The following is a 64,379-nucleotide window of genomic DNA, read 5'->3' as shown; positions in this document are numbered from 1 at the left end:
GGTAATAACTGCCTTGATCCTGAATGGTCATCTCGGAAGTGGAATATCGCGGCCAGTCCAATTTTTCAAAAATGTATAATTATAGGCAATATCTTTAATTTTAGTAAGTGTGACTACAAAAACGCCGGATTCAATAAGTGGGAAAGCGTGATCAACCCCACATTTTGGAATACAGTACAACACCGATAATGTACAATGTCACTTGACCGAAATTCAAAAAAATTATTAAGAAATGAAGCAAATCCTAATTTAAATTTGGTTAAATAACTAGAACGTATAAAAATTGTGCAGCTGTCACTAAAACGACGGGCCAACAACGCGGTGTATCTATAATATATCTAAATCATCATCGGGCACCATCACAATTACAGGCAAAATGTTGTGCATGCATTGTTTTTGTGCTGGATCGAAGTTGATGAAATAAGAGAATAACGATAAATGGAGGGTTTGAACAAGTTGCGAAATCCCAATAACATAGCAATTGTGGTCTCTATCATTAATGGGTGTTTTGTAAGTTGAATACCACGATTGCGTCCGATATTTGAAAACTTGATACTTACAGACAAGATATCTAAATTTAGTAATTGGGTCAGCAAACATGACATGAACATTGACTTCAATTTTTGGAATAACATGATCAAGACCACGATTGTAATACAGCAAAGTCTAGATAAATCGATTTAGCATTTTGAAGTAATGTTATGAATCACTGAGGTTTTCATGTTAAGGAGTATGAAATAATAACGTGTTCAATGAATCAGAACTTTGTTAACAAGAATTAAAAACGATGTTAGGTTCGATTGTTCCGAACTTTTATAAACTCCACCATAAATTTTATTGAAACCAGATTTTAGACATTTCGGTTGGATATAGCCACATTATCCAAACATTCAAAATCCGACAAATATCGGGAAGTATGGTTTAGGGGACTATATCAAAACGTGGATCTATACCGACAGTTTTCTGCTAAAGTATTTGATACCTCCAAGGGAGACTAAATACCAAATATAGCCTCAAACCTTGAAAATACCGAAAATCGGAAGGTACCGCTTTATGGAGGCTACATAAAAAACCTGCAACTGTGGGGAATATTCTACGCGGTAATGCCCACAATGAAGACTAAACACCAGATTGCAACCATTTCGGTGGTATAATGAGACTAAAACCTCCAAAATATCGAAACTCGGGAGGTATCGTTCTAGGGTAACTGTATCGGAACGTGAACCGTATCGATAATTTTTTGCAGAAATGTTGTATGCCTCCAAGGGATACTAAATACCCAATTATTGCCCTTTCGGTACGAAAATGCGGCTAAAACCTTGAAAATATCGAAAATCGGGCGGTCAGTTCCAAGGCGGCTATATCAAAATGTGGACTGATATATCCAATTTTCAATACTAAACATCCTACGAGTAATAAATAGAAACCTCTGTATCAAATTGAAAAGCTCTATATTAAAAATTGCAAGCTGTATCTTGATTTCAGCAGATAGACGGACATCGTTATATCGACTCATTTTTATGTTGATCACGAATATATACTTTATAGGTTCTCGGACAAATATTCCGATGTGTTACAAACGGAATCATAAAGTTAATTATATCATACATCTGGTGGAGTGTATAATTAAAGGCTTTTTTCTATTTCCCATCTGGAGATAGCGTTGCATGAGGGTTATACCAAAATATCGATTTTTTGTCAATTCGGTTCGAAATTGGTTTACACGGAAATGCCAAACGACGGGCCAGCAACGCGGAACCGGGTCAGCTAGTCTCTATATATAAAACTCAATTATCGTTTGTTGGTAATTGAATCAGTTGAAAACGGCTGGAGCGATTTGGATAATTTTTTGTGGAAATGTTAGTCATAGTCCAGTTTAGGTTTTTATGCAAAGAAAAATTTACCACGCCCACTTTTATAAATATTTTATATCTACGAAACTACTCAACAGATTTTCCTGAAATTTCCAGGGAACGTAGAGTGATGGCCCCCGGTTGAAAGGGGGTACATATTTGGTTGAATTTCGGATCGGGCGGGGTACCTCCCCTTTGCCCTATTTTTGTAAAAATGCAATATTTGCCACAATTACAAATTTATCGCTTTGAAAATTAATTTCTGAGTCAATGGCGATTGTTTCTCCGACCTTAGGTGCTTATTTGGGGCATTACGACTGGACAACGCCCACTTTTTTAAATATGTTATATCTACGAAACTACTGAATCGATTTTCTTGAAACTTTCAGCGAATGTACAGGGTTGGTCCCCGATAAAAATAGGCTACATATTTTTTAATGCCCTATTTTTGTAAAAATGCAATATTTGCAACAAATACGAATGTATCGGTTTCGGAATTTATTTGCGAGTCAATAGCGATTGTGTCTCCAACCTTACGTACTTATTTTGGGACTTAAGATCCGACCACGCTCACTTTCTAATTAGGTTATATTTACAAAACTAAGGTAGGGATTTTCAAGAAAATCGCGATTTGTCTAAACTTTTAAATCTTTATAAATAAAAATCAAATGTCGTTCGTTGGTAATGGCATCAGTTGAGAACGGCAGGACCGATTTCGATAATTTTGTCTGTTAAATGTGCGCCATAACCCGACTTGGGGTTTTATGCAAAGAAAATTTACGCCCACTTTTTCAATTTTTATCATTTCTACAAAAACTACTGAACCGATTGCCAGGGAATGTACAGTAGGGTGGGGCGATTTGTGTGGAAGCAAAAAAACCTTAACGAGCCCTTCGCCTTTCTGATTCCTGGGATTGAACTGAGCAAAAAAGTCCACTGGACCATATATCTACCGTGAAAATCGAGCCTCCCGATTTTGACTTTAAGTTTTTTATTGACGTTTTTTGGATATTTTGGCATATAACAGCCAAACCATTGAGATTTTCGATCCAACACAAAGACAAACATTGTAGCCAAGACAGTAATTGAAATACATCGCAAAAGCATTGGAACGCTCCTTCAGGCAGTTTTGGCCTTAAGAATGTGCAAACTTTTCGGAAAATGTCGATAAATGACATTGGGCTACAAAATTTGACCCGAAAAATATTCAAGTGTTCTAATGCAAAATTATATTGTGTTGCGATCCATGGACAACGACAATGCCTTTATTTCATTTGGGTCACTTCGTTATATTTTTATATAACGGTAAAAGTAGTGAAAATCTGGGTTTCTTACATTTTCAAATTTAAACGGGCATATCTTATTTTTTCCACAACGGATTTCTTTTGATCCTTCTTCCTTTTAAAGGGGTGAATAATGTCTTTTGAATAAGCTATTATTGTTTTAAATCGGTTAACAAATGGCTAAGTTATAGTGGTTTATGTCTGAAAACCCCCACAAAAAACCTATAAAGGAATTTCTCATAATTTTCAAAATAAATATTGAACAAAACAAAAAAACATTATATTTTTGAAAATTATGAGAAATTCCTTTATAGATTTTTTGAGGGGGTTTTCAGACTTAAACCACTATAACTTAGCCATTTGTTAACCAATTTAAACAAATAATAACTTGTTCTAAAGATATTATTAACCCCTTTAAAAGGAAGAAGGATCACTAGAAATCCGTTGTGAAAAAAGAAGATATGTCCGCTTCAATTTGAAAATGTAAGAAACCCAGATTTTCACTACTTTTACCGTTATATAAAAATATAACGAAGTGACCCAAATGAAATAAAGGCATTGTCGTTGTCCATGGATCCCAACACGATATAATTTTGCATTAGAACACTTGAATATTTTTCGGGTCAAATTTTGTAGAACAATGTCATTTATCGGCATTTTCCGAAAAGTTTCCACATTCTTAAGGCCAAAACTGCCTGAAGGAGCGTTCCTATGCTTTTGCGATGTATTAGAGAGTTTTCAATTACTGTCTTGGCTACAATGTTTGTCTTTGTGTTGGATCGAAAATCTCAATGGTTTGGCTGTTATATGCCAAATTATCCAAAAAACGTCAATAAAAAACTTAAAGTCAAAATCGGGAGGCTCGATTTTCATCGTAGACATATGGTCCAGTAGACTTTTTTGCTCAGTTCAACCCCAGGAATCAGAAACGCGAAGGGCCCATTAAGGTTTTCAAATCGCCCCTGCCTAATGTACAGGGATGGCCCCGCCTAAAATAGGCTACAAATTCAGTTCAATTTCGGAAAGGGAAGGGTACTCACCCTATACCCTACTTTTTTAAAAATGTTATATTTACAATAATTACGAATGTATCTATTAGGAAGTTAATTTGCGAGACAATTGTGGTTGTGTCTCCGACCTTACCCACTTTTTAAGGGTCCAAAGACTTGACCACACCTACTTTTTAAAATATGTTAAATGTCAGGGAACGTACGGGCATATTTTCTAGAATTTTGAAGGGGCATATTTAAAAAAACGCCTTACCTTTATGAATAAAAATCAAATGCTGTCACAACCCAACATAGGTTTTTTGGAAAGAAAAGTTTACCACGCCCCCCGAAAAAAGGTTAGATATTTTTTATTGAATTCCAGAGGGGCGGAGTACCTCCCCTATGGAATATTTTTAAAAAACGTTATATTTGCAAAAATTATGCATGTATCGGATTAAAAATTTACGGTTTAATCTACAATTTAGGTACTTCTTTATGGCCACGCCTGTTTTTTTAATATGTCGTAATTCCAATACTACGGAAGGGATTTCCATAAAATTTGCGGCAAAAGCTCAATGTTTGCCGTTATTATGTATATTTTATGAATTTCGGAAGAGGTGGGGTACCTTCCCCATGCCTTTCTGTTAAACGCTATATATAAGCCAAACTTATGATTATAACGGTTTCAGCATACATCTTGGTAGAAAATGAAGTTGTGTGCACCCTAGGTACATATTTGGAGCCAAAATACCGGGCTAGGCCTACTTTTTTTATATGTTATATCTTGAAAACTGCTGACCATGCCCACTCTTTTCAAAATATTATTTATCCAAAACTACTGAACCTAATTTTCAGAAAATGTCCCGTGGTCCAAAATGCTATATATTTGTAGACGAATTTCGGGGCCTATTATTTTATAATCGATATATTTGCTAAACTTATGAGTGTATCGGGTTGCAAATTAGTTTTCGAGACAACGGTGGTTGCGCCCCCGATCAAGAAAAACTATATATTTACAAATGTACTTAAATGGTGAGGTTCAACGGTCCATCAGCCATGAAAAGCTAAAACATATAAGTCTCAATAAGCGTTATAATTAGATCGCTTTAGGATAAAGACAAGGACATGGGCGATAATAAATCCGAAAAAGCCCGTAAGAGAAATGAAAGGTTACAGACAAAATCTGTTGATAAATTTAAAATCCTTCTCGGTTTGACAATGGACCGAAGAAGTGAGGTAGAAAATACCTATTTTTGAATTGTCAAGAATACGATAAAAAGTCGATAAAAAGTTGTCATTAAAACTCATTACGACGGGCCAGCAACGCGGACCGGGGTCTGCTAGTTTTATATATATTTTTTATATTATATGGGCATTATACATATGTTTGTTTATTACTTCACCCGCAAATTCTTTGAATCTACGTAAAGTAGTGGTAGTGTTCGGAATATGTTCAGGGCTATCATGAATAAAAATTCCGTGCGGAATTTTTTCCCTTTTCCCTTTTCCCAATTTGTCATATTTTTATTTCCATATTTATGTTCAAAAAGGGAATACTTTTGTCGGTTCGACAAAAATAGTCCATAATTAAATGATCCTAGTAGTTTTCAACGTTTTAAAATAATGATTTTAAAAGAATTTCACTTTTTAAAATTATTTTCCATGCGGAAAATTCCGAGGGAAATATTCATGATTGCCCTGATTGTAGATGGCGTAATAAGTGCGTAATCCAATTTATTGTTCAATTATTTCAGTTATTTTAAAAATTAAAATATTAATAAAAATATGCTGTTATTTTCAAAAAAGGTACGGACCCTCTTCAATAACAAAGACAGGCTTGCAGAATTAATATTAAGTAAAAAATATGATGGTAACATAAAGTTTTTGAGGTTTATGACATTTACTACTTTTTATACGTTTTCTACGGGTATATGACGTTTTCGACGTTTACAACTTTCTTACAGTCGAAAACCTAAAAAATCGTCATACAGACCATCTCTGTACCCCTGTTCATAAGCTTTTGACTAATAAAATTCAAAATATTAAAATTGGTATAGCTTAGCGCCTTTGCTCTGAACAGTGTTTGAATTAGCTACTAGTTTTTCACAGCATAGCACAAGGTCTATGCTGGTGCTGTGAAAGTGACGCAGCATAGCACATAGCCACAGCATCAGAAATAAAAACGAGTGCTATTGCTATGCTGTGCTGTTTTCAAAAACAAAATCGAAAACTGTTGCTGTGCTATGCTGCGAACATAAACGTAGCATAGCACAAGGTCTATGCTGTGCTTCTGAAATCTTCACAGCGCATAGCATAGCATAGTCATCAAAAACGAATGCTATTGCTATGCTGTGCTGTTTTCAAAAACAAAAACGAAAACTGTTGCTGTGCTATGCTGCGAATATAAAAGTAGCATAGCACATAGCATAGTCATGAAATCGAAAAACGATTTCTGTGCTCTGCTATGCTGTAAACATTTCTACATAGCATAGCATAATTAATGTTAACCCAGCATACTCACTAACCCCCATTATTATAAAGCCTTATTTGGTTATAGTTTGGATTTTTCGATCAGATTTTTTAGCGTTCCGGTTAAAATAATATTTAAAGGAATCATTCAATTTCAAGGAGAACTTTTTTGGCATTAACTTATAATGTGAAAATTATATTTTTAATGTCTTCAAATTCGTTTATTTTGCGTTTCCAAATACATACATCCAATAGTAAAAGAAAACTTATAATAATGGCCCTATGAGTTGTTCAGTGTTGTTTATTGCTTACAAGATACATACATGGTACTTTTTTATCGATTGGATAATAGATGTGGTCTATAGAGCGATTTTGTGAAAATTCGCCTTTGGCCCTATAAAATGGGGACCAATTTTAATTTTAATTTGTATTGGCGAATTTTCACAAAATCACTTTACAGATCACATTTATTGTCCAATCGATGAAAACAGTTTACAAGTTGCTAAACAAGTAATCCCACAAACATTTTTGAAAATCGGGTTAGATTTTAATTTTGGCTATATAAAGGTCCATGGAAACTTTGAGGCCCCAGTGGCACGTGTTAACATACTCCGATTGAGCTCAAACTCTGACAATCTTAATTTTTAACAAAACTAAAAGTTTTAGGAGGGTGCCGCATAAAAAATCCGATATCGAATTTTAAAACCACTCTAGTACATATATTAAAAAAGGTACAAGTGGCAATTACATGCATTTAGAAACTCGAAATTCGCTTTATAAACCAAAAGTGTCAATATTTCAAAAATAGTAGACTGTTGCAGGTTCTGGAACCGAGCAATAGTTGCGGTCAAAATAATAGTAGTGTGTTAAAAATATCGAAATGTGCAATTAGTCATGGTTTCACAGCTCAATAGCAAATTCTGTTATATTTCAAATACATAATTCTTTGCCATCAAACATTTTTCTGGGTTATGTTTGATGCTATGCTGTTGATATTGTTCATAGCACAGTACAGCAATAGTTTTCGTTTTTGTTTTCCTGACTGCGGCTGTTTACTATGCTGTTAAAACGTCTGCAGCACAGCATAGCAATAGCATTCGTTTTTGATTTTGATGACTATGCTATGCTATGTGCTTCGCAGACTTCAGAAGCACAGCATAGACCATGTGCTGTGCTACTTTTATGTTCGCAGCATAGCACAGCAACAGTTTTCGTTTTTATTTTGGATGACTATTCTATGCTATGTGCTATGAAGATTTCAGAAGCACAGCATAGACCATGTGCTGTGCTACTTTTATGTTCGCAGTATAGCACAGCAACAGTTTTTGAAAACAGCATAGCAATAGCATATTTTTAGTGATTTCAGTGCTGTGCTGGTAGCAAATTCAAACACTGGCTCTGAATGTCTTCATTAACACAGGTCAATTTTTTTGAAACGCATTTAAGAGCATCGTCATTGCAACTCAAATAAAACAAGTAAGAAAAGCGTTAAGTTCGGTCGGGCCGAACTTTTTATACCCTCCACCACAAATTTCAGCCATTTCGGTGGATTAATGTGGCCACAACCTTCAAAATACCGAAATTCGGAAGGTACCGTTCTATGGGGTCTATATGATGGCGTGGACCTATCTTGACAATTTTTAGTGGAACAATTTCGCGGCCATTGAGAACCTCAAATGTAAAATTTCAGCTAGTTTGGGCAAAAAATGTGGCTAAGATCCATAAAATACCTTAAATCGGGAGGTATCGTTATATGGGGACTATACCGAACCGTGGACCTATCTTGACAATTTTTAGTGGAGCAATTTCGCGGCCATTGGGAACCTCAAATGTAAAATTTCAGCTGGCTTGGGCAACAAATGCGGCTAAGATCCTTAAAATACCTTAAATCGGGTGGTACCGTTATATGGGGGCTATACCAAAACTTGGACCGATATAGCCCATCTTCGAACTTGATCTTCCCACGGCTAAAAAAATGGTATTCCCCAATTTTCAGCGAAATCGGTCAACAAATGCGACCTGTATGTTGCGAACGAACGGACGGACGGACATGCATAAATCGACTCAGAAAGTGATTCTATGTATATCCCTAGAAGGAACTATGGGTCTATCTCGCTTCCTTTTGTATGTTACATACAAATGCACTAACACATAATACCCCTTACCACATAGTGGTGTAGGGTATAAAAATGGAAAAGTGGGATATACGCCAACCATCAATAGGATCCGATCAAAATTTCGTAGTATGATTGCACAAAAATGGAAAAAGGGATGCATTACCGACTATTGCGATATCTCTGTTGTTTGACCACCTATGACATCCTACTTCACATCGTTGTAAAGGTGATATTTTCTACTTTCCTTGCCAGGCTTTGCTTTCGATATACCTCCTACAGAAGAGAGATATTGGCTTTGAAATAAAACGTTGGCATTTTCTCCAAATAATTTTTTTCACATTCCGACCCCTGAACAATATCCCACCATTATCAAAAATCAAAAGGTTTTTTCCTCTGTGGGACCCCCATTAACACCTAAAATTTCGTGACGATCCAATTAAAATTGCGACGTGTAGCGTGATTATAAAAAAAATAAAAAATGGGATGTATAACACTGTGCAACACTGAAAATGCAAACACTATTCTAGTATGCATTTTTTGAAAGTACATATTTAGACTGCAAAAACCCTAGTAGGGTTTTGTCCTGTCAGATCCAGTGCGTATTTTATGGCCTCATCTAAACCGGGCTAAATCTACACTTTTTTGCATTTATCAGGCCTTTATCTCACAAACGAATAGGAATTTGGCATTGCTGTCTTTAGCAATATTGTAGCCCTAAACAAGTAGAACTTATGTTTTGAAAAAACCACATAAGAAAAACTCCATCTAGTGCATCAAAATCTATAAAATGTAGAAAATTTTACATAATTGCTGAAATTCTGGTCAGTATCGGCTAAACTATTGGGAGTTGAACCAACTAACCTTTTGCAAAAATCTTCCAAGTAAAGTTCTCAACAATTCTTTAGAACATTCTGAAACTCTAAAATGCTTACTTCATGTTGTTTCAGCGGTATTTTGCATCATATCTTTTACAACACGTATTTCAAACATAGTTCACACCAACAGTTTATTCTCGCATTTCGGATTTCACTACATTATTGACATTTTTTTAAATCGTCGTTGAAAAATGTACTGAAAACAACGGCATAGAGGCATTTTACAACAATGACATGTTCTGAAGAGTTGTGTATTACATTCCAGGGAATATTTTTCAAAAGAAAATATTCAGAAAAAATTAACGGTTTTGGAGATACGGTGCGAAATGTATAAAAATTGTAGAATTTTTGCATACAATTTGAAATTTGAGGCAATAAACGTAGTTTTTCGAGTTCATTATTTCTCCAAATATTTTATTCTTGTCCTTATCTATTGGCATTGGTTTCAGAGATATAGCCCCGAACTTCTTTAAAAACTCAATATTTAACCATGTTTAGATGGGGCCATAAAATCCGAGCTGGATCTGACACAACAAAACCCAACTAGGGTTTCTTGTCCTTTGGGTCTGTACTTTCGAAAAATCCTCAGTTCGAATTGTTTGCACAAGATCACCTTAAAAATGTTGCACAGTGTTACCGACTATTGCGATATCTCCGTTATTTGGATACCTACGCCAACCTGCTTTGCATCATTGTAATGATGGGATTTTTTACTTTGATTGTCAGACTTTGCTTTTGGAAGGTCCCGAACCAAAGCTGTGATATTCGTCATTATTATTAAAATCGCAAAAATGAAAAGTTGGGTTCTATTAGCGACTATTGCGATATCTTCGTTGTTTGACCACCTACGACAACCTATGTAAGTTACATCGTTGCAATGGTGATATTTTCTACTTACGTTTTTTCTTTTGATATACCCCTTTTAGAAGCGGAGATATTCACTTTGAAATGAAACGTTGACTTTTTCTCCAAATAAGTGTTTTTGCCCATTCCGACCCCTGAATATTATCCGACCATCACCAAAATCAATAGGCTTTTTCCTCTGTAGGACCCCCATTAACCCCCAAAATTTCGTGACGATCCTATCAAAATTGCGACCTGTAGCGTGATTACAAAAATGGGATGTATTGCCGACTATTGCGATATCTCCGTTATGTGGCCACCTACGCCAACCTACTTTGCATCACTGTGAAGATGGGATTTTCTACTTTCATAGTCGGACTTTGTTTTTGGAAGATCCCCAACCGAAGCTGTGATATTCGTCATTATTATTAAAATCGCAAAAATGAAAAGTTGGGTTCTATAATCGGCTATTGCGATATATTCGTTGTATGATCACCTACGAGAACCTACTTTACATCATTAGAAGGGCGATATTTTCTAATTTCATGGCCAGGTATACCCCATATAGAAGCTGAGATATTCGCTTTGAAATGAAACGTTGACTTTTTCTCCAAATACGTTTTTTTGCCCATTCCGACCCATGAATATTATCCGACCATCACCAAAATCAATAGGCTTCTTCATCTGTGTGACCCCCATTAACTCTCAAAATTTCCTGACGATCCGATCAAAATTGCGACCTGTAGCGTGGTTTCCAAAAAAAAAAAAATGGAAAATGGGATGTATTACGGACTATTGCGATATCTCCGTTATTTGGTCACCTACGCCGACCTAGTTTACATCATTGTAAAGATGGGATCTTCTACTTTCATAGTCAGGCTTTGCTTTTGGAAAGTCCCAAACCAAAGTTGTGATATTCGTCATTATAATTAATCGCAAAAATGAAAATTTGGGTGTTATTTTTGACTATTGTGATATCTTCGTTGTTTGATCACCTACGAGAACCTACTTTACATCATTAGAAATATGATATTTTCTACTTTTATTGTCAGGATTTGCTTTTGGTATACCCCATATAGAAGCTGAGATATTCGTTTTGGAAAAAAACGTTGTCTTTTTATCCACATACGTTTTTTGCCCATTCCGACCCCTAAATATTATCTGACCATCACCAAAATCAATAGGCTTCTTCCCCTTCGGGACACCCATCAACATCCAAAATTTCGTGACGATCCGATCAAAATTGCGACCTGTAGCGTGATTACAAGGTTTAGATGGACAGACGGACGGAAGGACACACATAGCCAGATCGACTCAGCTCGTCGAGACATTCATTTTGGTATATATAAGTATGGGTCTACGACCATTATTTCGATGCGTTACAAACTTTTTGGCCAAAGCCAACTTATAATACCCTCCCCACATGGTGGTGTAGGGTATAATTACACTGTGCCACAAATTGGAACTCAAGGTCTGTGCGGTGGAAAATTCCTTTTGGAGATGAAAGTCCTTAGTGAGTATATTAAGAATCCAAAAGGAAATTTTCCCCATAGGTCAAGTTTCTGAGATATCGCGCGATGAATTTTTTTAGTTATAGCGAAATGTATGCATCACGCCATAACTCAGAAGTTTGACCTATGGCACAACTGTCCTTCCGGGTTCATAATATTAATTTCATCGGCAAAAAGAATATTTCACCCACCAAGCTTTTATCTTCATATTTACGCGCAGATGCTGTTGTACAAATAAATTGTACATAGTTTTGGGTTAGTTTTAGGCACTGGGAAAAATCAGACAACTAAAAATAAATATTCTAATTATAAATTCCCCAGTGCCATAAAATACCATATGAGTCATAAGATAAAGTCCACACACGGAGATATCGATACGCTCAGTAGGCAAGATGCACATTTAAGTGTAGGGAAAAACAACCCTAAATGTGCTCTGTTAAACTGAGTGGCTAAGATTAGGCTAGGTTAGATTAGTTTATGTAGCTCTTAATTAAAATATTTTAAAATAAAATCAGAATCGAAATAGCATTCGAACCGTTAGGTTTGTGTCTTTTCCTTTCTCAACAGCTGTCAAAAAATTTATTTTCCTGATTGGCAATTTTATTAGCTTTCTAATGGTATACATATAACCTTAATCGGTTACTTAAAATCGGTACAAAATCCGGGTTTTATATTCTATCTATTTTCCAAGAAAATTTGTCATTAACGTGTTCAGCATATCGGGAGCTATATATGGTAAATATTTCAGATACATCCCAGATGTCAAAATTCTCTGAGCAACATTTTTGTGAAATATTTGGATGCTGTAAAATCTCATCTTGTGGTACTTTTACTACGGTTCAAGAAAGAAAGGACGAAAAGGACATGAAAGGAATTGAGTTAGAAGAATGAAATGTTCTACAAAACGATTCGCCATTCGATTTGACTGAAGACATGTAATCTCAAAACGAAGCTACAATAACGGCAAACAGAGATATAAAGCTATTTTCTCAAGCATCATAGGCGAAAATTCAAAAAATTCATCGCGCGATATCTCGGAAACTTGACCTATGGGGAAAATTTTCTTTTGGGTTCTTAATATACTCACTAAGGGCTTGCATCTCCAAAAGGAATTTTGTTATTTGTATGTTATGTCAAAAATTTTCTTTATGGTGTTGGGGAAATTACAACAATAAAATTTTAATACCACGGTAACTTCATTCATTCAATCAGCTGGTTTGATATGACTTCCTTATAAACTTGCCTTATAATAAATCTTATATATGTAACTTTATACATAAAAAAATAATTTAAAAAAATTAAGTTTCAGTGTTTTATTTAGAAATGCACCTAAAACTAGAAAATAATTTGTCGCTTAGCCTCAATATATATATTATTTCTCATGATAGAATCTCTCAAATAAAACGCTTGCATTTAAATTATGAATGGTGGCAAAATTAAACGGCAAGCGTTTTATTTGAGAGAGTCCATCATGAGAAAGAATATATTTATTGAGGGTAAGCGACAAATTATTTTCTAGTTTTAGGTGCATTTCTAAATAAAACACTGAAACTTAATTTTTTTAAATTATTTTTTATTTTTAACTTTTTAGTAAATACATTTTTTGACCACTGAGATCCCCAAATGCCGAATTACAGTCCATTTGAGCAGAAAATGTAGATTAAAATGCTTGAAATTGGGTGGTACAGTTATATGGATGCTATATTAAACCTTGACCTACGTCCACAATTTTTAGTGGGGAAGTTCCTGGACTATTGATAACTCCAAATGCCAAGTTACAGCAAGTTCGGGCTAAAAATGAAGACAAAATCCTCAAAATACCAGAAGTCGGGTGGTACCGTTATATGGAGGCTATAGGAAAAAATGGACCCATATTGGTTTTGGTTTCATATTCATGTATTGACATCTAAATCTGAAAAGTGTGCAAAGTTTTAGTTCGATTGGTCAACTGCAACCGTGCTAAAAATCAGTTACCAGATTTTAAAATGGGGTCAAGTTAGACACCGTAAAAACACTGTAAGAATGGACCAATATTAGTTTTGATTTCATATTCATGTATTGTCATCCAAATCTGAAAAGTGTGCAAAGTTTAAGTACGATTGGTCACCTGCAACTGCGTCAAAAACGGTTACCAGATTTGAAAAGCAAAATACCGGAAATCGGGTGGTACCGTTATATGGCGGCTATAGGAAACAATGGACCCATATTTGTTTTGGTTTCATATTCATGTATTGTCATCTAAATCTGAAAAGTGTGCAAAGTTTTAGTTCGATTGGTCAACTGCAACCGTGTTAAAAATCAGTTACCAGATTTGAAAAGGGGGTCAAGTTAGACACCGTAAAAACACTGTAAGAATGGACCAATATTAGTTTTGATTTCATATTCATGTATTGTCATCCAAATCTGAAAAGTGTGCAAAGTTTAAGTACGATTGGTCACCTGCAACTGCGTCAAAAACGGTTACCAGATTTGAAAAGCAAAATACCGGAAATCGGGTGGTACCGTTATATGGCGGCTATAGGAAACAATGGACCCATATTTGTTTTGGTTTCATATTCATGTATTGTCATCTAAATCTGAAAAGTGTGCAAAGTTTTAGTTCGATTGGTCAACTGCAACCGTGTTAAAAATCAGTTACCAGATTTGAAAAGGGGGTCAAGTTAGACACCGTAAAAACACTGTAAGAATGGACCAATATTAGTTTTGATTTCATATTCATGTATTGTCATCCAAATCTAAAAGGGGTGCAAATTTTAAGTTCGATTGGTAAACTGCAACTATGTGAAAAATGAGTTACCAGATTTGAAAAGCAAATTAGATAAAACACTGTAAAACAGTGTAAAAATGGAACAATATTGGTTTTGATTTCATATTCGTGTATTGTCATCCAAATCTGAGAAGTGTGCAAAGTTTTAGTTCGATTGGTCAACTGCAACCGTGTTAAAAATGAGTTACCAGATTTGAACTAAACACACACCAAGGCAAGTTAAATAAAAACACTGTAATTACCAGATTTGAACTAAACACACACCAAGGCAAGTTAAATAAAACACTGTTAAAAAGAAAATATATACATATGTGTGTACATAAAAACACAAACTTCATCTCTGTTTGATCAATGGAATGGGTTTAAATACTGATGAAAAGATCGGATCTTTCACGACTTACTTTGAATGGGTGCAAATGCTGATGAAAAGATTGGATTCTACACGACTTCATTTGAAGCAATGCAAAAGATGCAGTGAAATCTTGGCATATCATTGAACCACTTCCATAAAATATTGCTGGTGTGTTACTGGCTTATGCCGACGACATTGACATCATGGGTCAATCAGTAAAAGAAATAAGTGACACATTTAAAAAAAAAGTCGGAAGAGAATCTGCTAGAGCGGTTCTGGCAGTAAACGGCGCTACTACCAAGTTGATGGTATCGACGCGGAATGAATTTACTGGGGTCGAATCAACTTTTGAACTTTTGGTATATAGAATTCTGATATAGTTAAGAACTTATTTTCCTCGACATCGATGTATCGGCTATAAAGAAATATCGGCATAGTTAATATATATGTTAAATTACATATTCTTTTATTTTGCTAAAAGTTATTTAATCTTAAAAATAATAATAATAAATTCATATAAAAAACCTGGCACATGCCTTAATAAATGCATAACAAATGAAATTCAGAATAATGAAAATAATGGATAATTTCAAGATGATTGTGTTAATGGAAGTAACAATTATGAACAGAATATGCAAATCTCTAAATAAAGCTCCTTGAATGGGAACTAGTTTTCCACTTAATAGCCATCATGATTTTCATATTGTTCACTTTCGTAGGTGGCATATTGGTGATGATGTTGTTGTTGCTGTTGTTGTAATTGTTCATGTTGATATTGTTGCTGTTCTTGGTGTTGTTGCAATTGTTCAGGATGAGCATGATGATTAATTGGAGTTTCATAATTTTGTTGTTGTTGTTGTGGTTGCTGTTGTTGAGAGTAGGTAACTTGAGTTTTGCGCAAAGTTGGAGCTACATAGGCAACAGGTGTGGCCTTAACAATGGCAGCTTGAGGGGCGTGGTGATATTGAGCTGGTGCTGAGTGAATTTCATAAGATGGTGCGGGTTGGGCAACATGTTTTTCTACAACTTTTTGATAACCATGAATGGGTTCACGTGAAACAACAGCATTAAAACCATTGACATCATCGGCGGTATATTTAACGGTACGTTTAAAACCATCAGCATCAACTACTGTGTATTCACCACGGACAACATCACCATCACGTGTTTCAACCTGGCTCTTGGAATCACCCGATACAGCATCTTCAACTTGATAGGCAAAGTTGTATTTTGGATGAGGATCATCAGCATATTCTTCGTGTTTAGTAACATGACTACCGTGTCCAGTTAGAACCAATTGTTGGGCGGGAACTTGTTGATGATAACCAGGATGTTCATATTGTTCGTGGGTGGTTTGTTGAACGGGAATAACGCCAGCATTGGCGACAGCCAAGAGGGCTACCATTGCTACGAACTGCAAAAGAAATATAAAATAAGCAATTACAATTTTTTTCGTCTGATGATAGATGATATTAAGTAATCGTGCTCTTCAGTCTTTTTATTTAAGAGATTTTGGGTCAACATCTCAGGGAGTGTGGACCTGCCCGGAAATAGTAATATCGTTATATTAAGGGCCGCAATGACAACTTGGTGCAAAAAATATCAAAGCGATCCGAGACATGTTCTTAAAGTGTGCTTTTGAGAAAAGTATTAAAATTTTGTGTGTGAGGACCGATATAGTCCAAATTCAAACCTGATTTATGCCTGGAAGAAATATCGCGATGTGAAAAGTTTAGACAAATATCGTTACTTCCTTCGACAGTTACCCCTTTTAAGTAAAAAAATTGAACTTTGGGGAGGTACCCGATGGAGTGAACGGATATTTCCTACCTTCGAAATTAAACTAAAAATGGACAAAATATTACGGGGAAAAAAGTTTGGACCAAATCGGTTGATCCGTACGAGAGTTCTCCTGCGTTCTATACAGACAAACCGACGGACAGGGCTCAATCGACTCCAAATTGTCTGAAACGGATTTTGTACAAAAAAAATCTTGAGTATAAAAATCAATATGTATATACCCTCCTAAGCTGCGGGTATAACAAATTTCATTATATGACGATGATTTTGATCTTTGGAAAAGTTGAAAAAAAAACGGTTCTAAAGTAGGTGTGGCAGTAAGCGACAATTGCTGTTTTGTTTCGGGCTTATACGCATAGATCCATGATTCGTCAACTGCGACGATCTTTTAAACGCCTTTCCGAAATTTTTTGCACCGATCGACACAGGATCTAACGAGAACAAACCTATTTCACATCCAGCTTTTCATGCATTATCGAATGTAAGCTGGTGGAAGAAATGTCCAAGAATGCCTCTATCATGACGATCTTGCATTATCATTTGACGCACGGCTTCAATGTTTTCTGGCAAAACCGCCGTTTTTGGTGGACCTTCACTATCTTCGTTGTTGAGCAAGCGTCGAACAGGATTGAATTCATTAAACCAGTTTTTCACAGTGCTTCATCGTCGTACAATGATTTAAGTTAATCGATGCAAATTGGTTTTTTAAATCGCTGGTTCTTCAAACCATACTGAGTACGTTTATGATATAAAATGTCAAACTTTTCAATGGTAATGTGAAATGGCGCATGGCAACACGTATTGTTGCCTAGGCCAGAATGTTATGTAGTAGCTCTTGTATGTGTACTCTATTTTTATCCGCAAATACTGGTCACCGTAGCTATACCACAATTTGAGCCTATGTCCAAAATTTTTAATGGAGAAGTTTTTAACCACTGGGAACCTACAGCTAGTTTGATAAAAGAACGGAGCTAATATTTTCAAAATACGTTAAATGGAGGAGCTTTACCAAAATATACATCTACTCGTATGTGGACCTATGTTGACAATTCTTTATAGAGAAGTTTTGGGACCACCGGTAACCTTAAATGCCAAAGTTCATGTTGTTCGGTGAACAAATTTCGCTGATATCTAAAAAATACCTAAAATCGGGAAGTACCGGTATATGGGGGTTATTACAAAATATGTATCTATGTTGACAATTTCTGTTACATTACGCGTAGTTTGGTCAAAAATGTAGCCAATATCTCAAAAATACCTAAAATCGACAGGTAATGTTATATGGGGGCTATACCAAAAAATTAACCTATGTTTACCTTTAATGTTAAATTACGACTATTTTGGACAAAAATGCAGCTAAAATGCTCAAAATGGAATTTGAGGAAAATCAATGCTTAGAGCTCCAAAAAATATTCATATGAAGAAATTGGTAGAAAAAAGAAGAGAATTTTTTTGACCACAATAAAATTAAAAAAAAATTACATTTGATAGGACTGGATGGTGACATGAAGCGTTCGGCAGTGGGATTTTCTTTATTTTTTAGACCTGTAAACGTTTACAACCAACGAAACTGGATGGAACCCATCGATTTGCAATAACTTTCCTGAGATAAAATATCAATTTTTGGATTGGAAAGGTAGAAATTTGAGTTATCTTTACCATATTTCCTATCAAAAGTGACTTTTTTGTAATTTTATTGTAGTCTGGAAATTTCTATTTGCTTATAGTTTCGCTAACTAATGATATTTTTCGGTAAATTACCGACTAAAATAAAGTAGTCGCTAACCCCTACCGATAATACAAGTTTTCTCAACTTTTGTTTTAACTTTTCATTCTTAATTTTGCGATTTAATTTTACCGATTTTTTTTCGGAAACGACAAAAAATTACTTAATCGCACTACTGATGAAGAATGTATATTAGGGTTACCCAAAAAATAACAAAATGTTCTTTCCGAAAGGCCTACCCCTGATTTTTTGCCATTTGATCCAAAAACCTTATATATAAAATTAAAAAAAAAAAAAACATTTTTACCAGTTCATTGTTGTGTCTAAAAATCTAATTAATTAAAATCGGGGCAGGTTTTGATATTGCTCTAATATAGCTGATTTTAAAATTTGAGCCGATTTTCAAAATTTCTTGAAGAAATCAGGGTTTCGGAGTCGGAGTCGAGCAATTTTACTGGAGTCGGAGTCTGAGTCGAAAAAAATAAATCGATTCCGGGCAAAATTTTTTCCATGTTATAGAGATATAACATTAAATTTGGAACAAGAACATTTTTTTTAAAATCATTATTTATGTTAAAAGAAAGGTATAAGAAAATATATATGCAAATTACATATTATACTAAGTTAAAGGGCAATTCACAGGATATTTACTATCCTCTGATTCGTTACATTTTTGCAAACAAAAGTAAAGTTCTATGACAATCGAATTAAGATTGGACCTTTAACCTCTTCGTCAGAAGTGTTACTGGTCTTCTCACAAAGGTCTATTGGTATTCTCATCTTGTTTTTTATGATAAGTCACCCTTGTCGTCTATTAAAGACTTAAAGACATTGTGGTCTATATGGGAAATCTTATGGAAAACCCTGTGACACAAAATGGAAGTTACGATCTGGGGGAGGAAAATTCCTTTTTGGGAATGAAAGCCCCAATTGAGAAACCCAAAGGATCCCATAGCTGAAATTTCTGAGTCATGACATAATGATTTTTTTGATTGACCCCAATCAATCATTTAGAAAATAGCTTTATATCTCTGTTTGGAGATATCGTTTCATCATTTTTAGATGACATACTTTCAGTTAAATGGAATGAGGAACCTTTCTGTTAAATATGCAGACCTTCTAGCTCAGTTCCATCTATGTCCTTTTTGTTCTTGAGCTCAAAAAGTATATCAAAACTAATTATAAACTCAATGAAAGCTTTAGATGTAGACATTCAAATTACTGGATCTGTCCAGGAACAAAAAGTCCCAATTTACATAAGGCGAGTTTGCTTGCGGCAATTTTCCTCGTTCCTTTTTAAACTTGCCTCTTGCGTTTATAAAAGGCAATTCTGTTCCGACAAGTTTTGTTTTCATAACAATGAAAATAATGTCAAATACGAAAAATATGAAATGAATTGCCTGAGAATTGCCGGTACGAGCAATTTTTTCCATTTCCATTCCCCTTACGTGTCTCTTCTACAAACTGGGACTTGCCGCAAGTAAACTCGCCTAATGTAAATTGGGACTATAGTTAATGTGTATCCGAGTTTTCAACACAATCAATAGCATATACGAAATTCAATGAAATACATACATAATCATAGAGTTTTTATGAGAAAAGATCGGGTAAAAGTGAAAAAGGACAATGAAAACATGACAATATCGATTTCTTGCCCTAGTGGACCGACCGAAATCGGCCACAAAAATATATGACAATTGGTTTATTAGTTTTCGAGATTGAGTTGGCACCGCAAAATACTTTAATAAAAACAATGTTTCATAGACGGCCTCAAAACTTCGTAATATTTTTCTCTTTCAGATGAAGAAAAATCTTCCAAAAAGTTAAGTTTGAAATCATGAATAATGGCATTTATTGAGCTTTTCAACTGGGGGTCTCCTTTTAAGGCTAAGCACATGAAAATGTTGGCTTACATCTAGTTTGAAACTTGGTCATGAATTGCTTATAATTTTTATTGCATGTAGTCCTTATGATTTGTATTGCCCCTCCATTTTCATATATTTTGGAAGCTTAAAGATTTTCTCACGCGGAAGAAATCCGCAAAAAAAAGGAAAACCGACAAACACTTTCTAACTTTGCTATTTTTCAATGTTAGATTCCGCAGAAACAGTATTGATATGTTCGAATGTATTCGAACGAATGCCCTTTCTAATGAATATGTAAGGAAAAACTAACACAATAGCCTATATAGGCCAAAATATAGGAAAAAGTTAAAAATTTGTACACATTTTATTCATTTTTAGTGATATAGAAGAATTCACTCTCGGAGTCGACCCGGAGTCGGAGTCGTGAAAAAAACTCGCCTGGAGTCGGAGTCGAGCCAAAAATACCTCGACTCCGAAACCCTGGTAGAATTGGTTTTTTATCCACAACAATGAATAAATAATTGTGGCCTTTAGAGCATTTTCGTGAAATTTCACATTTGGTCCCATACAAAGTACTATGAAAACAAAAATCGATATGGCGGCACGGGTTAACGTTAACCGATCGCCACGAAATTGTTGGTATAAGGTTTTTGGATCAAGTTGAAAAATTTAGAAGGAAGGCGTCTCAAAAAGTCAAATTATTGTGTTTTTTTTGGGCAGTCCTCTACATACTTTAGAAAAATAAACATACACTCTATACACTTTGTTCTAAGTAAGTGTAGGGCAATCGGAAGAATGATGCGAATGCGAATAATGCATTTGTTCACAATGCCAATCTAACTAACTAACCCCAATTCGTTGCACGGAAGAAATGCCTGCAGTACTTGGGTAATAGATTCTACAGATACCTGTGTTGTTTTGGCAGGCGAGGCTTTAGGAATGGAAGCGGATGAACCCATAGAGGTAAACGGCGACGCCCACTGTCTTCCAAGATGTTTATGATTGTGCTTAGACGTTGATTGAGTGCCAGGCTCTCTTAGATCATCATTGTGTTCACAAACCAAAACGAAATCCGGCGAATTTTGTCATCAAAACATAAAAGATATAACCAAAAGTAGTGTTTATCCCCCAGGATGTCAAAGGCTATTGCCAAATCCTCCTATAACTGCGGCAAGTTCTACGTGTCTGGGAGGGAACACTTCATATTTACACAGATTGCAGGTCCTATATCCCACATGGAGTTAAGTGGAAAAGAAGAAGAAATTCGCAAAATCTCCACTTAAGCCAGAGTAAGTATTTTGTGCGATCTAAATGTTATTATTTCATCCCATTAATAAATCCGTGCGTTGAAAAAAAATCCCTTTAGTTTTGATACGCTTGGTACCCAAGATGTCCTGTATGGATGCCTGTTAGACTATAACCAGCAAGCTAAAAGGACACTCTACAAGAAACCCTTGCTAATGTATGGGTGGGAAGCATGATCACTTAGGCATGCAGATAAAGTAGAACTTGGTGTGTTTTAATAAATTCTTCGATGTTTTGTTAATGAAACACGTCGACGACGTAAGAACCACCGACATCTACAAAGTTAAATATGTATATCGACTTACAAGGATTGCGTGGCCACTAGGCGGTGTAAGCAGAGCGGGAAAGCAAAAAAAAAAATACGATGGAATGAACAAATGTCCATATATATAGGAATTTAAAAATATTCCAGATAATCCCCTTAGATATGATAATAAACGCTAAATTCAACCCGATTTTTTGTCATTTTGTGGAACCTTAAATACCATTGGAAGAAAACGGTTTCCATTGAACGCATGAAATCACAATTTTTAAACCATACTCTACCATTCAAACGGAGTCGCGAGTTTTTGTTTCTTCTCGTACTTGTATAATTCTGGAAAAAAAAACATTTAAATTGACTCTCGAAAAACCTTCACAATTTAACCAAACATGAAATTGCCATGTTTCGAACGCCTGCCACCTTACTCATTCAGCAAATCGAACTACACTAAAATGCAATAAAATCAATTCCCTTTCGATGGGGGTTGTCCAATTGATTGAACGAATGAATTGCACATTTTTCCCATTTACAAAACAAAATTAGGCCAATATCAAACGAAAATAAAAAAACGCAAAATACTACACACGCACTAACACCACAATCGTTAAAGTTCATTGTTTAGTCCATGGCAGATCAATAAAATAGCGCCATTGTCACTTACTATTGCCTGGCGTAGCTGCCATGTGCAAAAATAAATCCATTATTTTCATTAAGTTTTGTGCTTTAAGTCTCAATATAAACAATAATGAGTTTCAATTTTTTTTTCACTGAAGGTAAGGCAACAAAAATAACGCACAATACCAGTAACACAATTCCCCCATGAACGATGGAAAAAACTATTGTTAAAGAAACAGCTGACAGGTATCAGAGGGCAGTCGTCAGTCATCAATCCAAACTATGTTTTTTTGTACACACTTACCTTGAAGGCCATTGTAGTGTTATTGTTGCTAGTACTTCGGTTTTGCACAAAAATCGATTATCCACTGGATTATTTTGTATCGTTGGTTTTTTGGCTGTATTCCGACAAAACTTCACTAAAGGTTTTGTCCTAACACTTGAAGCTACGTGATTTGAATAATAATTGAAACTGGGAATGCATTTGTTTTTATACCCCACTTGCAAGCTAACGATTTCGTTTTGTAGCTTTGTTGATTATAACCCATCCATCCATTCATTCCATACCATCATCATTATCATCATTCATACAGCCATGTATCCCATCATTTCCAAAAAAAAAAGTTGAAACAAAAAAATAAAAACAAAATCATTTGTTATGGTTTGGTTTGAATGGTTTTTTGTTTGTTTTTGAAATAGAAAACAATAAACGTTGCGTTTCTTGTGTGTGCGTTTTGCGTAAAAAAGTTTATGTTTTTGGCAATAATACAATTATTCATTATTTTTTTAAATATGAAATCGTAATTCAGGAAAATGGGGAAACGAAGATAACGGATGTTAAGATAGGTCAAGTTAAATATAGAGCGAGTTTTCGTAACAGATTAATATATTTTTTTCTTTACTATTTTCAAACCAAATTTTTAACACAATACTCCCTTCGAATGGAAATTATAGATATAAGTTCGAGAATATCATAGTTTGTCTTCAGCTGGTCCCCTAGTGGTGTCACCAGGAAGCTAGATTCATTCACCGATCAAAATTATGAGCTTATGTGCCACATATCTGGGGTTGGAGTCTCGCGTTCGTAACCATCATCCGAAAAATGTTCTTTAAGTCAAATAAAGAACAGCGTTTCCAGCACCTGGGAAAGTGGGAAAGTGAAGAACCTTCAATTTCCTATCGGCGTTTTGACCTACCCACACCATGAATTGTAATTCAATACTTTTAAATGAGTTTAAATTAAGTCCGGCTACCACTAGATGCCATCAGTTCGGTCGAGTTTTTTTAGCTTTTTGCTCGTCATAGCAGGGAAATTATTTCCTCTAGCGAATCGGATTGATGTTTCATCTAGTGGTAAAGGTTTGGAACTTCATTGTAACTCTAGTACCACAGGATTTTTCATATTAATGGTTTTTCTCCGACGTGAGAATTTTGCGGATCTTTACGAGAAATAAAGGGAATACTGCAAACACACAACATTTGGATGCAACACACGCTGCATAGCCCATTACAAAGTGATGTGAAAAAGCTACCTGTGCATTACCAGAAGTTAGAAGATACTTACTGATTGGTCCAAAGAGCAGTTTGAGGACTCGTCTCGGATCTATTTGAAATTTTTTTTGCAGAATGTTGTTTTCACGGTTCCTATTGCAACGGCAATTTTTCCTCTCTATAAATATCACGCCCACCAGTCATTTCAGTTGATCACTATATAATTTATGCCCACGAAAAACATATTATCGCCATAAACTGGGACACTAAGAGTACCTTCGCTAAAAATTTCCAATGTATCCTCGAACAGACCCTTAAACAAAATTGTTGAACATTTGTGTGGGTGGTACCCCAAGTAGTGGGCCGATAGGTATCACTTTTGAACATAAACTAAGTTTGGACAAAATATTTTGAGATCCAAAGTTTGGACCAGCCACTACACTTGCGGGCACTAGGGGTTTTACAGCTTGTACCATCGTAATAGGGACCAGCCTGTTGAAAGAAAAATCAGTACGATTCGAGAGGAGTCCTAAGCTGCACTCTTCCGAAATTTTGTGTGGGAGGTACCCAAAGGAGTTGACATATATAGTCCATATTATAACCTGATCTATTTCTTATAGATATATCACGGTGTGCAAAGAATGGACCAAGCCCCTTACTGCCTTCGAGAGTTATCGTGCACATCACTTTAGCGAAAATCTTAAACTATTGTGGAGGAGGTACCTAAAAAAGTGGACCGATATGGCCCATTATAAAACATGATTTTAGTCTGCACAAAATACTACGACTGCTAAAATTTTGGATCGAATTGGTGTATTCGTTGGAGAGTTATCGGGCGCTGCATCCACTGGACTTGCCCGTGAAAAAAAATGTACAGTCGTGAAGGGGGCAGCAAATACAAGTTGTTACAACAAAAATCAGAGCGATTCGAGAGCAGGTCCTAAACTGAACTTTTCCGAAATTTTGTGTTGGAGGTACCCGAAGGAGTGGACCGATTGAGTCCATATTGGAACCTCATCTATGTCTGGTAGAAATTTCACGATGCGTAAAGTATGGACCAAATCGGTTACTACCTTTAAGAGTTATCTTAAACCATTACTTCGATGAGGCACATTTTGCCCGTATGAAAGTTTATATGCCCTCGTTAGCATAATTGCTGAGGGTATAAAGAAGAATTTTTCTACACTATCAAAAAAAAAAAAAAAATAAATACATAAAAATAAACAATTAAAAAATCGATAAATTCAGACTTTTTATACCTTCCACCATAAAATATTTCCAATGGAAATAGAATAATTAGTTTACTTTCCTCTCCACAATTTTAGGTGGAGAAGTCTTTCGACAGAGGATACCCCAAAGCCTAAATTAGGTCAGAAAATGTATAGTTAAATGTCCTCAATCGGGAGCTATATCAAATATGATGGGAGCTAAATGAAAGTAGAGACTTATGTTGACAATTTTTAGTAGAAAAATTTTCACTACACCATTACTACCCACAATCGTTGTAAATGCTTACGACTAATAATTCTCATTTACTTCACACTCCAGGTGAAGTATTTGAAGAATGATTGAGAATGGGGAGCTTATTACTGCAGGGAGTAAACTACACGGGTTGGAACAAAAGACTGTTCTAAATCCCCCAACTTACACTTCGGTGGTAGAGAGTTGGGAATACTTTATGAGGGCTACCCATAAATCTTTCGAGTCAGCTATTCCACAGGACCTTCGGGTGAGCTGTTTCACTGGGCCTTCGGGTCAGCAGTTCCACAGGGCCTTCGGGTTAGCTGTTCCACTGGGTTTTCGGGTCAGCTATTCCACATGGCTTTCGGGTCAGCTGTTCCACTGGGCCTTCGGGTCAGCAATTCTACAGGGCTTTCGGGTCAGAAGTTCCACAGGCTTCGGGTCAGCTGCTCCACTCGGCCGTCGGGTCAGCAGTTACACCGGGCATTCGGGTCAGCTGTTCTACTGGGCCTTCAGGTCAGCAGTTCCACAGGCCCTGCGGTTCAACTGTTCCGTAGTTGGAAACCAGTAGCGCATGGCAGAAATTTGACTACCTAGACTGATACCCGAACCAATGTACCCGAGCATCAACAGCAGAACGCCGAATACATCGTGTTCCCGAACATCAACAGCCGAACGCCGAACTCATCGTATTCCCGAGCATTGACCGTTGAACGCCGAACACATCGTGTCCCCGATCATCTGCAGCCGATTACATCGACGAGCTCCTCAGCTGCCGAACCCAGCGATCAATACATTTTTCAATATATTTTTATCGAATTTAAATACAAGTAGATTGTAAACTAGTATTTAATCAATAAAGAACCCGATTTAGCCCCCAGAAAAGGGAGAATACTAGTCTAAGTTCGTAAGGTTTAGTGGGTCCTTATGGACACCCTGGACGCGACTGGACTTACCCCAGCCCACGACAAAACCACGTTACCAACTGTCAAGATACAGAAAATTGGCAGGTAAAATTATATGAGGGATAGCAAGCCGTGGACCTATGTTGACAAATTTTAGTGGAGAAATTGGAGCCATACCAAAACATGACCTAATTTAGGCATATGTTGTCAACATTTGGCGCACAAGTTTTGTGACTTCAGGGAATCTTAAATGTCATATTACGGGTAGTTCAGTTAAAAATGTAATTGAATCCTCAAAATGCTTAAAATCTGATTACTGCTATCTTTACCACATCTAGTTCGGTGAAAAAATTTAGCTAAAATCCTCAAAATACGGGCGCCATACCAAAACATGGGTCTGCTAACAATTTTTATTAAAGAAATTTTGTGACTGCAGGGAACCTCAAGTGTAAAGGTTAGTTCAGTCTAAAAATATTAGTAAACAACTGAAAATAGTGAGGTACCGTTATATGGGAGTCATACAAAAACATGTTGAACATTTTTGGTGGAAAAGTTTTGTGACTTCAGGGAACCTGAAATGTCAAATTACGGATAGTTCAGTCAACAATGTATTTAAATTCTCAAAATACCGCATATCGGTATAACTGTACCTACCATGCTATATCATGGACCTATGTTGACAATTTTTAGTGGTGAAATTTTGTGATTACCGATAACCTCAAATGCCAAATTAGGCATAGTTCAGTCAATGTTGCTAAAAGCCTCAAAATACCAAAAATCGGCAGGTACTGTTAATTGGGGGGTAAACCAAAACATGGAAATATGTTGACAATTTTTTTATGCAGACATTTGTGAATGCAGTTAACCTCAATTTAAAATTATGGATAGTTCAGTCAAAAAATATTGCTAAAACCTCAAAATTCCTAAAATCGTGAGGTACAGTTATGTATATGAAGCTATACCAAAACACTTTATTTCGGTATTTCGAAGGTTTCAGCATTATTATCAAAGCGAAATTGATCAAATTTAGTATTTAGTCTTCGATGGCGTAACACAAATATTGTAGAAGAGAATGGTACCCCCCATTTTCGGTATTTTCTAAGCTTTAGCCACATTAATTAACCTAAATGCCTTAAATTTGGTATTTAGTCTTCGCTAGGAGTACATAACATTGTCGCAAAAAAAAACAACCAATGTGTAGGTATCCAGATTTTAGTTTTGTCCTTATCAATCAGTAATGCCCAATTTTATGTATTTCGAGGGTTTTTTGTGTGTTCCAGAACTGCAACTAATTTTCACTTTTTTATATCAAAATTGTTATCGTAGTAAACATTTCTACATTCTTGCAGGTTCTGGAACAGACCCTATGTGTGTTGTCGGAGGATACAAAACTCAATTCGCAGAATTGTAAATATTGGCCCTTGGTTTGGGACTAGCCCATGTGAGCTCTTGAATAGGGTTTTGCTACATTTTCTTTCTGAAGAGGATTTAACTTAGTAGTTTGGACTACCAATGGGTAGAAAACCTCCATGCAGAAAATTATCAGTATACCGTGATTTTAATCAGTTAAGATATTCTGTTCGGCTTAATGATTTCGTCTGTTGTTATATGCCTTATCTTATAGCAGGAAGATTCATCATATCTATTCCAGTCAGAGATAGAAGTGAATTTTGCTGTTAGATAGGATCCAAATGAAAATATATGTATTAACAAAATCCATACGAAAGCAAAGGGCGTCAAAGCTAACTTTTTGTACCAGGACTATTCATTTTCATAATGAAAACTCTTCCCCAAATAAATTTTATTTATTGTAGTGTTATAAGTCACGGCAAACCTTACTCATATTAGTAACCTAGTGTAATTATACCCACAGCTATAAGGCTAGAAAGGGTATACACACTTTGATACGACCAAAAATGGTGCTTCATCGAAATAACGGTTTTAGACCCCAAGTATGTTTGGACGAAATTCGTTTCAGACAATTTGGAGTCGATTTAGCCACGACCGTCCATCTGCCTGTCTGTCCGTCTTCTTGGCTGGTGCGCACGATAACTTACGAACGGATTAATCGATTCGAACCAAATTTTGGGTATTGCAATATTTTGTCCAAACTTAGTTTAAGTTCGAACATGGACCAATCGGTCCACTCCTTCGAGTACCTCCCCCACAAAAGTTCAAAATTTTTCTGTAAAATGTTGTGAACGATAACTCTGGAAGGGAGCAATCGATTTGGTCCAAACTTTGCACATCGTATTATTCCTTCCAGATATAGAAGGGTTCGAATGTGGACTATACACAGAAAAAAATATTTACTGTATTATAGGAATAGTGTTCAGAAAGTCTTGCCAAAGTTCAAATTTCTGCATTTCAAGAACGCCTTTCATAAAGCAAAAAAATACTGGTTTCTTCTGAGAGATTGAAAAAAACTATTTTGGCGAGTTGTTTTTGTTTTTATTGTCTAACAACAACCACCACCATACACTACCCCAACCAAACGAGAGACAAATTTTGCTGCTTTTTATTAATGCTTTTATTTTGTATTATTTTAATTTACCGTTTCTTCTAATTATGTCCAACGACAATGCCCTTATTTCGTTTGGGTCACTTCGTTTTATTTTTTTATAACAGTAAAAGTAGTGAAAATCTGGGTTTCTTACATTTTCAAATTTAAACGGGCATATCTTATTTTTTCCACAACGGATTTCTTTTGATCCTTCTTCCTTTTAAATGGGTTAATAATGTCTTTTGAATAAGCTATTATTGTTTTAAATCGGTTAACAAATGGCTAAGTTATAGTGGTTTATGTCTGAAAAATCCCACAAAAAACCTATAAAGGAATTTCTCAGAATTTTTAAAAATATAATGTTTTTTTGTTTTGTTCAATATTTATTTTGAAAATTATGAGAAATTCCTTTATAGTTTTTTTGTGGGGTTTTTCAGACATAAACCACTATAACTTAGCCATTTGTTAACCGATTTAAAACAATAATAGCTTATTCAAAAGACATTACTCACCCCTTTAAAAGGAAGAAGGATCAAAAGAAATCCGTTGTGGAAAAAATAAGATATGCCCGTTTAAATTTGAAAATGTAAGAAACCCAGATTTTCACTACTATTACCGTTATAAAAAAATAAAACGAAGTGACCCAAACGAAATAAGGGCATTGTCGTTGTCCATGGATCCCAACACGATATAATTTTGCATCAGAACACTTGAATATTATTCGGGTCAAATTTTGTAGCACAATGTCATTTATCGACATTTTCCGAACAGTTTGCACAATCTTAAGGCCAAAACTGCCTGAAGGAGCGTTCCAATGCTTTTGCGATGTATTAGAGAGTTTTCAATTACTGTCTTGGCTACAATGTTTGTCTTTGTGTTGGATCGAAAATCTCAATGGTTTGGCTGTTATATGCCAAAATATCCAAAAAACGTCAATAAAAAACTTAAAGTCAAAATCGGGAGGCTCGATTTTCATCGTAGACATATGGTCCAGTAGACTTTTTTGCTCAGTTCAACCCCAGGAATCAGAAACGCGAAGGGCTCATTAAGGTTTTTTTGCTTCCACACAAATCGCCCCACCCTAATGTTGAGTCTATCAGCACTAGGTTGACATATTAGATGTTGCCTTTATATTAAATAAATTACAAAATTTGTAAATGCGAAATATTCGTAACCAATGACTTTATTTTTTCGACACCAAATGCACTGTAGTTATTTGGTTTGTTAGTTAACTAACAACAATTGTTGTGGCAGTCGTAGTTGTTGTGGTTGTTGATAAAATGTGTGTTCGTTTATTCAAAATTTTTAAAAAATGTTACTGGATGTTGTTCGTTTATTTTTTCAATATTTATTTTTTACAATGCAAAAGACCTTAGTCGTTTACAAGAAGTTACTGGACTTGTACAAATTTGTACAAATTATCGAGTAAGCGAACACACCTTAAGTCCCAATGTGATGGTGAGACGATGGTAGGGGTTGTGTCGTGGTTTTTGGATGGTGGGACGATGCGACCATATAAAAGAAAACGAGAACAAAGTAGAGAGCGTTTACCAAACAAGAGAGGATATGTGAGAGAATGTAGGGGAAAATAAGAAAGTGATTTTGCATCTCATATTTTTGAAAAAATAGTGTTTTTCGGATGGATATAAGAAAGTGCACACGTATCTTATGTGAGGTACCTGTACAGTATGAATTCTTGAAATATTTTTTTCTGTGTATCGGTCCACTCCTTCGGGTACCTCCAACAAAAAAATCGGAAAAAGTGAAGTTTAAGAGCTCCTCTCGGATGATTTTGACATTTGTTTCAGTAAGTTGTCGTTGCGGATCCCTTTACGGTGGTACAATTTTTTCATGCGCAAGTATTTCTTACTTGTTTTTTGCTAATTTTTTATACCCTCCACCATAGGATGGAGGTATATTAAGTTTGTCACTACGTTTGTAACTACTCGAAATAATCATTGTAGACCCCACAAAGTATATATATTCTTGATCAGCGTGCAATTCTACATCGATATAGCCATGTCCGCCCGTCTGTCCGTCTGTGGAAATCACTCTAGCGTCCGAACGGATTGACGTAGGTTGATGAAATTTTGGGAAAATATGTTATATTTACGTAGGACTTTTGGTATTGAAAGCGGGCTATGTAGGTCCACGCTTTCGTATAGCCCCCATACAAAATGACGCGTGACGCGTCGTCGTTTTAAGGAATTTTTAAGATATTTGGACCATTCTACCACCGAAGTGGTTGTAATTTGGTACTTTGTGTCTCCAGAGGCCAACAAATATTCCTACCAAAGTTGGGTTATATAGGTCCACGTTTTGGTATAGCCCCAATATAAGGCCCCATATAAAGTACGCGTCATTTTAATATATTTTGAATGTATTAGACCCATTTGACCACAGAATTGGTTGTAATTTGGTATTTTGTGTCTTCAGAGGCCAGAAAACATTCCTACCAAAGTTGGGTTATATAGGTCCACGTTTTGGTATAGTCCCCACATAAGACCCCTTATAAAGTACGCGTCATTTTAATATATTTTGAATGTATTAGACCCATTTGACCAAAGAATCGGTTGTAACTTTGTATTTTGTGTTTCCAGAGGCTAAGAAACATTTCTACCATAAAATGTTTATATAGGTCCACGTGTTGATATAGCCCCCATAATACAATATCTCCCGATTTTCGATATTTTGAACGTTTTAGCCTCATTATCACACCGATATGGCTGAAATTTGGTATTTAGTCTTCTTAAGGCGTATAAAACTTTCCCCCAGAAATTTGTAGGTATAGGTCCACGCCATCATATAGCCCCCATAGAACGGTACCTTCCGAATTTCGGTATTTTGAAGGTTGTGGCCACATTAATCCACCGAAATGGCTGAAATTTGTGGGGGAGGGTATAAAAAGTTCGGCCCGACCGAACTTAACGCTTTTCTTACTTGTTTGTCTACCTAATGCTTCGTCACAAAAGAGTTTCGTTACTTTTTTATTTCGTTTCATATATTGTACTTTTTGTTACTGTTTTCTTCTTCTTTGTTTTGTTATTAGATTATAAGTTAAAACAATACTTTTTAAAATTCCAGACAGAAAAGAAACCCATACACTCACACATCCAAAGTTGTTGTATATAGCCTAGACTCATGGATGGATTGATAAAACACCCACAGGTCAGAAACCCCTGCCAATATCTTTACATTTAAATTTGAAAATAATGCAAGAGGTATTACTTCATAATAAGGTATGAAAAGGCGGGTGGATAGTGGACTGACGACGGACATAATTAAAAGCGTAAGCGACACATAAAATTCATACGACTTAGTCCAACGCCAGTCCCAATAAACTGTTCAAGTGTTTAAAAAACAAAAGACTTAAGCGAGCAACGTCATGTATTGATGGATTATTATGCACGAGCCATAAAATTGACACGCTCACCGCCTGACAGACTGAATGCCCCGTTCATATTCATTTATATTGATTTGTAAATGGATTATTTTATACGAGTATTGAATCGATAGCATATGAAAGACTTAATGTACTTGAATTTGGATTTTTTTTTAATATTTTGTTGCTACAAAGTGCGCTAATTATGATAATGTCAATCAAATAGTGCAGCAGTATGGTAAAAATGGTTACGCTAACCATGACCATGCTATTGCAACTGCACTTTTAAGGAATTTATAATTTGCGATGGGAAAAAAATGGTGGTGGTGACCATGATGAGGGTTACTATCGAAATCATAACATCTGGAACACGTTTAATCTTTCAAAAGGGGACATATCTTAGTAATTCTAATTCTTATTTGTCCACAGGTTAAAGGTATAATTTGCCATTTTGCCAACACACCGATCAATTGAAATTGTCAAACATCATTAAAGTACAAAATAAAATAAATATTTCTTATTGTTAATACGAATACTTCTCTCTTGTTAATTATGAAATTATACCTCTTCACACAATCGCTTTAATTAAAATAAGTGTGCTGTTTAGCACCGCTCGAACACTGAGTGTCTACTTGAAATTCAACGGTCGTCAGATGCGTGAGTTTTGTTGGTTGATACCCACTTATGAAATCTTCAATAAAATTAAGTAAATTAATTGCTTATTATATCACTTATAATAACATTAAGAAATCATATAATGTGCTGTGCTTATAGAAATGTTGAAGTAATGTTCAGGTGATCAGCGTTACCGTTATTGTTTATTAAACGGAAACGCGGTCGTAAAAGCTAAGTTTATGTTCAATATGTAATATTACAAACAACAAGAAGATTGTATTACAACTTTAAGATTTCAGATTTCAAGACTACTTGTTTCGCAAAGGTACACGCATTTCTAGACATTTAAACTGGCATTTCGGGGATGGTGTAATTGAGATTGTCAATTCTTATAAATATCTCGGTGTGGAGATTACCTACAATTTGTCTTTCACTAGACATTAAAAAAAAAATAAACTTTCAGCTTCAAAATTATCCATAAACTCAACATGGTCTAAATATCTTGCCAATAAAAACATTACACGTAGCTACAAATTAAACATATTTGATGCTTGTTCAATATTGCTATATGCAGCACAGGTATGGGGCTATAAGAGATATGACTACGTTGAAAAACTCTTTTGCTTCTTTATAAAAAGAATTCTATTTTTACCTGAAAATACTCCGACATATATGCTCCATATTGAGACCGGTTGGAACACGTTATTTGGAAACTCTTTAAAATTACATTTTGACTATGTTAACAAGATTCTACGTCTTAGTAGTCAAAGGTTACCACGTATATTAGCTGAGGAAATTTTAAATCTCAATATTGGCTGGGCCGGAGATTGTTTCTATTCAATTCGTTCCTCCGGTGAACAATGTTCCTATTTGCTGTTATTCCAAAGAAATAATACGAAGACTGATCACCATAGAACGCCAAAACTTCTATTTATGCGCGTCAAACTCTCAGAATCACGATCTATATTGTCAATTGAGTTATGATGTAACGCCCATCAAAACAGCCGCACTTTCCGCCCGTGCGACTAGTTTAATAACACTGTGCAACAAAATTCAATTTTTTTCAAAATGATGGGAAAGTAAAGCTAAAAATATGAGACACTTATATCGGCGTTTTTAAAGTTTACGTCGGAAAGTAACCAAAATAGGCGGGGTAAATTCCGCCCATTTTTAAATTTTTCGAAATATTCGAGTTTAGATATCTTGGAATCCTTGCATTTCAGGTATATAGTGTCTTTGGCAACTTTACTTAGGAGGGTGTGGGAAATATTTTTGTTAAAAATGTTAACCCTCATGCGGTTCATCCAAGGGGCCTTTTTTGTCCTTTTTTCGAAAATCTTTCAAAAACTCATTAAAAATGTGATCGTATCGAATCCGAATATTCTACAAAATTGTTCGCCATAAAATTTTACTATAGGTCTCAGAATACACCAAATCTGTAACTCATGTCTAATCGCCAGGAATCACTAAAAATGAAAAACGCGTTTTAGGGTTAAAGTCGGACTTCATCTGAGTTTATTCAAAATTGTCCCACAAAACATAATTTTAGAGAGATGATGTCAGAGACAAAAGTATTCTTCGTCAAATTTCACCATAGGTCACTAAAGAAATGAAATGTCTATTTACATTCTATAGCATGAAAATATCAGTATCAATTTTGCTGAAAAAACATGAAAATATTTCCCAATTTTTTTGATGAAAATTTTTTCCTTCTTTTTTCTAGTTGATAGATGGAAGTAATATAAGTAATATAAAACTTGAAAAGTGTCAAATATATATTCACCACAAATGTTTTTAAAGATGTTTAAATTGAACGCACAACATCTTCTGTGTGGATTTATAACGAAAAACCATCAATAAGATATTTATATTTTTCAATTACAACGACAATCTGTTTGAAAATTTGAAAATATGGCCCTATGGCCCGGATTTGATACGATCACATTTTTAATGAGTTTTTGAAAGATTTTCGAAAAAAAGGACAAAAAAGACCCCTTTGATGAACCGCATGAGTGTTAAAATTTTTAACAAAAATATTTCCCACACCCTCCTAAGTAAAGTTGCCAAAGACACTATATACCTGAAATGGAAGGATTCCAAGATATCTAAACTCGAATATTTCGAAAAATTTAAAAATGGGCGGAGCTGGCCCCGCCTATTTTGGTTACATTCCGACGTAAACTTTAAAAACGGCTCTACTTTCATAATCTACTCGATTTGCTTTGTCATTTTTTTGTTGTCGAACAGTGTAATTAGAGCTCGTGGTGGTTTGCTAGACCTAAATGCACGATGCTTCCGAAACGATACCGATGCACAATGGAACACCCATTGGCCAAAAATAAAAAAATTAATGTCAAAATTTTGGTACACCATCTGGCAACTCTGACAGCTATGACATGGACCTTTCTAAAAATATATTAGTTTTTGTTTCATTCGAACGAGATTTTCTTAAGAATAGCTTCAAAAGTCAGAACATTTGACTAATATTTTTTGTTGTGAGTAGAACCTATATTTTAAGTGCAAGTAAATATATTCAAAATATCGCGAAACGAATACGTATAGCAAAATATTATAGTGGATTTTGAAGGAGGAGGTAATAGCTTAATTTTCATTGAAAAATAGTGTTTTGGCGTGTTGTGGAATTCTAGTTAGCTGCATATTTTCTTAGTATATTTTGTAATGCCAATTCGATCATATACATAAATTTGACCTAAGGTTTTAGTCATGATGCCCACCAGTGCCCAACTCGGGAATAATTTTCCAAAGTAGGCCATGAGTTTAAGATTACTTACTTACTTACTTACTTAGCTGGCCCATTACAGAACATTTGTTCTATAGGCCGAACTAAGAAGAGATCTCCATTCCTCTCTATTTGTTGCTTTGCTCTCTGGAATACCGCGCCTTTTCATCTCAACATCCACTTGTTTGCGCCATCTATTCCTTGGCCTGCCAATTCTGCGTGCACCGCCATGTGGCATGTATTCATACGCCTTTTTAGCGGGTTCATCATCGCTCATTCTTATGATATGGCCTAGCCAACGCAATCGCTGCATCTCGATACGTTTAAGAATATTGATGTCGTTGTATAGCAGATACAGCTCGTGGTTCATGCGACGTCGATATTCACCGTCAACGCAGATTGGTCCGTAGATCTTTCGAAGAATTTTTCTCTCAAACACACCAAGCACTGCCATGTCTGCTTGCGCAAGTACCCAGGCTTCGGAGCCATACATCAGCACGGGTAGTATCAGTGTTTTGTAGAGCGTTATTTTTGTTTGACGAGATGTGGCTTTGTTTTTAAACTGCTTACTTAATCCAAAGTAGCATCTGTTGGCCAATACAATTCTTCTTTTTATTTCACAACTGATGTCGTTTGTTGTGTTGACGGAGGTGCCGAGGTAGACGAAGTCTTTTACTACCTCAATATTATAGGAACCAACTTCCACAGTCGGTCCGAGCTCAATGGACGCATTGCGCGTCGACACCATCAACTTGGTCTTCTCACCGTTTACCGCCAGACCCACTTTAGCAGATTCTCCTTCGACCTTTATAAAGGTATCAGTTACTTCTTTTACTGATCGACCCATGATGTCTATATCATCAGCATAAGCAAGTAACATGTGACTATTGGTGTATATTGTGCCACTTCTTTTGACGTTTGCCTCTCGTATAACCTTTTCTAGCAGGATGTTGAAGAGGTCACACGAAAGGCTGTCTCCTTGTCTGAAACCTCTTTTGGTACCAAACTCTTCGGAGAGGTTCTTTCCTATTTTAACTGAGGACCTCGTGTCAGTTAAAGTCATTTTACAAAGCCGGATGAGCTTTGCGGGAATACCAAATTCAGACATGGCTTGGAATACCTTTGAGCGCAGCGGACTGTCGAAGGCTGCTTTATAATCGACAAAAAGGTGGTAGGTGTCGATCTGCATCTCTTGGGTCTTCTCCAGGATTTGCCGCAGGGTAAATATCTGGTCAATGGTGGACTTGCCAGGTCTAAAGCCGCATTGGTATGGTCCAATAATCTCGTTGACCATTGGCTTTAGTCGTTCGCACAATATCCCTGACACGATCTTGTAGGCAATAGGGAGTAGACTTATGCCCCTATAGTTAGAGCATACAGTCTTATCTCCCTTCTTGTGGACGGGGCACAGGATACTCAGGTTCCAATCGTCGGGTACTCGTTCTTCCTGCCAGATGGTGCTAACTAGCTGATGAATACACCTTATCAGCGTGTCGCCTCCGGTTTTGAACAGCTCGGCTGGTAAGCCATCGGCCCCTGCTGCCTTATTATTCTTCAGCCGATTTATTGCTGTCTTTACCTCATCTTGGCTGGGCAGTATACATTCAATACCATCTTCTGGGATTGGGACTGTGGTATCTTCGTCGTCTTCGCTGCTATTGGATACCAACAGTTTTGAAAAATGTTCTTTCCATATCCTGAGTACACTATCTGTATCAGTTACCAAATTACCTTGCTGGTCTCTACAGGAGGATGTGCCTGTACCAAAGCCATCAGTTTGATGCTTGACTCTTTGGTAGAATTTTCGGACTTCATTCTGGCTCCTGTACATCTCGATTTTTTCACACTCCCACTTTTCCATCTCTCTCTTTTTCCTGCGGAAAAGACGTTTCTCCTCTCTCCTTTTCTCCCTGTATCTCTCTCGTGCGCTACGCGTTGCTACGGATTGTAAAGTAGCCTTATATGCCGCATTTTTCTCTTCGGTGGCAGCACGACACTCCTCATCATACCATGGATTCCTTGGTGGAGGTCTCTGGTATCCAAGTATGGATTTTGCGGCTGTTTGCATGGAGTGGGCAATGCTTTGCCATTGCGCTGATATGTTATCGGGATGAGGAGGGCTTTGATTAAGCAATTGGGCTAGTTGAGTGGAATATGCTGTGGCTATCTGTTGTGATTGCAGCTTACCGATGTCTAACTTTCGTGTTGTGTCTGCTCGTACTTTGTTTGCTACGTTTAAGCGGGTGCGTACCTTTGCTGCAACAAGGTAGTGGTCCGAATCAATGTTTGCGCCTCGGAACGATCGTACATCCAACACGCTCGATGAATGTCTTCCATCTATCACAACATGATCAATTTGGTTTCTTGTTTTCTGATCTGGAGACAGCCAGGTGCCCTTATGAATATCGAGATGATTAAATCTGGTACTGCTAACTACCATGTTTTTTGCAGCTGCAAAGTCTATCAGTCTCATACCATTGTCAGATGTTTCACTGTGGAGACTGAATTTCCCGACTGTTGGGCCAAAGATATTCTCCTTTCCAATTTTGGCATTAAAATCGCCTAGAATGATTTTAATGTCATGGGCAGGGCAACGGTCATATGTTTCTTCTAAGCACTCGTAAAATATATCTTTGGTCTGTTCGTCCTTTACAGTATTAAAATCAGCTGCCATCTAGTGCCAGACTATAAATGGTGGGTCGCTGACTAAAGCTGCCCTAGAATAAGGTTTCTATTGATATATTAGCGTATAACTCTGTTATCTGAACACGTCCATTAACATAATTGGCATCATTGTCAAGATGAAGAAATCTTCTTCCAAATATGTCTTACGTTCGCGGTACGTGCCTTCCAGGAAGAACGCTATAAGATCTATAATAAAAATTTTACCAATTTTCAGACAAAAATTTTGACTTTTTTAATCCGCTAAATTGGTTGGATATTATGTTGTTTTGCATCATAAGATAATCGGGACCTTTGTTCGTGTCATTTTGTATTAACAGCATAAAACAATTCTTATCGTATACCCCCTCCAGAGGGGAAAGGGGGGAGAATGTTACGCTCGTGGTTTCTTCAAACACTCTTCGCAGCAGCACAAAGCTGTAACCGGCGCATTGACTTGATTTTTACACTCTAAATATTTTTGGCCACTTTATCCATACAAGTGGATCCACTGTGCGATGACATTTGTACTATGTGCAACATAGTGTTTGTCCTATATACAGAAAACATAGACTTGCATGTTTTAATAAACCTATTCTTACATTAGATGAAGTTTGTATGATCTTAAATGGCTCGAACTTTGATTCTTTGTATAAATATCTTGAAAAATCTATCACATACAGAAAATTTATATTAAATGAATTTAATGTTTGAAAGTGTTTGTTTGAAACACAACCTATTGTATATTTAGTATACTAATGTATTCTAAGTTCTTTAAATGGCTTACAGCATTCTGCTAGCCAAGTATATTATAGATATGTATTTCTTAAATGTTTTTATACCCTCCACCATAGTATGCAGGGTATATTAAGTTTGTCATTCCGTTTGTAACACATCGAACTAATCATTTGCGACCCTATAAAGTATATATATTCTTGATCAGGATAAAATTCTAAGACGATCTAGCCATGTCCGTCTGTCCGTCTGTTGTAATCACTCTAGCGTCCGCAATAATTGAGATAGAGTGCTGAAATTTTGCACGCGAGGGTCTTTTTTCCATAGGCAGGTCAAGTTCGAGGATGGGCTATATCGGTCCATTCTTTGGTATAGCCCCCATATAACGGTACCTGAGGATTTGAGGTATTTTGACGTTCTTCGCCACATTTGCGGACCGAATTAGCTATAATTTGGCACTTAGGGTTCCTAGTGATCAACAAACTTATATCCCAAAGGATATGGGCATAGGTCCATGTTTTGGTATAGTCCTCATATAACGGTACCTCCCGATTTTCGGTATTTTGAGAATTTTAGCTACAATTTTTAACCGAACTAGCTGTAATTTGCCATTTGAGGTTCTCAGTGGTCATTAAACATCTCCACTAAACATCGTCAACATAGGTCCATGTTTTGGTATGGCCCCCTTATAACCGTACCTCCCGATTTTCGGTATTTTGAGAATTTTAGCTACAATTTTTAACCGAACTAGCTGTAATTTGACATTTGAGGTTCTCAGTGGTCATAAAACATCTCCACGAAACATCGTCAACATAGGTCCATGTTTTGGTATAGCCCCCATATATCGGTACCTCCCGATTTTCGGTATTTTGAGAATTTTAGCTGCAATTTTTAACCGAACTAGCTGTAATTTGCCATTTGATGTTCTCAGTGGTCATGAAACATCTCCACCAAACATCGTCAACATAGGTCCACGTTTTGGTATAGCCCCCATATAACGGTACCTCCCGACTTTCGGTATTTTGAGAATTTTAGCTACAGTTTTTAACCGAAATAGATGTAATTTGACATTTGAGGTTCTCAGTGGTCATGAAACATGTCCAACGAAACATCGTCAACATAGGTCCATGTTTTTTTATAGCCCCCATATAACGGTATCTCCCGATTTTCGGTATTTTGAGAATTTTAGCTGCAATTTTTAACCGTACTAGCTGTATGGATCGGTATTTTGAGAATTTTAGCTACAATTTTGTCTATTCAAAAATAATCTTCAATATAGGTCCATTTTTTGGTATATCCCCCCATATAACTGTAACTCCTTCACTAAAATTCGTCAACATGGGTCCATTTGTGAGGGTCTACATTGTTTTGATGAAACTAACCTCAATTTGACTCTTGAAGTTCCCTGCAGCTATAAAACTTTTCCGCCAAAAAATTTAAAGATAGGTTGACTCTTTGATATAGCCCCGTTGGTGGTACCTTTCACCTAGCTGAACACATTTTTTTAGATTAGATTAGATAACACTGTGCAACAAAATGGAGGTGAAAGTCTGGGACACGGAAAATTCCTCTTGGGGAAGAAAGGCCTTGGTGAGTATATTATGAACCCCGAAGGACAGATCCGCCGAGAGTCGAACTTCCGCGTTATGGCGTGATGAAATTTTTGTTAGAGACCCTGTGGGCCATCAGGAATTAGCGTTATATCTTTGTTCACTGTTGCTTAAGTAGCTCTACAAAAACAACAAACAAAGATATAATGCTAATACATGATGGCTTACAAGGAAGTTCGACTCACGGCGCATCTGTCCTTCGGGGTTTTTAATATACACACACCAATGGCTTTCATCTCCAAAAGGAATTATCTCTGCCCCAACATTTGTGTTCACAGTGTAATTTAAGCAATAGTGGGAGGCAGTAGGCGTCTATCCATTGTCGAAAAGTTGTTCCACTTAAAATTGTGAAAGGACCATTTTAATTAAGACTATTTATGGTGGAGGGTAAAAAAAGTTCGGTCCGGCCGAACTTAACGACTTTTTACTTGTTTATCATGTGAAATAGTTTTTAAATCAAATCTATTAATAAATAATAATAATAATTACCAACAACAAAAGTAAGGGTATTGCCCGTAGGATGTGTAACACCGACAAAAAATTATATTTTTTTATATTTGTACTCTACACCACAATTCGGATAGGATATTAAAAGTTCATTGTGCCCAAAAATCCTAGACTCCCTCTTGGTATACATACTAATTTATAAATCGACAAGCGAAAGCGATCAAGTTGTGTGTGTCGGTCTATTAAACATTTTAATCGTCACTAAATGTTTTTATGGATGTGGTGTTCCGACTAGAAATGTTATATGCATTTAGGGGATAAAATGAACCCAGAAATATAATTTTTATCTGATCACCGCAAAATTGTACATACGGTTAGTGTTTCTGACAAACTTGCAATTTATGGTAGTGATCAGACAATATGTATTGGGTCAAATGGACTGTGGTGCAATGGTATGTACACTAGGGTATCATAGCGTGATGAGTTTCTACATAAGATTACATAAAATATTAACTATAAGGTGATTCGTTGAAAACCCCTAACGCACAAAACGATTTTAAAATTTGAATTTATCTGAATTATGCGCAATTTTGTGATGTCACTGTAAGCAGATATATAACTGAATATAAACTTTAGAGCATCATGAGATAATCAAACTGACTTAACATTTGTTTCTCACTAATTCACTTAAATTCTGAGAATTATAAAAATGTCGTAAACGCTTCTTCAAAGTAATAATTTTGTAACAAAAACAAGTAAGAAAAGTCTATAGTCGGACGGAGCCGACCATGGGATACCCTATACCACTATCCCTGGACAATCGCTCTCCACGGAACTTCTTTTCAATGATTGTAAAAATTTAATTATCAAATATCAGAGATGAATTGTATAACACTTATGACCAAAACCAAAAAGTTATCTAGCATGACAAAGACATTTTTGTAGGTTAGGTTAGGTTAGGTTAGGTTAGGTTGAAAAAGATGGGCGAATATAAGAATCGCCACATGCCCGTATGGGGCATACACTTAAGCCAGTATAGGCCTGTTGTGCGCTCTTATTTCGGAAGCCTAAGGGGAATCAATTTTTTATTGCTTAATTTATTAAAAAGAAAATAAATTTATCAGTTAAGAAATTCTGTGCCATTGACATAATCTCTTAAGTTTTTGAACTCGCTTGCCCTAATTTGGTGGAGTTCTGGTATAGTGTTATTTCCTAGAAATTGGTTTCTTATCGTCGCGAAGGCTGGGCAATGACAGAGATAGTGTTCCAACGTTTCGTCGTCCTCTCCGCATGCTCTGCATTCGCTGCTTTCTGCACAACCGATTTTGTGCAGGTGTGCTTGTAGCCCTAGGTGTCCTGTAAGGATGCCTGTCAGTTTACTAATGTCTTTTTTACTCATTTCATTTCATTTCATTTCATTTTATTTATGTATAATCTAAAGCCTTCTTGGCCATAGTCGATTACACAAGGCAACAGTAGAGACGTACAAAAATAATTTTACAATATAATTTACATTATTAGATATTAAGTTTACATTACATAAAAAAACCAAACTTAAATCTAAATAAGTTTATATTTAACACGAATATGGATGAATATAATATACATCTAAAAGCAGTTAAAAAAAAGATTGATTGGTACCAATTGATCATTAACAAACACAATGCTAGAAATTATATATATTGTTTTGCTAACTCTATAAATTTGCGGTATGAAGCTGAAAAATGTCTCATTTCATACGGTATGCTATTGTTCCAAATTCTTACTGCCCTCACGTGAAATGATCGTCGCATAATTAATGAATGGAAACGAGGAACGGGAAAAGAATGAATGCGTTCTGAGATACCGAACTGAAATTTCGAATAAAGCTGTATCGGTGTTCGGCTTTGCATAATTTTGTACAATAAGGATAAAATTCTTAAGTTTATAAAGTTATCGAATGTCAAACCTAAGAAATCAATAGTGCAGGGTGTTACATGATTGTTACGTTTTATGTTGTAGACATATCTTACAATACGGTTTATACACAATTTCAAACGTTTTAGACTACCTGAACATGTACCAGAATACACTTCTAAGCCATATGTGATTATTGGTAATATTAAAGATTTCCCAACAATTTTTCTCACGCTGAGAGGAAGAGGGGAGCTAGTATTGTACATTTTCCGCAAAAGAAATGTAGTTTTCATAACCACATTGTTAATGTGGTCATTGAAATCCAGCTGGTCGTCAACATGAAAGCCCAATATTTTTAAAGACCGTACATTCTGTATATTGCAGTTATTAAGGGTGAAAGTGATTGGATAATGCGACAATGGCTTAAAAATAATAGATTTTGACTTAGTAGGATTTGTACTTATATAGTTTTGCAAACACCAATGGTTTATGGTTTCTAACTCAGAGTTTACGCAAGTTTCAAAATACGACTCGGAGCCTTCACATCCATTGGCAATTAGCTGCAGGTCATCTGCGTATAAGTGGCCATCCATAAACCGTATAGTATCGAATATGTCATTGATATATATTGAGAATAGAAGGGGCCCCAAGATAGATCCTTGAGGCACCCCTCTATATAAGGGACGTATTGCAGAAGTGTCTTCCTTACTTTGAACGTATTGGTATCTGTGAAACAAAAATGATTTAATTAAACGACAAGCTCCTAGTGAGAATTCAAATGACCGATGCAGCTTATTTAGTAATACTTCATGACTTATAGAATCAAAAGCGCGACTAAAGTCTAAGCTAATCAATGCCGTAATTTTCTTCTCATCCACGGACTTCCTAATTTTGTCAACAATATCTATCATTAGAGTAGTAGTACTGTGTCCTTTCCTATATCCTGACTGCTTCTCTGAAGGAGTTCCTTTGTTTTATCCTCGTCTGGGTTTCCCCAGAAGATTTTTGTATTTTTCCCTTTCTCTTCAGTATTCTAGAGGGATGTATGGGCGTTTTCTGCCCATGCTTTTAACTCTAGACGAGCCGCTTTTAAGGGCTTAGCATTATCTAGGCTTATCGTAGCTTGCTCTCTGGCTTGCCTTGCCAAGGAGTTGGCTATCTCGTTACCCCTAATCCCTTTATGTCCTGGCACCCATATAAGACATTTTTGTAGCAGGAAAGGAAAATTTAGTTCACACAAACTAAAATGTAATGAAACCCACTTATGTAGTACCACTACTTCCGTTGTTTAACCGCTACGTTATTGAAGTTTTTACCAATTTCACAAAAAAGTTTCAGTCCATTTAACCCGCTAAGTATTATCTGATCTTCACGTTGGTTTGTACGCTTCTTCTTCATCATAAACTCAAACTTTGTTTAAAATTTTGCGGGTTATTATTTTGACCTATAGAGCCGCTACAAAATTGGTTAAAATTTTGTTTTTGGTCCATTTCATTCCCTGAACATTTCACGATCATCAGCAAAACTAATCATTTCTATTCTAATCCGAACCCAACCTCCTTAAAAAAATCGTTACAATCGGTCCATAATTGCGGCCTTAAGCTTGTTTACAATTTTTAATGGACGGACACACATCTCTAAATCGCTTTATCTCGTCGAGATATGAATTTTGGCATACCAAATAAGAGGTATAGGACAAATATTATATTATTATATATTAGGCAGTAGGCCCGTTATCTAGCAAACACTTTATTGCAATTTACATCAGAGGAAATGTCAGTAGTTTTTTATGTAGGCTACTTTGCGAAATATATATGTCCTCAAGGAATTAAAATATCGACCATACATAAAATTTTATATTTTTCATACAAAAGTAATGATCCATTTCACCCGCTAAAGAATATCAGATCATCATTCAAAATTGTAGGCATCTTTTTCGACCTATATTCTTACCCGGTGCAAAATTTCGTGACTATTGATGTATAATTGCGACTTCTAGCGAGTTTATTATTACACTACAAACAAATAACGGAATATATTAGGCTGTAACTCTGTTGTCTGATCATGCACACCAACATAATTGGCATCAATTGAAAGGTCAAGCGTCCCACTTTCAAGTATATCTCACTTGTCCGGAATGTCACTTCCAGGAATTAAGATATAAGCTGTATATTAAAAATTTTCACAATTTTCACACAAAAGTTTTGGTCCATTTAACCATCTAAATATTATCCGATCGCCATCTCAAATTGCAAGCTTCTCCTTTGTGATATACTCTTACCTTATTTAAAATTACGCGTTGATCGGACTATTATTGAGACCTACAGAGCCGCTAGAAAATTGGATAAATATTATGTTTTTGGTCCATTTCACCCGCTAAATATTTCGCGATCATCACCAATAAGAATAGGGATCTATTCTGATCTGAACCCGACCTCCATACAAAATTTCGTGACGATCGGTCCATAATTGCGGCCTGGAGCGTGTTTACAATTTATAATGGACAGACGGACGGACGGACGGACGGACTGACGGACGGACACACATCTCAAAATCGCTTTATCTCGTCGAGATATGAAGATTGGTATACCACATTGGGGGTCTCCGACGAATATTTCGCGGTGTTACATGAATTTTTACCAAAACAAACTTATAATACCCTTTTCCACATTGTGGTATAGGGTATAAAAATCAAAAATTGTTTAAAGTGGTTGGTGCATCAATTTTTAATTATTTGATTGGAATAAATTTTATTTTAGTTATAAATAGGGATGTTGTGGAACATGGGTGCCACCGTGGTGCAATGGTATGCACGACCGCCTTGCACAGAGAAGGTCGGGGGTTCGATTCCCCGGCCAGGCAACATCAAACATTTTTCAACGGTGGCAAAATACCCCTCAGTAATGCTGAGTATTTCAGCCTTGAAAAACTTCTCCACAAGTGGTGTCTTAAGACACGCCGTTCGGACTCGGCGATAAACAGTAGGTCCCATATCATTGAGCTAAATATGAATCGGGGTGCACTCATTGATGTGAGAGAAGTCTCCCTTGTCCCGTATGGGATGTTGTGGAACAATGTTTTTATAAATAGGGAAAAATAGAGAAAAATTTATTTACTTTCATACATTTTTTCAAAACAAAAAAATAAATAAATAAATAAAATCGATTTGTGCGTGAACTTTTTCTATATTTTAATGGAATAAACGTTACTTTAGTAAGTAATAGGCAAAAGTTCATTCATCCGTGCTACAGGAACTCATTTTTGAGAAAAAATGTCGAAAAGTCATAAACCTAATGTGCACCCGCCTTGCACTCTGCATGTCCTGGTTTGATTCCTTGGCCGAACAACAAAACATTTTTAATGGTGGCAAAAACACCACTCAACGTGACTGTTATGATAAGACACGCCTTAAAGACTCGGCGATAAAAAGTAGATCTTATATTGGCCTAATATAAATATCATTACACTCATTGATATGAGAGAAGTCTTTCTGGGATGGAAACAAACATCCATTTTGTTTGCTGAGATATAAGGTAGTGACTTAATATTTTTGTCAAGATCGGAGAGGGGCAAAATTGACAATAAGTTTGGTGGAAAGAATACATTTTGTAATGATCTATATATACGGTACTAGCAAATGCCCGCTACTTCGTATGCGGAAAGGGATTAAAATATATAAACAATATTTAATACGGGAATGGTGAATGCTGGAGATTCTGTTGTACTAAGACCTATTTTTATTACCAATATTTTTTTTCGATTGTAGCCAGAATTTACAAAAAAAATTTGCCGTATCGCATCCCTACACAACTATCATAATTTTAATTTCGAATTTCCAAAACTAAGTAACATATTGCAAATTTCAGATTTGACTCCTGGTTTTAACCCTTCAGTAACACACCTTTCTTTTCCAGTACGAATTTCCAAACACTAAACTTTATCTCACTCCTTCACAACAACAATCACGCACATTTACAATACAAGGTTCTAGCTTTAGCGGTTTCGCCCAGAACCCGAATAGGTCCGTTAAATTGTAGGCATTCAAAATGGCCATAAAAATCCACGTTTTCGTATATCCCCATATAACTGTACCTCTAGGCTTAGTGTATTTAAAAAAAAACAAATCTGTGTTGTCCAATGTTCTTTAAATTTGGACCTTGAATACTTAGAGGATATAAAAGTTTAATTTAAAAAATGTCCACCTCAATCCACATTTATTAGAAGAGATATTTTGAAGATGTAGAGTATTTTGAAGATCTTCTGCACATTTTCCAACCGAAATTCGGAATTTGTGGCATGAAAGGTTAGAAAAACGTTTTTAAAAAAATTTGTACTTAATGTGCACGGGTATGTCAACCGTATGTAACGGAAAATTTGTTGGAGGCATTTCAATTTAGGCTTTTTTATTATCAGGGGGTAAATAACTTCTAGTTAACAAAATTGTCGCATTGGACCACGTTTTCAAATTAACATACCATAGCGGTCAGAACAAAAAACATTTTTTGAAAAGATACTTCACGTTTGACTACTTAATTTCAGTACATTATATAGAAACGCCTTGGCGTTAACATCAAATCAATGGAACAATATGCAGTACAATTTTTTAAGCTCAGAACTATGTCTCAAATTTTAGAGTGATCTTCATAACAAATATTTTTCCATTTCGTATTTTTTGTACAAATAGCGTATTTTCAAATTATATAATCCCAGCTTTGTTCCTACACCCAACACCAAATTTAGTACCTTAACTGTTTTAGGTACCAACATGTTACCCAAATTTTTGGTAAAAAAGGTAAACGTTTCAAAAATTACTTCCTTATAATCAACATATATCTTAACCCCAATTCACTTTTCCAGCTTTATCTGTTCCCCTGAAACCCATTATAGTACTATATAGATCTTTTTGTATAAATAAGTACGAATTTTAAAAACCTCCTCCCTACCTCCACTCTAAACACCAATTGCTAATCTAATACCGAATTTCAAAATTCCAGTTCTACCCCTTACAAAATCACAAATTGTACAAAATTCTATACCATATAGCAAATAACAAAAGGTACCAATACCAAAGGTACCATTTAGCACTTTTCGTACACGATTTTCCAAAATGTACTTTCATATCTCAGCTCTATCCGTTCACTTAAACCCAATTTATAGCCAATGTAGTTCCATTTAGCACTTTTCCATAAGTACGAATTTCCAAAACTACCTCAATCCTACACTCCAACAGTAATCTGTTCAAGCAAATACAAATTGTAGCAAATTCAGTACCATTTAGTACTGCTTCGTGCACATTAGTACGATTTTTCAAAGCTACCTCCATATCTCAATTCTATATTCCAACAGTAACCTTAATTCCATATTTCAGGATTCCAGCTCTTCAAATACAAATCATACTAAACTCACTACCATTTAGGACTTTTCGACCTTTGGTACATCTTTCTTACTCTTCATCAGTGACCCCCATTCCAAATTTCAGGATTCCGGCCCTATTCGTTAACCCATATCCAAATTGTACTAAATTTAGTACCATTTAGAACTTTTCGTGCACTTATATTTCGAATTTCCAAAAACCTTTCTTTATAACCCTCCACCAGTGACCCTAATTTCAAATTTCAGGATTCCAGCTCTATCCGTTCACCCAAATCCAAATTGTACTAAATTTAGTACCATTTAGTACCTTTCGTACCCTTATAGTTCGAATTTCCAAAAACCTTTCATTGTTACTCTTCATCAGTGACCTTTATTCCAAATGTTTGTATTCCAGTTTTAACCGTTCATCCAATTCCAAATTGTACTAAATTTAGTACCATTTAGTACTTTTCGTACCCTTATAGTTCGAATTTCCAAAAACCTTTCTTTGTTACTCTTCATCAGTGACCCTCATTCCAAATGTCTGTATTCCAGCTCAATGCGTTCACCCAATTCAAAATAGTACTAAATTTAGTACTTTTCGTACACTTATAGTTCGAATTCGAAAAACCTTTAATTTTTACTCTTCATCAGTGACCCTCATTTCAAATTTCAGGATTCCAGCTCTATCCGTTCACACAAATCCAAATTGTACTAAATTTAGTGCCATTTAGTACTTTTCGTACTCTTGTAGTTCGAATTTCCAAAAACGCTTTGGTACATCTTTCTAACTCTCCATCAAAGACCTTCATTCCAAATTTCAGAGTTCTAACTCTACGCGTTCGCGTAATACAAAGGGTACCATATTTAGTACCTTTTGGTACTTTTCGTACCCTTCCAGTTCGAATTTCGAAAAATCCAGCCTTATCTCACCCCTACACACCAACAGCAACCCACACTAAAAATTTCAAGTTTCTAGCTTGAGCCGTTTCATCTGGGCGTTGATGAATCAGTCAGTCAGTCAGTCACTCACCTCACTACTCTTTTATATATATAGATAAACTTCGGTTTTAATATCCGAATAACCTGTTCCAAAAATGGGATAGCCGGATCTGTTGTCCAGAAAAAAAAACATGTTAAAAAGCGTTAAGTTCGGCCGGGCGAACTTTTTATACTCTCCACGATGAAATACTCTGAGCTAATACGGAATTATTAGTTTTCTTTTTGTTGTGAAAGTACCTATACCCACAATTTTAGGTGGAGAAGTTGCTCTGAGCTAATACGGAATTATTAGTTTTCTTTTTGTTGCGAAAGTACCTATACCCACAATTTTAGGTGGAGAAGTTGCTTGACCACTAGAGTTCCTAAATGCCAAATTATACCTAATTCGGGCAGAAAATGCAGCTAAAACCGTCAAAATACCTGAAATCGGGCGGTACCGTTATATGGGGGCTATAAGAAAAGGTAGATCTGTGTCCATAACTTATGGTGGAGAAGTTTCTTGGTCACTGGGAACCCTTAATGTCAAATTATTGCTAATTCGGTCTGAAAATGTAACTAAAAACGTCAAAATAGCATAAATCGGGCGGTACCGCTATATGGGGGCTGTACCAAACCGTAGACCTATGACCATAATTTTTTGTGGAGAAGTTTTTTTGATCACGAAGAACCCTAAATGCGAAATTGCAAATAATTCGGCCAGAACATGTAGCTAAAAACTTTTAAATATTGAAAATCGTGCGGTACCGTTATATGGGGGCTATAAAAAAAGGTGGATCTACATATGTCCATAACTTATGGTGGAGAAGTTTCGTGGTCACTGGGAACCCTAAACGTCAAATTATAGCTATTTTGGTCTGAAAATGTGGCTAAAAACGTCAAAATATCTGAAATCGGGCGGTACCGATATATGGGAGCTATACCAAAACCTAAGTACAGACCAAAAAAACATGTCGCTCATTTACTCAAAGAGTGGCATAACTCAAAAAAATCGTTTTCTGAGATAGCAATATCTATTTTTTCTACGACTTCTGCTTTATCTTGTGTCCAATTTTCATGCTGATATCTCTAAAACTCGACGAGTTACAGCTCATTTATTACGAGTTTCGCATGATTCAACACAAAAGTTTTTTTTTTAGTTTATGAAGCACTAAAACACTTCAAATCGTGTTTGACCTTGCACAGAAATTTAGCAGAGATATCTGGCTTGCTGTTTGCAAAATATGGTCCTAGTTGTTATTTTAGTTTTTGTGTAATAATCCTTTTAAGTTGGGAAGACAACTTTCAAGCGCCAACTTAAAACGCGTTTTGCTCGAAACTGTTTTTTTTTTTTGGAATGTGTCATTCCTTGAGTAAATGAGCGATGTGTACAAAATTTCAGCCTTGTAGCTTGACTCGTTCGGAAGATAGCGTGATTACAACAGACAGACTGTCGGACAGATGGATGGACATCGCTAAATCGACTTAGAATTTTACGCTGATTAAGAATATATACGTTATAGGGTCTCAAATAATTATTTCGATGAGTTACAAACGGAATGACAAACTTAATATACCTTCCATATTATGGTACTTACTTATTTACTTAGCTGGCCCATTACAGAACATTTGTTCTATAGGCCGAACTAAGAAAAGATCTCCAATTCTCTATATTTGTTGCTTCGCTTTCTGGAATACCGCGCCTTTTCATCTCATCATCCACTTGTTTGCGCCATCTATTCCTTGGCCTGCCAATTCTGCGTGCATCGCCAAGCGGTCCGTGTTTATACACCTTTTTAGCGGGGTCATCTTCGCTCATTCTTATGATATGGCCCAGCTAACGCAATCGCTGCATCTCGATACGTTTAACAATATTGATGTCGTTGTACAGCAGATACAGCTCGTGGTTCATGCGACGTCGATATTCACCGTCAACGCAGATTGGTCCGTAGATCTTTCGAAGAATTTTTCTCTCAAACACATCAAGCACTGCCATGTCTGCTTGCGCAAGTACCCAGGCTTCGGAGCCATACATCAGCACGGGTAGTATCAGTGTTTTGTAGAGCGTTATTTTTGTTTGACGAGATGTGGCTTTGTTTTCAAACAGCTTACTTAAACCAAAGTAGCATCTGTTGGCCAATACAATTCTTCTTTTTATTTCACAACTGATGTCGTTTGTTTACGGAGGTGCCGAGGTAGACGAAGTCTTTTACTACCTCAATATTATAGGAACCCACTTCCACAGTCCGTCCGAGCTCAATGGACGCATTGCGCGTCGACACCATCAACTTGGTCTTCTCGCCGTTTACCGCCAGACCCACTTAAGCAGATTCTCCTTCGACCTTCATAAAGGTATCAGTTACTTCGTTTACTGATCGGCCTATGATGTCTATATCATCAGCATAAGCAAGTAACATGTGACTATTCTGACGTTTGCCTCTCGTATAACCTTTTCCAGCAGGATGTTAAAGAGATCACACGAAAGGCTGTCTCCTTGTCTGAAACCTCTGTTGGTACCAAACTCTTCGGAGAGGTTCTTTCCTATTTTAACTGAGGACCTCGTGTCAGTTTAAGTCATTTTGCAAAGCCGGATGAGCTTTGCGGGGATACCAAATTCAGACATGGCTTGGAATACCTTTGAACGCAGCGGGCTGTCGAAGGCTGCTTTATAATCGACAAAAAGGTGGTAGGTGTCGATCTGCATCTCTTGGGTCTTCTCCAGGATTTGCCGCAGGGTAAATATCTGGTCAATGGTGGACTTGCCAGGTCTAAAGCCGCATTGGTATGGTCCACTTATCTCGTTGACCATAGGCTTTAGTCGTTCACACAATATCCCTGACGCGATCTTGTAGGCAATAGGGAGTAGACTTATGCCCCTATAGTTAGAGCATACAGTCTTATCTCCCTTCTTGTGGACGGGGCACAGGATACTCAGGTTCCAATCGTCGGGTACTCGTTCTTCCTGCCAGATGGTGCTAACTAGCTGATGAATACACCTTATCAACGTATCGCCGACGGTTTTGAACAGCTCGGCTGGTAAGCCATCGGCTCCTGCTGCCTTATTATTCTTCAGCCGATTTATTGCTGCCTTTACCTCATCTTGGCTGGGCGGTATACATTCAATATCATCTTCTGGGATTGGGACTGTGGTATCTTCGTCGTCTTCGCTGCTATTGGATACCAACAGTTTTGAAAAATGTTCTTTCCATATCCTGAGTACACTATCTGTATCAGTTACCAAATTACCTTGCTGGTCTCTACAGGAGGATGTGCCTGTACCAAAGCCATCAGTTTGATGCTTGATTCTTTGGTAGAATTTTCGGACTTCATTCTGGCTCCTGTACATCTCGATTTTTTCACACTCCCGCTTTTCCATCTCTCTCTTTTTCCTGCGGAAAAGACGTTTCTCCTCTCTCCTTTTCTCCCTGTATCTCTCTCGTGCGCTACGCGTTGTAAAGTAGCCCTATATGCCGCATTTTTCTCTTCGGTGGCAGCACGACACTACTGATCATACCATGGATTCCTTGGTGGAGGCCTCTGGTATCCAAGTATGGATTTTGCGGCTGTTTGCATGGAGTGGGCAATGCTTTGCCATTGCGCTGATATGTTATCGGGATAAGGAGTGCTTTGATTAAGCAATTGGGCTAGTTGAGTGGAATATGCCATATTATGGTGGAGGGTATAAAAATAACATTAACGTGTTCAGTAAAATGAGATCCAATTATGGTCAATATTTTTGATGACTCCAAAAAGCTTATACATCAAGCTATTGAGAAAGGTGTGTATTGAAATGCATAGACATGGGGTTGCCTGAGCAATGTTCGATTAAAAGTGAAAAAGGACCGCTAAGACAAGATTATATGGGTTCCATTTCCTAAGGAATCGTTCCTATGACAGAAATATGTCATTTTGTGGTACTTTTATTGCGGTTCTTGAAATAAAGGACGAAAAGGACAGTGAAGGATGCTAGTTAGAATGTCGAAATGATCTACGAATTCACGGTAGCCATGTCATGTCAACATCAAACAAAGAAATATAATGCTAATTTCTGATTATCTCCATAAATGAATCCACCACGTCATAACTCAAAAGTTCGACTCACGGCGGATCTGCCTTTGGGGTTCTGTATATACATACCAAGGGCTTTTGCCCCAGAAGGAATTTTCCACCAGCCAGAACTTGTTTCATAGCCTCTGGAAACACAAAATACCAAATTACAACTGATTTTGTGGTCAAATGGGACCATATGGGTCGTTACAACAATTCGGTGGTCAAATGGGACAATTATCTTACAACTTCTTAAAACGACGACGCGTCACTTTGTGTGGTGGCTAAACGAAAACGTGAACCTACATACCCCGTTTTCAATACCAAAAGTCTTAAGTACATACAATAGAGTTTACCAAAATTTCATCCACATACCTCAATCCGTTTGGACGCTAAAGTGATTTCCACAGACGGACAGATGGACGGACATGGCTTTATCGATATAGAATTGCACGCGGATCAAGAATATATAGAGTTGGTGGGGTCTAAAATTATTATTTCGAGTAGCTACAAACGACAAACTTAATTTACCCCACATAATATGGTGGAGGAAAAAGAACAGACTTTAAACTAAACTTAAACGAAGATAGTTTAAACTTTTGTGAAAAAGACTCCAATAAAACATTGGTCCCAATTTCCATTTTTTTCCATAGCACTTGATTTAAGTATAGTAAATAAATAAATTTTTTATTAATTTAGTAAGGCTACAAATTTTTAATTTCTTTGCCAAAATAATATTATTGAAAAAATCAATTATAAGGAAACAAGTACATAATAAAATTATAGTAAAATGTTCATTAGGCAGAAAACCACTTTATCTGCTTTAGGCTTGAAATCTATGGTTGTAGATCTTCTCTGGTGGTTACAGATAAAAGAATGATCGAAACAAAACTCCTATCCAAAAATAGACATAACAAACGTTTGACCTTAAATTATCAAATCATTGGATAATTAATGATGTGCTAAGCTATCTTTATGTAATGGTTAATAGTTCAATCTTATGTGCACCTTTTTAATTATCGTAAAACAAAATTAATGGTTTTCAATGTGTTTTACACACATATATTTGTATGTACATAATTTTGCTATTGGAAGAAATAGTGTGTTTTTGAGTTTCATGTTACATATGACTAAAACAATGTATAATAGCTGAGTTTTATTAATTTACTAGATGATTGTGTTTTAATTTGGATGGTCTCAACGGGATTATGGTTTTGTCGAAGTAATCAATCGAATTTGTTATTTTTATACTCGTACACTTTCTATAACAACGAACTTCTTTGAGCCTGTCAGTTAAATTATTTTGGCAAATTTGTCATAGATTCAATATTTGGAGGGTAGAAGGAATCCCAAAAATTTAATAAATATATTAAACTAGCGGACCCGGCGAACTTCGTCTCGCTATTAAGGAATAAAATTTCATACAAAAACTCAATTTTCGATTTTTTCAATTTTCCGACTTTTCCAGAGGGATTTTCCAAAATTTTCTTCCGCAAAGACCTTCTCCTCGAAAATGCGAATAACTGACAAAAAATTTTACAGAAATCGGCCTAGCCGTTCTCATTTTATGAATTACTATACATTTTTTACACCATTTTTATATATATAGATTTCTTATTAATTATTAAAAAAATGTTCAACCACATTTTGTAGAAGTGTTGACACACAGCGCACAATGTGAATATGTTGAATATTGGAAATATTGTGACAACATTCAATATCAAAACTCAATAAAAAAAATTCACCAAAAATAACTGCTTCCCTCTGCTAACTGTATTCTATTTACGAAACAGCGAGTAAGAAAAACAGCGATCAAATGTCCAGTGGAACAATAAACCGAAACTCCTGTGGATAAGCGAGCCGAAGTTCCTCTAGATCACCAACTCCAAAGGTCAGAGAAAAGTGAGAAATCTAACTGTAAAAAAATATAAGCTACGAAAATTCAGCTGTATCAGTATCCAGAACTTAGTCAAGACAACAGGAGTCGATTGGTTACACTGTCCGACAGCCAAAATTACACTTGAACCGGACTATATACGTTAGAAAATATAGGCAAAATGGAGTAAAATGGCATTTTTAATTTTTCGTTTTCTCATCGTTTTGACCTTTTAGAGGTCAAACAAATTTCAAAGGTCAACATGTTTCAAAAAAATATTTTAAATACTTGTACTCGTCGTACGATGCTGGTATTGGTGTCATATTAAAGAAGAGAGTATAGGTTTTATATAATAATCATAAATTATTGCATTCCAGGATAAAAAGGACATCAAAAATATCCTTGAAAAATTAAGTCAAAAGTGAGCATTTTGGCAGGCGCATATCTCCTAAACCGCGAAGAATTTTAATTTGTTCATGGAGGCAAAGTTGTAGCTCTTGTCATAAAGAATATAAATTCTGGACACATGAAATCCACCAAACCTCATAATTTATGAAATTTGTTTGACCTCTAAAAGATCAAAACGATGAGAAAACGAAACATTAAAAATACCATTATACTCCATTTTGCCTACACTTTCAAACGTATATAGTCCGGTTCAAGTGTAACAAAATTTTTTGAAAATTGTCGGACGGTGTTACCGAACAGACTTTTTATGATAAAAGTATGCATAGTAGTAGTAGAGGAAGTAATGCTTGTAGTAAGAGGAAGTAATGCTTGTATTCGACGATTAGAACCTGAGTATTCTTTCTTTCAAAAATCGTAAGGTACCGTTCTATTGAGCCTACATCGAAACCGAAAGGTGTGGGCCTATACTGACAAATTTCATATGGAAAGTTTTATACCCCAAATGAAGATTGAATACCAAATTTCAACAATTTCGGTGGAATATTGATGCCACAAACTTTAAAATACCGAAAATCGGAAGGTATCGTTGTATGGGGGCAGTATGAAGGCGTGGGCCTATACCGATAAAATTCTGGGGAAATGTTTTATACCCCCAACGAAGACTATGTACCAAATTTCAGCCGTTTCGGTGTGATAATGAAGCTAAAGCCTTGAAAATACCGAAAATCGGGTGATACCGTTCTATGGGGGATTTATCAATCCGTGGACCGATATAGCCCATTTGCAATACCAAACATCCTAGGAGTAATATAAACTTCTATACCAAATTACTAAGCTCTATCTTAAAAATTACGAGCTGTATCTTTATTTCAACAGCCGGACTGACGGAAAAACGGACATGGTTATATCGACATAGAATTTTACCCTGATCAAGAATATATACTTTATAGGGTCTCCGATTAATATTTCGATGTGTTACAAACCGAATGACAAATTTAATTATACTTAATTATAGTATTAAAAAATTATCATGGCTTAACCAGCGTATCCTCGGTCCATCGCTGACTTTTTTACTTCCCAAAACTGAAGACACCGATGAAAGGAAAGCGATTTGTTACGATTGATGAGATAAAAGAAAAATCGAAACAGGAGCTGTTGGCTAACCAAAAAGGGCGTTTAAGAAGCGTTTCGAGGATTAAAACAAAACGTTGGCATAAGTGTTTTATATCCCATAGAACGGTACCTCCCTATTTTGGGTTTAGCCACATTATCCAACAAAAATAACTCAATTTTTTTTTATTAAGTATAATTTATTATACCCTCCACCATAGTATGGAGGGTATATTAATTTTGTTTTTCCGTTTGGAACGCATTGTAATAATAACACTGTGCAACAAAATGGAGCTCAAAGTCTGGGGGTGGAAAATTCCTTTTGGAGATAAAAACCCTTAGTGGGGCACTGGCCCAAACAAATGAATAGTTTTCATGCACTTTTTAGACATTTAGCTTTAAAAAGCAAAAATTCTCCTCCTAAAATTGTGGACAGGAAAGGAAATTAGTAGATTTTAAAAAATATAATTTTTTGTTGTGGAGTGTATAAAAAGTTCGGCCCGGCCACACTTAACGATTTTTCCTTGTTGTATTTAGTCTACTTTTGGCGTATGAAATATTCCGGCAAATAATTGTCCGTATATGTCCACGTTTTTATACAGCTTCCCATACAGCGGTACCTCCCAATTTTTTGATAGTATAAAAAGTTCGGCTCGATCGAACATTACGCCGTTATTGCTTGTTAACACTCTACTGCAGAGATGCGGTGGAGATTGTAACTAAAATGTTTAAAACATTAAGAACTGAGTGGCTCTATTATTAAGAAATAAATAAATAATATGGTTGTGTTCGTTAGTTTGTGGAAAAGTAACAAGTCCAATTACATTCTGAGGAAATGTCGATGGTACTCCTCTAAATGTTTAAAATTGGGCGGATCTGCTTTCCCTTTGACAATTGCAGATATATATGTTCGTGCAGCTCTACCAATGATGATTTTCTTAAAAAAAATTATATTATCCGGAAAGACATCCAAAGCAATGAGCATATAACTCTTGAAAATCTTGATAATTTTGAGCCTGCTAGACAATAAGCGATTGAGGCAACAGAACTTGTGTGGATAGATGAAACCTTATAGAAGATTCGATTGCCATGGTAAATATGTCATCATTTTACAGTTCTAGAAACTTTTTATGTTTCTCGTCTAATCGCCCATGTCATAAGGAACTATTGAATGAATTTTCGAATGGTTGATGCTGCCCCTAAGACAAATTCTTTCTAGTATGGTCGTATACAACAATGATACGACACTGGGCCCCCCTTCTCAAAAATTTTCAACAACTTACAATATTCTTTTGCAAACTAAATATATTAAAATATAAACTATTTACTAGGTATTTAATCTACATACATACATATCACATAACAGATTGGCAATACTGATATACGGGGTCTAATGATGAAAATAAGAAATGATTTGGGGGAAATAATGATACTCTTAACTCACATCCTTTCTTAATGATGATAGTAAGAAGCAGGAGCAGAGTGGTGACCGCCATACTGAGGTACTTGAGCAGCATAGTGAACTGGAGCTTCGTAATGAGCAGGAGCAGTATAATGTGTCTTCACAGCAACTGGAGCAGTGTGGACAACTTTAGTCAATGGTTCACGATGAACAACAGCATTGAAACCATTGTGTGCATCAGCAGAATAGGTAACGGTACGTTTATAACCATCAGCATCAATCAAAGAGTATTCACCATGGACAGCATCGCCGTTACGTTCTTCAAATTGGCTCTTAGAATCACCGGTAACTTTATCGTCAACACTGTAGGAGAATTTGTACTGAGGATTGGGATCATATTGTTCAACATGTTTGGTAAGTACTTTATGAGCTACAGGAACTACATGTTGTACTGGAGCCTGGGCATGATAAACATGAGCTGGTTGTTCGTGATGATAAACCTGGGGCGATGCAATATATCCAGCACTAGCAGCAGCAACAAGGGCCAAAACAACCACGAACTGAAATAGGAATTAAGGATATTAGAATAACAATAAAATTAATTTATTTTGCGATTTTCTATACCTTGAATGCCATTCTGAAATTATTTATTTTTTTGGAGATTAAATGTTCTTTACAGTTGTATTAGCAAATGCTGAATGATAAATTTGTTCGGTAATTAGTAAGCTTATATACATTTAAACATAAAAAATGTGAATACAGATCTGCTGCGCAATTAAAACTTTGATCTGATCTCTTTTTTGGCTTTTGTTTATTCGCATCAGTATTATAGCCAAATAGCGGGGACTTATTTTGCTCTAATTTAATGAATTGTTTTTATTGGTCATGACAAAAGACAAATATGTAGCGGTTTCAGATGAAACCCAAAAACACAAGAATACATTTAGTAACGGAGTAGCAATAATGAATTTTTGTGGGTACTTTTTGTTTATTAATAAAAACAATGTTTGGTATGTTACAGTCGCGACAAATCGTAAAAACGCATTATTACATGCATGAAGTGGGGTACCAAATAAGAAACAAGATCACATTTTTCATTTCTACATATAATAAAACCATTTGTTGTTTACCATGATCTAATAACTGGCTCACATGATTAACCACCACTTGTAAACAGGGCTTTTAAAATATGTCTTAGTTGCCTTTCCGGTGATGTCATGGAAAATTATTCTTGCAAATAATTAAAACAAAAAGTAATGTGAGTCCATAAAACGAAACAAAATAAATAAAAAAATTAAGTTTCAGTGTTTTATTTAGAAGTGCACTTAAAACTAGAAAATAATTTGTCGCTTAGCCTCAATAAATATATTCTTTCTCATGATGGAATCTCCCTAATAAAACGCTTGTCGTTTAATTTTGCCGCCATTTATAATTTAAATGCAAGCCTTTCATTTGAGAGACGCCATCACGAGAAAGAATACATTTCTAAGCGCTAAGCTAAGCGACAAATTATTTTCTAGTTTTAAGTGCACTTCTAAATAAAACACTGGTGCACCATTGGGAACTCCAAATGCCAAGTTACAGGCAAATATGGTTAAAAATGAAGATAAAATCCTTAAAACTCTTGACATCGGGTGGTACCACTATATGGGGGCTATGTTCATAATTTTGAGTGAGGAAGTTTCTGTACCAATGGGGAGTCCCATTGCCAAGTTACAGCCAATTCGGCCTAAAAATGAAGATAAAATCCTCATAATAGTTGAAATCGGGTGGTACCGCTATAAGGGGGCTATACCAAAACCTGTTCACAATTTTTGGTGGGGAAATGTCTGTGTCATTGGAAATGCCAAATGACAGCTAATTCGGTCAAAAATGAAGATAAAATCCTCAAAATACCTGAAATCGGGTGGTACCGCTATATGGGGCTGTGGGAAAAATGGGCCCATATTCATGTATTGTCATCCAAATCTGAAAAGTGTGCAAAGTTTTAGTCCGATTGGTCAATTGCAACTGTGTCAAAATTGCTATTAGGTTCGGATGCGGCGATTCGCAGATGCCCTTGAGCTGGATTACTCGGTGTTCAGTAATTGACGGAAGAACGACCGGCTTCGGGATTCGTGGTGAATGATTTGATGATGATCGGGTACTCGGCTATTCGCTGTTCGGTAGTAGGCGATTTGAAGATAATCGGGAACTCGGTGATTCGTGTTGTAGATGTTCGGCTATTCGGGGTTCGTATGTGGATGTTCGGCTACTCGGGGTTCGTATGTGTTCGGTCACTCGGTGATTCGTGTTGCAGATGTTCGCCACTCGGTGTTCGTGTTGTAGGGGTTCGGCTCAACACTCGGCACGGTTGTTCGGGTCGTCGTTAGTTAGTGTTAGTTCTTAGTTAACTTCAACCTCTCTACACTCCCGTGTCGGTTGGCGGACCACGAACACACAACTGTACTCATGACCGTATGCACTGTGGTGGCACTTACATGGGAAGGTGTGATAAAAATACTTCTAGATGATATATCGAACTGAAATTTTTATCAATTGGTCCTCGGTGTCTAAAAACACTCTAACAAAAATATTGGAGTCCTAGGTCCAAAATTTCGCGTGGTTTCCATGTAACGAATCATTCTGAATTGAAGTATTTTACCCGAATTCGATGTAATCCGGTACTAGGAGTTGTTATTGCATAGTAAACCTCCCCGCTAGAAACTTTCAATATTGGTCCATGATTTGCTATAACCCGATATATGATTTCTATCTCGATTTAATGTATTTTACAGATATTTAACAAATTCTAAACGGATTAGGCTTTAATAACTCAGAGTTTAAAACAGGATTTTATAAATAAATGTGACATTGGTCCACTTTGGGCCACAGCCTCCATAGGGTTACCATATATTTTTCTGTATTTTATAAGATTTAATCACTTTTTTCTGCAGAATTAACTGTAATAACGTATTTTTGGTTCTCAGTGCGAGGAAAATTTCCCAAAACCTTTTATTTTTAAATCGCGAGTTTTCAGTGCGGCTCCATGTTACCATGATAATAGCAAAAAAAAATTATATTGAACATAAATGTAAGAAAGTAATAATAAAAATGTTTTTAAAAATTCAAAAAATATGAATTCAGCAACCAAAAAGGGAGTTAAATTTTGGTCATAACTGCCAAAACCGCAAATTTCCGTAAACAGTCTGTACAGTTTTGAAATCTACAGGCAATAGGCTTTAATTTGATACTAGTGGCCATTCTTGCGAATTTTTGGAAAGTGACTAAAACTTTAAGGAAATCCATACATCTATATTAAATAACACTGTGCAACATTTTTGAGCCAATCGCGTGCAAACAACTTCTGTCCAGAATTTTATGAAAGTGGAGGACCAATAGGCAAAACCCTTATTTGGGTTTTGTTTTCTTAGATCGGGTTCGATTTTTATGGCCTCGTCTAAACATGGTTAAATATCGAATTTTTAAAACAAATCGGGGCTGTATCTCTGGAACCAATACGAATCGTGTTTTGACGTCTGCAGCAAACTTGTAGATAAGAGCAAGAAGAAAATATTTGGAGGAATAGTGAACTCGAAAAATTGCATTTATTGCCTCAAATTTTATAATATATCTAAAAATTCTATAATTTGTGTACATTTCGCAGCGTATCTCCCAAAATGTTAAATTCTTCTTAATATTACCTTTTGGGAAAATATTCTCTGGAATGTAATGCAGAGCTCTTCAGAACATTATATTGTTGTAAAATGCCTCTATCGCCTTGTTTATAGCAAACTTTTCAACAACAATTTTGTAAATATTTCAATAATTAATTGAAATCCCCAACATGAGATAAAACAGCCTGTGTGAACATTGTTTGAAATAAGTTTTGTAAAAGGTATGTTATGAAATACCCCTTAAACAACGTGAAATAACCATTTTAGAGTTTCAGAATGTTCTGATGAATTGATGGTCACATTATTTGGAACATTTTTAGAATGGCTATTTGTTTCAACTTCCAACAGTTTAGTTACTGACTGAAATTAGTTACTGACCAGAATTTCAGAAATTATGTAAACTTTTCCTTTTTTTAACGAGTTTGATGCGATAGATGCAGCTTTTCCTAGTTCATCTGTTTGACACATAAATTTTACTACTTTAGGGCTACAATATTGCTGAAGACTGCAAAGCAAAATTCTTATTAGTTTCGGAGATAAAGGTCCGATCACTAGAAAAAAGGCTCATTTTAGGTCGGTTTAGATGAGGCCATAAAATCTAAACCCGATCTAAGAACACAAAACCCAATTAAGGTTTTTGAAGTCTCAATATGTACTTTCAGAAAGTGCCCATTAGAAGTTGTTTGCATTTCCAGTGTTGCACAGTGTAATTTAATTTTTACCAATATTATAACCAAAATATTTGGCAACCCTTGCAGTTTCGAGGAATTATCATAACTAGAAAAATGAAACTTACGCAATTTACTAAATGATTCAAATTAAGTTAAGGGCTTAAAAATAGTCCTTTGTATCATAAATTCGATTAGAATATAACTATTTTTTCTCATTTTAAATACATTTTTATACCCTCAGCCTTTAGGCTAAAGAGGGTATTTACACTTTGATACGACCAAAAATGTACCTCATCGAAATAATGGTTTTGGACCCCAAGTATGTTTGTACGATATCCCTTTCAGACTATTTTGAGTAGATCTAGCAATGTCCGTCCGTCTGTCTGTCTGGCAGGCTAGTGCGCACGATAACTCTCGAACGGATCAATCGATTCGGTTCAAATTTTGGGTATCGAAATATTTTGTCCAGATTCGATTTAAGTTCGAAGATGGGCCATATAGGTCCACTCCATCAGGTACCTCCCCCACAAATGTTCAAAAATTGTCGCAAAACTTGTGCGCACGATAACTCTTGTAGGGAATAACCGATTTGGTCCATACTTTACTCATATTCATAATATCTGCCAGATATAGATCAGGTTCGAATATGGACTATATTTGTGCACTCCATTCCGTACCTCCCACACAAACTTTTGGATAAGTTCACTTTAAGACCTGCTATTGAATCACTTTGATTTTTGTTGAAGCAACTTACATTCGCTGCCTCAATTACGATAGTAAAAGTTGTTTCAGGGGCAAGTCCATACTTCTTGAGAAAACAGCCGGAAGGGTGTAAAAACCCCCTATCGCACCCCCATGGTCTATGTCGGTCCATTCCTCTAAGTATCTTTTCCGCAAAATTTTTGAACTTTAATCCTAATCAACATTTTTGTCGGTTCATACGACCAAAATTTTGAAACCCCCTAAATACATAAGTTTTTTGTGAAAAAAGGGTTTCAATTTGCACAGGCAAAGCCGACTGATACTTTTTTACTTGTTTTCTTCAAAATTAGTCATGTTTGTGAGGCTTTTTCTCCTTAAGAACCAAAGAATATTTTAAAACCGTCGCTAATTTTGGATATTATAATATTTCAATAAACAACTTAAATATTGAGCAAAAAAATCTAAATAGGGTCACTTTGACCTGCTTTTATACCCGCTTACTAAACAAGATACGTATATATTTTTTCATAGCTACACGCCCCGTAAATTGATCATTTTTTTCGATTTTTGATCAGGTTTTTCGGAAATTTCGCCACTGTGCAACAATGATATTGTCCCCATATTAAGATACCTATAGAAGCCATTGTTTGATACACTTTCTGATTTTATTTAGGCATTTTAGTATCGGTGGTCATAAAATAGCTCCACTTAAAATTGTGGACAGGAAAGAAACCCAACTAATATTTTATGGTGGAGAGTATAAAAAGTTCGACCTAGCTGGGTGTTTTTGATTTGTTAGTAAATATATTTTTTTATCCACTATGAACCCCATTACCGAATTGCCAATTGAGGCAATTGAGGCCGAAAATGTAGATAAAAACTTCAAAAAACTGAAATCAGGTGGTACCGTTACCTCCATATAACTGTACACACCAAAACCTGGACCTATGACGACAATATTTGGTGCGGACGTTTTCGGACTATTGGGAACTCCAAATGCCAAGTTACAACCAATGATAAAAATTAAGATAAAAACATCAAAAGACCTAAAATCGTGTGGTACCGGTATATGGGGCCTATTTGAATTTATTTAAAAAAT

General features: G+C 36.1%; 2 protein-coding genes across 2 annotated transcripts; both read right to left on the bottom strand.

Moving 5' to 3' along the window:
• Positions 1–15,738: 15,738 nt before the first annotated feature.
• On the bottom strand, positions 15,739–22,948 carry LOC141389757 (cuticle protein-like). The gene is made up of 2 exons (XM_073961771.1): positions 22,937–22,948; positions 15,739–16,473 (listed from the first exon to the last, which is right to left on the bottom strand). Exons 1-2 carry the CDS (start codon positions 22,946–22,948, stop codon positions 15,739–15,741), a joined length of 747 nt encoding a protein of 248 aa, XP_073817872.1.
• A 35,353-nt stretch (positions 22,949–58,301) lies between these two features.
• Positions 58,302–63,901, bottom strand: LOC141389749 (cuticle protein-like). Its single transcript, XM_073961766.1, has 3 exons — positions 63,820–63,901; positions 58,876–58,922; positions 58,302–58,811 (listed from the first exon to the last, which is right to left on the bottom strand). The coding sequence occupies exons 1-3, from the start codon at positions 63,899–63,901 to the stop codon at positions 58,302–58,304; spliced, it is 639 nt and encodes a 212-aa protein (XP_073817867.1).
• Between the last annotated feature and the right edge of the window lie 478 nt (positions 63,902–64,379).

The sequence above is a fragment of the Musca autumnalis genome, unplaced genomic scaffold (genome assembly GCF_047663935.1).
Source record: "Musca autumnalis isolate F117 unplaced genomic scaffold, ASM4766393v1 scaffold_1, whole genome shotgun sequence".
Lineage (NCBI taxonomy): Eukaryota > Metazoa > Arthropoda > Insecta > Diptera > Muscidae > Musca > Musca autumnalis.
This window is presented reverse-complemented; position numbering and strand designations above follow the sequence as displayed.

Coding starts and splice junctions, on each gene's coding strand:
- LOC141389749 (XM_073961766.1), bottom strand. CDS start 63,901: ATGGGGACAATATCATTGTTGCACAGTGGCGAAATTTCCGAAAAACCT. Junction 58,923..63,819: donor AAAAATGATCAATTTACGGG/GCGTGTAGCTAT, acceptor ACAACTGTAAAG/AACATTTAATCTCCAAAAAA. Junction 58,812..58,875: donor ATTTCAGAATGGCATTCAAG/GTATAGAAAATC, acceptor TTCCTATTTCAG/TTCGTGGTTGTTTTGGCCCT.